Consider the following 72,089-nt stretch of genomic DNA (forward strand, 5'->3'; position numbering starts at 1 on the left):
CAAACAGACAACACAGACACTGAAACCAAGGGGAAGCTCAGATGGTGTGTGACGCAGGGACCTCGGTGGACAACAGTGATGATCCTTGGTGATCCAGTGCTGTATCTGGTGAAGGTGCTCGTGATTCAGGTGAGGGGAACAAGAAGACTCTACGAAGAACAACAGGGGAATCCACGATCCAAGACAGCCAGGAGAACAGACAGAACACAGGGAAGAACCACAACGATCTGACAACATGAGACACCAGTTACTGCACTTAAATAGACACACATAATGGGACCGCACGTGGTGCGTATATACACACACACACACACTGAACAAAATTATAAACGCAACACACTTTTATTTTTGCCCCCATTTTTCATGAGCTGAACTCAAAAATCTAAGATTTTTTTTCTATGTACACAAAAGGCCTATTTTTCTCAAATATTGTTCACAAATCTGTCTAAATCTGTGTTTAGTAAGCACTTCTCCTTTTGCCGAGATAATCTATCCACCTCACAGGTGTGACATATCAAAATGCTGATTAGACAGCATGAATACTGCACAGGTGTGCCTTAGGCTGGCCACAATAAAAGCCACTCTAAAAAATGTGCAGTTTTATCACACAGCACAATGCCACAGATGTTGCAAGTTTTGAGGGAGCGTGCAATTGGCATGCAGACAGCAGGAATGTCCACCAGAGCTGTTGCCCGTGAATTGAATGTTCATTTCTCTACCATAAGCCGTCTCCAAAGGCTTTTCAGAAAATTTGTCAGTACATCCAACCCATCTTACAACTACAGACCACGTGTAAATACACCAGCCCAAGACCTCCACATCCAGCATCTTCACCTCCAAGATCATCTGAGACCAGCCACCCAGACAGCTGCTGCAAGCAATCAGTTTACATAACCAAAGAATTTCTGCACAAACTGTCGGAAACCATCTCAGTGAAGCTCATCTGCATGCTCGTCGTCCTCATCGGGGTCTCGACCTGACTGCAGTTCATCATTGTAACCGACTTGAGTGGCGTCTTCGATGGCATCTGGCACTTTGCAGAGTTGTTCTCTACACAGATGAATCCCGGTTTTCACTGTACAGGGCAGATGTCAGACAGCGTGTATGGCGTCATGTGGATGAGCGGTTTGCTGATGACAACGTTGTGGATCGAGTGGCCCATGGTGGCAGTGAGGTTATGGTATGGGCAGGCATATGTCATGGACAACGAACACAGGTACATGTTATTGATGGCATTTTGAATGCACAGAGATACCGAGACCACAGGTGCATGTTATTGATGGCATTTTTCATCCATGACCATTACCTCATGTTGCAGCATGATAATGCAAGGCCCCATGTTGCAAGGATCTGTACACAATTCCTGGAAGCTGAAAACATCCCAGTTCTTGCATGGCCAGCATACTCACCGGACATGTCACCCATTGAGCACCCATTGAGCATGCTCTGGACTGGCGTATACGACAGCATGTTCCAGTTCCTGCCAATATCCAGCAAACTTCACCAGCTATTGAAGAGGAGTGGACCAACATTCCACAGACCACAATCAACAACCTGATCAACTCTATGTGAAGGAGATGTGTTGCACTGCGTGAGGCAAATGTTGGTCACACCAGATAATGACTGGTTTTCGGACCCCGCAATACAGTAAAACTGCACATTTTAGAGTGGGCTTTTATTGTGGCCAGCCTAAGGCACACCTGTGCAATAATCGTGCTGTCTAATCAGCATCTTGATATGCCACACCCGTGAGGTGGATGGATTATCTCGGCAAAGGAGAAGTGCTCACTAACACAGATTTAGACAGATTTGTGAACAATATTTGAGAGAAATAGGCCTTTTGTGTACATAGAAAATGAGTTCAGCTCCTGAAAAATGGGGGCAAAAAACAAAAGTCTTGCGTTTATAATTTTGTTCATTGTGTTTTTTTTTTTTTTTAGTACTGCCTTTCAGAAGTTACAGAAGATAATTACATGTTTCCAAGAAGACAAAATAAATTTAATATACACTCATCTTCAAATTCAAAAAGTTTTAACCCATTTCAACTATTATTTTCTCTTGCGGACTACAATGCATTCTATGGCACCATTAAAACATAGTGTAAAGCCCACAGTGCAGGTGCAGTTAGGCAATTCCGAATCCACTTTTGCTAGTATAATGACGGGAAAAATGGTCAGCTTGCCCGACGCATGGTCTAAAAGGGTTGTGCCTATTCTCTTAATGAGTAATGGGTGTGTTTTGGGGCATAACGTGCAATGAACCAATCAGAGTCTCACCTCCCATTCCCTTTAAGAGCAAGTTGCGCTAGCACCATGGTGGATTCGCTATTTATTTGGAATTTTAAGGTGCACAGACTGAACGTGTCTCCAAAGAGCAAATGGATCTGCTCATGTGTGAGCAAATAGGTAGGCTAATCCTGATACACACAATTATTCATTATGACATGTATGACATTTTTATATTTATGTAGCCTACACAATCAGTTGAGCTGGTCCTATTTTCAGTTCCTCAAAATAGCAACGCGCCAACAATTCACCTGAACACACCTCTTTTTTTAGACCAGCATGCCCATGGGCGCACAAATAGCCACAAATGCAATTGCTATTTAAACAATGCAGTGCAGGACAGGAACTAGCAAAAACACTTGCGCCACGCCTTGCGCCGGGTGTAGGGCCCTATGTCTTTTATGCGAAATATCTTATTCAGCTCAGTACTAGATAAAAAATAAGATGCATTTTGTAAGATCCCTCTTATTTTGATAAAATAATTCACATTTTGCAGATTCTGCATGGTGTATGTAAACTTTTGACCTCAGCAGTATCTGTTTATTTATTTATTTATTTATTTATTTTATTTTTCTTTGTGGTTCCTAGCAGCATAATTCTAACCAAGAATTTTTTTTTTTTTGAAGAGTAAATCTGAAATATAGAAATGTATATTTTTGTCATCCTAACTATTTTGCAAAAGAGTTTTGTTGTTGTTTGTCTGTTTGTGTGTGTGTGTGTTTGTTTGTTTGTTTGTTTGTTTCATTTATTCTCATCTTGATAATACAAAGATAACACTGCTTCTATGCAATCACTGTAGGGATTCCTCAAGTGATCATCATGACTAAAGTGGATGAAGCATGTCCACTGGTGAATGATGACCTAAAGAAGGTATACACTAGCAAACAGAAGGTAAATCATTCTGGGGGCCATTTGATGTCCTATATGTACTTTAATTCTTGGAACTACCATGTTTTTAATGCTGACTTGGTCTGAAATTTGTTTGACACATCTCTATTTTTTAGATGCATTTGTGCAGTGAGATGATTGGGGTGCCAATGAACTGCATCTTCCCAGTGAAGAACTGCCACAATGAGATTGAAGTAGATAATGAGTTGATGTTTTGATTCTAAAAGATTTGACCAAATTGAAAACTTTGCTAATGATAGACTGAGAGAAGCTGCGTCCAACTAACACAAAAACTTATGCATGCTCTGAATGCTGACAAAACCACCTCTGCTCGATAACAGGGCAAGACAACACATGGAATGCACCCTGAAGACATTTAACTATGCATGCATGCACAAAAGACCTTATCCATAAAAAAAGACCTGTTTCCATAATATGCATGAATTAAGGCTGTCTCTCTAGTTCACCAAATGTGCAAAATGTTCAGCAGCTTCATTGTTAGTAATAACATATATTACGATGTATATTTATTATTACACGGCTCTCTGGAATACTTGATTCTGATTAGTCAGTTGTGACATTCTAAGGTGTGTTATTCCCCAATAACAACTGTCACGGTGTGTTATTCATCATTAGTTGAATAACACACTGCTCTTCCGGGTATTTGAGGCCGCCGCTTCTTTCATATCTCTTATATCACACAACCTCTCTCTCTCGGTTTCATTCCAACAACTGCTATCATTTTGCACCCCAGTTGTTGACTGTATTTACTGTCAAATGAATTATTATAATATATAAGTATATGATATATGGTAGTACTTTAGTTTTTTTAATAGCTGTAATTATATTGTTAAAGTGTTTAGTTTTTTTGCCAGACCAGCTGTGTTGTACACCAATTTAAGATAATAAATGGGTAAGATTTTAAAATAGGCCAACACAATCACCTGACCCAAAACCTCTTTGTTTTAGAACCGCACACAATGGAAGCACAAAATTGGCGCAAATGCAATTGACCTATGTTTAAACAATGCGTGGGCAGGGACAGGAAAATGCGAACGGCGTCAGGCCTAGCTGTAAAACTAGCAAAACACTTGCGCCACGCCTTGCGACGGGTGTGTATCGAGTAGGGCCCTATGTCTTTTATGTGAAATATCTTATTCCAGCTCAGTACTAAATAAAAAATAATATGCATTTTGTATGATCCCTCTTATTTTGATAAAATAATTCACATTTTGCAGATTCTGCATGATGTATGTACTTTTTGATCTCAACAGTATCTGTTTATTAGTGTATTTATTTTATTTATTTATTTTCTTTTGTGGTTCCTCAGCAGGCATAAGTTCTAACCAAGAAATATTTTTTTGCAAGAGGTAAATCTGAAATACAGAAATATATATTTTGTCATCCTACTATTTTGCAAAAAGAGTTTTGTTGTTGTTTGTGGTTGTGTGTTTTTGTTTGTTTGTTTGGTTGTTTGTTTTATTCATTTATTTCTCATATTGATAATACAAAGATATAACACTCAGGCTTCTATGCAATCACTGTAGGGATTCCTCAAAGTGATCATCATGAGCTAAAGTGGATGAAGCATGTCCACTGGTGTATGATGACTAAAGAAGGTATACACTAGCAAGAGTGTCAAAACAGAATGGTAATATCATGACCATTTGATGTCCTGGTATGTAGCTTTAATTCTTGGAACTACCATGTTTTAATGCTGACTTGGGTCTGGTATTTGTTGAAACATCTCTATTTTTTAGATGCATTTGTGCAGCGAGATGATGGGGGTGCCAATGAACTGCATCTCCCCAGTGAAGAACTACCACAATGAGATTGAAGTAGATAATGATGTTGATGTTTTTATTCTAAAAGCATTTTTTGAAATAAATTGTATAAACTTTGCTAATGATAGACTGAGAGAAGCTGTGTCCAACTGACACAAACTTTATGCATGCTCTGAATGCTGACAAAAACACCTCTGCTCGATAACAGGCAAGACAACACATGGAATGCACCCTGAAGACATTTAAACTATGCATGCATGCACAAAAGACCCTTATCCATAAAAAAAGACGAGCCTGTTCCATATATGCATGAATTAAGGCTGTCTGTCTAGTTCACCACAATGTGCAAAATAGTTCAGCAGCTCCATTGTTAGTAATAACCTATATTACAATGTATATTTATTATTACACGGCTCTCTGGAATACTTGATTCTGATTAGTCCAGTTGTGACATTCTAAGGTGTGTTATTCAGACCAATAACAACCGTTGCGGTGTGTTATTCATCATTAGTTGAATAACACACTGCTCTTCCCCGTCTTCCGGGTATTTGAGGCCGCCGCTTCTTTCATATCTCTTATATCACACAACCTCTGTCTCGTTTCATTCAAACAACTGCTATGATTTTGCACCCCAGTTGTTGACTGTATTTACTGTCAAATGAATTATTATATTATATAAGTATATGATATACAGTAGTACTTAAGTATTAATAGTAGCTCTAATTATATTGTTAAGGTGTTCATCTTGTTGCCAGACCAGCTGTGTGTTGTTACCACCAATTTAAGATAATAAATGGGTAAGATTTTAAAATACTTTCTTCTCAAATAACATTTTAGGTCCTCATCATTATGTGGAGGAAAAATGTGTAAATAAGTGATATGACTCTGCATTATACCTTAAATGTCCATCTTATATGAACTTTCTCTAGGCACAAAGCCATTTGTTATGAGCTGTTTTTCTATGTGTTTAAAGAGCTAATAAAATATTTCAACTCAAATCAATATTTTCTATCTAATTATGTGGCAAATAGCCATGTACTCTTCAATAACAATCAGCTGGATGTGCGCTATCCCTTACTTATAACTACATTATGTTTTAGTCTTTTAACATGAAGTAAATTAAAAAGTTAAGTAATACAGTTGTCAGCAACCTTTATGTCAGGGCTGAAACAATTAAAAGTACTTGGATCAAGTAACTGACAGTAAACGATGATCCACAACAGCCGAAGAGCAATATCCAGATACAGGAATCTCTCTAGTAAGATAAACAGTTGCTTCTCTGAAATTAATGAGGTCAAGGACCTTTTTATGCATCAAACAAATAAATAAAAGGTTTGTTATTAATCAGTTATAGAAAATTATATACTGATAATATACAACAGATCCAAGATGTCTGGAAAAATGTTTGGTGAAGTGATATTTACGTTCCACATGGTTGAGTGAGCAATCCAGTAGCTGTGACTTCTACTGGTTGTGCTGGTAACAATGCAGTGGGGAAAGAGCTGTAGGATGTTGATCTCCTGGAGCACCAAAAGGGTCCTAAAATCTGGAGCACACAGATGATGCCCTGAAATAGGAGCAGAGTGTCCTTAACAATCTAGAACATGCAGACCAAGGTAAAATGAAATAAATTATTTTGTCCACCAATATCCAATCAAAATGTCCCAAACCTTTTCTCCACTCTTGCAGTTAGAGAGGGCCCTGGATTGTTGCGTTCACTACAGCACACGTTATTGGAATGAAGTGGGATGACAGATTTGCTGCATGGTCCTGAAGAGCCACTGTCCTGCAGTGTCTACCTCCATCTCTAATCAACCACACCTGAGAAAGCAACCTAATTCTTCAGAATTAGATTAAGATTGCAGACGTGTTTGTTTGACTGGGTATGAAACTAAACTTTGCATGTCAGTGGCACTCCAGGGCTGCATTCCACTTTGATTCTAGACACAAACTTCCTTAGGCACTTCCCCTTGGAAGAAGCAGTATTTATTTGAACGTTCCAAGTACAAATAACAAATATCTAGATTAGACATGTAACTCTAAATGGCATGGTCTGGTAGGTTCTTAATGCAATCTGGAAACAATGATATCATCACAACATGGCATGGACAGATTGGTCTCTGCTGTAAGCAAGTCTTACATCCTCTGAAATTCAGCATCTTAAGATAAGTGAATTGTTTCATTATTCCTTATATAATGTTTTGCATGGTCTGCATTTATCAGTGTTTAAATTAAGCAACATTATATGAAGTAAAATAATGTTCAATGTTTGTTTGAGTTGTGTATATGATGTACAGTATAGACTGAGTAATAAAGCATATAAGCAAAGGTAGCGTAAGACATAATAAATGATAGATTCATTAAGAAATGAATCTAACATTTATTTTACAAATGGGGCACATTTGCTCAATGCGTTCCTAGCAAGTGGTTTTATTGTATTTTATTTTATTTTATTTTAGGCAAAAACTGCACACAGGCTGAATGTTCATGTAACTCTCTGTAAATCCACTCTCTGACACTAGGTGGCACTTATCACAACAGAATTACGGCTGTTTCCCATAATCTCTTTAGGTGGAGGTAAAATGAAAACAAAATGCCATCAAATCTTATCTGAAGACAGTCAGAACCTTCAGAGGTACAGTGGTGTGAAAAAGTTATCCTGTTTTATTTTTTAATGTTTGTGGTTGTTTTTTTTTTTGTTTTTTTTTGCATATTTGTCACACTTGAATGATTCAGATCATCAAATAAGTTTTAATATTACACAAAGATAACCAAAGTAAATACAAAATGCAGTTTTGAAATAATGATTTCATTTACTAAGGGAAAAAAGCTGTTCAAACCTGCCTGGCACTACGTGAAAAAGTAATTGCTCCCTAAATCTAATAACTGGTTGTGCCACCCTTTGAAGCAACAACTGCAATCAAGCGTTTGCGATATAACTGCCAACGAGTCTTTCACATTGCTGTGGAGGAATTTTGGACCACTCTTCTTTCTAGGATTGTTTTAATTCAGCCACATTGGAGGGTTTTCGAGCATTAATGGACTGTTTAAGGTCATGAAACAGCATCAAAAAAAAAAAAAAAAGTTCTCAATGGCGCCGCACACGGCTGCTTCAGTGCTTGGCTCTCCAGTGTTTGTAGTGTTTTTGTTTGTTTTTCCTGTTTTTTTGTTTATCAAAAATGAACAGCGGCTGCTTCAGTGCTTGGCTGTACATTGTTTGTAGTAGTTTCACAAGGTATTTTTTTGTGTTTATTTTGTTTAGAAGATTTTAATGATATTTTTTTTGATTTGAGTTGCATAGCTGATCAAACGATTCAGGACACGCAGACGGGGGAAGCGAGCCGGTGCGCTCATCAGACTCAGGAAACGTGGATTTCGAATGCTGTTGCCTAGCGTCCATCTGGCAAATCTCCGCTCTCTATCCAACAAAACGGACAAACTTCTTCTGCTCTCCCGGAAAAATAAAAATTTCTCACACTGTGCTGCTCTGTGTTTCACGGAAACCTGGCTGAATGACACCATTCCAGACAGCATGCTCCATCTGCCCGGCTTTCAGCTGTTTAGAGCAAATCGCGACGCAGAATCAACGGGGAAATCGCGTGGCATGTTTTTACATCAATGAAAGGTGGTGTACAGATGTAACTGTGTTAAAGAAGATGTGCTGTTCAGATCTAGAAGTGCTCTTTGTTAACTGCAAGCCGTTCTATTCGCCGTGGGAGTTTCACTCGTTCATTCTTGTGAGTGTTTACATCCCAACCGCAAGCGCACATGAGCCTGGCTTTACATAAACTCGCTGATCAGATCACAGAGACAGAACAGCACTGGACTCTGTTTTAGTCATTCTTGGGGATTTTAATAAAGCCAATCTCTCCCGTGAACTGCCAAAATACAGACAGCATGTTACATGTCCCACCAGAGACAGTAACATACTAGATCACTGTTAAACCACAATAAAGGATGCATATCACTCTGTTCCACGAGCAGCTTTGGGGCTGTCTGATCACTGCCTGGTTCATCTTATACCAACCTACAGGCAAAAACTTAAATCTGCTGAACCTGTAGTAAAGACTGTTTGGTTATTGTTATACGAAAATACTGTTTAGAACTTAATGATTGGAGTGTTTTTGAAGCTGCTACCACCGATCTGGATGAAACTCACAGAGACTGTAACATCCTATTTTAGTTTCTGTGAGGATATATGCATTCCTACCAGGACATATTTAACATTCAATAATGATAAGCCATGGTTTACAGCAAAACTCAGACATCTTCGTCAGGCCAAAGAGGATGCCTACAGAAATGGGGACAGAGTCTTGTATAATCAGGCCAGGAACACACTGAACAAAGAGATTAGAGTGGCTAAAAGGACCTACGCTAAAAAGTTGGAAGATCAGTTCACTTCCAGTGACTCAACTTCTGTGTGGAAAGGGGTGAAAGCCATCACAAACTACAAGACACATGCCCCCCCCCCCCTGCACTGAGGTTAAACAACAACTTGCTAATGACCTGAATGAGTTTTATTGTAGATTTGGAACCCCCCCCACACCCATTCTGACCATCTCCCTTCACAACCGTTAGCACCTCCTGCAATCCCCCTCTCCCCCCTCCTGCACTTCAAATCAGTGAGGATGATGTGCGCCAGGTCTTCAGGAAGAACAAAAGAAGAAAAGCACCAGGCCCAGATGGTGTTTCACCAGCTTGTCTGAAAACCTATGCTGACCAGCTGGCCACCATCTTTTCACAGTTGGAGTCGTGTGGAGTGCCTTCCTGCAACAAATGCTCCCCCATTTTCCCTGTTCCAAAGAAACCCAAGATAACAGGACTTAATGACTACAGACCTGTGGCTCTAACCTCTGTCTTCATGAAGTCATTTGAAAAACTGGTACTGGCTTATCTGAAGGACATCACTGGACCCTTACTGGACCCCCTGCAGTTTGCTTACCGAGCAAACAGGTCCGTGGATGATGTAATTAACATGGGATTGCACTTCATCCTGCAACATCTGGACAAAGCAGGGACTTATGTGAGGATCCTATTTGTGGACTTTAGTTCGGCTTTCAACACCATCATCCCAACAGCCCTGGCTGTCTGGTGCAGTCTTAACAACCTGGAGCTGAACACTCTTAAAACAGTGGAGATGATAGTAGACTTCAGGAGAAACTCCCCTGCACACCCCACACTCACCATCATAGACAGCACTGTGGCTGCAGTGGAGTCATTCAGATTCCTGGGAACCACCATCTCTCGGGACCTGAAGTGGGACAATCACATTGACTCCATTGTTAAAAAGGCCCAACAAAGGTTGTACTTCCTTCGCCAGCTGAGGAAGCTAACCTGCCACAGGAGCTGCTGAAACAGTTCTACTCAGCCGTCATTAAATCTGTCCTGTGTACTTCAATAACTGTCTGGTTTGGTTCAGCTACAAAATCAGACATCAGAAGACTATAGAGGACGGTTCGGACTGCTGAAAGGATTATTGGTGCTCCCCTGCCCACCCTTCAAGAACTGTATACATCCAGAGTGAGGAAAAGGGCTCAGAAAATCACTCTGGATCCCTCACATCCAAGTTACCCCTTTTGAACTTTTGCCATCTGGCCGGCGCTTCAGAGCTGCAAATAGGACAGCCAGGCACAAGAACAGTTTCTTCCCCCAGGCAATCTACCTCATGAACAGTTAAATGTTCCCCAATAATGCAGTAAAAATTTGTGATATTGTTGTATTTTTTTTTTATTTATTTGTTATAGTGTGATAGTACATCCCTGCATCTCACTCTGTTTTATTCCATTATCATCTATAGCACAACTGTTCATACAATTTATTTATTTTGCGATTTTTATTTTTTATTTTTTGTCTGTGTGTTGTTGTTGTCTCTGTGTACTGGAAGCTTATGTCACTAAAATAAATTCCTTGTATGCACAAGCATACTTGGCAATAAAGCTCTTTCTGATTCTGATTCAATCGGATTTACGTCCGGACTTAAAAATCTTAATTTTGTTTTTCTTGAGCTGTTCAGAGGTGCACTTGCTGGTGTGTTTGGGATCATTGTCCTGCTGCATAACCCAAGTCCGCCTGAGGTCACAAACTGATGGCTGAATTTCTGATAGAGTGCAGAATTCATGGTTTCAAGAATTCAAATCGTCCAGGTCCTAAAGCTGCAAAGCATCACTAGACCATTACACTACCACCACCATGTTTGACTGTTGGTATGGTGTTCTTTTTATGAAATGTTGTGTTAGTTTTATGACAGATGTAACAGGACACACCTTCCATAAAGTTAAACATTTGTCCCATCAGTCCACAGAATATTTGCCCAAAAGTCTTGGGGACAATCAAGATATTTTTTGGCAAATGTAAGACAAGCCTTTGTGTTGTTGTGTTATTTATGGGTTTTTGATTTGTTTTTCTTTGGTGTTTTCCGTTTTATGCCATTTTGGCCCTGTCTCTTTCTTATTGCTAAATCATGAACACTGACTTTAATTGAGGCAAGTAAGGCCTGCAGTTCTTTAGATGTTGTTCTGGGTTCTTTTATGACCTCCAGGATGAGTTGTTGTTGCGCTCTTGGAGTAATTTTGGAAATCCTGGGAAGGCTCACCACTGTTCCAAGTTTTCTCCATTTGTGCATAATGGCTCTGACCATGGTTCGCTGGAGTCCCAAAGCCTTAGAAATGGCTTTATAACCCTCTCCAGACTGATACATGTCAACTTTTTTGTTTCTCACCTGTTCTTGAATTTATTTAGATCGCAGCATGATATGTTGCTCTTTAAGCATTCTTCACTTTGTCAGACATGTTCTATTTAAGTGATTTCTTGATTCAACAGGTCTGGCAGTAATCAAGGCTGGATGTGGCTATTGAAATTTAACTCCACTTTCTAAAATAATATGGTTAATCACAGTTCTTTCGTGATTTAACAAGAGGGGGGGATTTTTTTTTTTCGTGGGGGGAGGTGTATTTGGACAGCTTTTTTTCCCTTAATTAATAAAATCATCATTTAAAACTGCATTTTTTATTTACTTGCATTATCTTTGTGCAATATTAACATTTGTTTGATGATCTGAATCTTTTAAGTGTGACAAATATGCAAACAGGAAGGGGGCAAAAACATTTTCACAGCAATGTAGATTCATATAATTAATTAATTAATTAATTAATTAATTATTTACACAAAATAACATTTCTAATAATTCTCCACTGAATCATGTGATCTGTAGAGTACCATCCGTTTTCTTCCAAATGCATGAGTGTTATGAGTCAGAACGCATTCACTCTCTAGTCTAGATCTTCTGTATTAAAAAAAAAAAAAAAAAATCGAGTGAAGCATTTTTCTACACATTAACTATTAATTCATCTCATGGTATTTTTTATAGCAATAAAGGATGTTTATAACAAATATTAGCAATGTAGTGTTATTAAATATACAAAAAGTGCATGTGTCTGCTTATTATAGAATCAAAATCGACTATAGATCACAATCAGAAGTTATTACAAGCACTCGATGATGGTTTAAAGAAGGTAAGGAAATACATTAATAATTACATACATTTTCAAGTTTAGCTTGATGCTAATTGTACTTGTATTATATTTTATTTTATATTATATACTAATTATATTTTAGGATGTAGCCTATTCTTGTAAGCATTAAAGATAGTTTGTGTTTCGGTGTAGAAACAAACTTTGTTTATCTTAATTTAAATGTTAAATCCATATTACTTACTTAGACTTAGTTCCTCCCATGCTATGTAGCATATCAGGCAGCAATCATTTTCCATCGACTTCGGTCTTGGGTGAGAGCTTCGGCATCATCTCAAGCCATGTTAAGCATCTTCAGATCTTGTAGGAACATTCTTTGCCAGGTGTTCCGAGGGTGTCCTCATGGGCGTTTGGCACCAAGAGGGACCCATCGCATGGCCATCTTGGGGATCCGGTTGTTCTCCATAGAAAGGATGTCGTCTGTGAAATCCAGGTCGACAAGATGATCATGTTCGGACCAGTGGATGCCAGCCCCAATGCGTGCTCCAGCTCGCCGCATGATGAAGTCGAGGGCAACGAGGCAGAGGAGTGGGGACAGGATGCATCCTTGCCTGACCCCAGTCACAATCTTGAAGAAGTCTGTGTGGCCATTTTCGGTCTTGATGCAGCAGCACGAGCATAGGTACATGTCTTTGAAGATGGTGACAAAGGCCTCCGGTACCCTGTACAAGCATAGAATCCACCAAAGAGACTCACGGTAGATGCTGCCGAAGGCTTTCTTGAAGTCTACGAAGTTAATGGCTAGCGGATGCCGGTATTCGACGCACTGCTTGATGATGTTACAGAGGATGAAGATTCGCTCGCTGCATGACCTTCTGCCATGGAAACTGGCTTGCTCTCCCCGCAAGCGCTGATCGAGAGTACTCCATAGGCGTTGGAGGAGTACAACACAGAATGCCTTTCCAGGCACAGAGAGGAGGTTAATGCCTCACCAGTTAGTACACTCTGAAATATTGCATTTCTTGAGGATCTTGACTATGGTGCCCCTTGGCCAGTCCTCTGGGACTTCACCATTTCGCCAGCATTTGTTAACCCTCTGGGGTCGACAAATGCGGATATGTGTTTTGTGGCATCTTCTCCTGATAACACAGAAAATAACTTAAATTACACTTTCAGTTTTGATCGATAAGAGCAATACATCAATCGAATCTGTAAAGGGTCTACTTTTATTTGTATACACACATAATAACAACTAAACTTGGTGCATTTATAAAATAAAGAAAACAAACAGGGTATGCTGTCCGCCGCCTTGGTCTGCGGTGATCTTCATTTAGATACGCATCATTAAAATGAACTGTAACTCAGCAAATACTCAACACAGAGACATGAGATCATGTCTACTTTTAAACTAAGATATCGAAAACAAATATTCTGTGATAAAGAAATCCATATGAAACCAACGCGATGTCCAGTCTTTCACGTCTCCCTTCATTATATCTAATGCGACCACACCCACGCTCTGAGCGTGCTATTAATATTACAATCATCCACGTGAAGCTCACATCGGGTAACCACCCATATCAGAGCAAACAAAGCACCGAGTGTTTTAAATTTTACTTTTCGCTTCGCGCTGAGAGGAATAAGACAGAATTCCCCTCAGAAAAGACTCGCTGTGACAAATAAGACAGAATTAACCTCAAGAAGCTTTGGATTACCTTTGGATTATTGTTGCATCGGCTTGATCCAGCAGAGATCAGAAACATGAGTATGTCTTTTTTTTTTTATTAACCTACTTGTATTAGTTTTCACATAACTTGTACATGTTACTAGTTAGACTTTTTCCAAACTATAATTTCTGACTAAATGTATAATCAAGTGAAAGTGACGTGACATTCAGCCAAGTATGGTGACCCATACTCAGAATTTGTGCTCTGCATTTAACCCATCCGAAGTGCACACACACAGAGCAGTGAACACACACACACTGTGAACACACACCCGGAGCAGTGGGCAGCCATTTTATGCAGCGGCGCCCGGGGAGCAGTTGGGGGTTCGATGCCTTGCTCAAGGGCACCTAAGTCATGGTATTGAAGGTGGAGAGAGAACTGTACATGCACTCCCCCCACCCACAATTCCTGCCGGCCCGAGACTCGAACTCACAACCCTTCGATTGGGAGTCCGACTCTCTAACCATTAGGCCACGACTTCCCACACTATAATTTTATAATAGTGAAATATTATAAAGTTTAATTCATAGAATGTTAATGTCTCAAGATGCCAGGATTTTTTTTTTTTTAATGTTCTATAACATAAAACAGCAATACAATATAAAAAATATGAGTTATAATGTTACTAGCCTTATGTCAGTAAGGATGATTAGACAAAACTTTACTGTGATAGGCTATTCTCTGTTCACGAATATAGCCATATATGTTTATAACTATATATATTGTATAAGCCTACTTACAAAGCATGCTTGTGTTTATGAATGTAACTAAGCTTCTGTTCATGAATATCTGCTCTGGTGTAAATATTTTGAATGTGTTATACCCGGGATCCTCTGAGGTGTAAATGTAAATGTAAATGTAGAGTGATGTTAGCTTCTCTGCCATGGGCTGCCCTCCGTACTTCAAGATCTCCCCTGTTATTTCATCCAAGCCAGTCGCCTTGTTGTTCTTTAGGCTTTTGATCACAATCTTCACTTCCTTGATGGTGATGTCACCAGTGTTCACCTGAAGCTGCTTCTGGGCATCCTCCACATTGAAGTCGTATGTGGTGGTCGTATCTGGCTGACTGAATGTCTCCCGGAAATGTTCCATCCACCGCTTGTTCTGCTCGTCTTGGGCGATCAAAAGCTTCCCATTTTTGTCCTTGATTGGAACGCTGGAGTTACTCTTTGTTCCAGTCATTTCATGGTCATTTCGGTCAGCAGCTTCCTGCATTTCAGCACCTTTACGCTCTAGCCATTCCTTCTTATCCTTCCCGACAGCTTTTCTTCACAAGTCCATTGTTCCATCTTGTCCATTGTTTTAGCCTGGTACCTTTTAAGCTTTGCGGCTTTTCTCTCATCGATCAACTTCCACGATCGATCTTGGATCCACTCTTCCTTCCATCTTCCTCGATGCCTCCCAATAATATTTTGGGTGCACTCCATGGTGGTATCTCTGAGGTTTTCCCAGAGGTCCTCTACATTCGCCATCTCTTCAAGAGGGGCAAAGTGGTTGAGCAGTTCCAGGGTGAAAGCATCTGCGGTGGAGGGGTCTTTGAACTTCTTGATCACGAACGGTTTCCTTGGTATGGGCTGCCTTTGGTTACAGAGCTTGAGCTTGATATCCGCATTGACTAGGTAATGATCAGATCCAAAGTCTGCTCCTCTGTAGACCCTCACGTCGCGCAGTATGACCTCAACTATTGGCTGACGTATATGAAGTCAATCTCGTTTAAATTTTGGCCATCTGGTCTTCTCGTGGATTTGCCAGTGTTGGAAGTACGTGTTTCAAATGCACAACCCATTATTCTGGCAGAACGACGCCAGCTGCTCCCCTTTGTTACTGATGAGGGCAGATGTCCTCGACTATTGCCACCCAGCTGGGCGTTGAAATCCCCAATAAGGATCTTCAGGTCATGATTTGGGATGTCATCAAAGACATTTTGAAGCTTTTTGTAGAATTCGTCCTTTGCCACGTCATCCGTACTGTGCATAGGTGCATAAACTTGTCCATAGGCAAAACAGGCTGTGATGATCTGATCGTTGACGGGCTTCCAGCCAAGGAGTGCTTTCATTGCTCGTTTGCTCAGGATAAGGCCTACTCCACATTCGTGCCGTTCTTCTTGACCCACGTACAAGATGGTCTTGCTGTCACTGCTAATTCAGCCATTTGTCATCCATCTGACCTTTACACTTTCCAATTCTTGTAATATTTCTGGCAGAGAAAACCGTTTCCAATATCGGGTGTCTGCCAGTTTGTTCTGACAGCATCATATTAATCGGAGACAAAATCCCGCTAATTAGACCAGAATTTCCATTTATTCTTGCTGTTTCCATAGCAATGGTTTGTTTTATGGTGACAGGTTGCTAGCCTGACGCCCAACCCTCATCCTTTTGCATCCGGGCTTGGGACTGGCATTGGCGGAGTCGTTAAATCCATATACGAGATACATATCTGAAGAAAAATTCATTGTTGGCCGGTGGCACCTAGCGTCCAGGTGTGAATTCGATAACAAGAACTCAGCATCCACTTTCTTATACAGGATACTCTTCTTCGTTGTTTGTTTACACTGGTTTTCGAAACAGCGCCACTACTCTCACCCTTTTGTGCAACAGCAGCTGCTCAGGTCATGTGATCCTAGCTCAAATCTTATTGGACGGCCCATGTTTTCGCTTTGTCGAGCTGGTTGGAAAGAAAAAAAACATTTGCATTTTCAGTGCGCGAATGTTTGCAGTCAATGTGGAAGCAGCCATAGAAATATATCTGGCAGAGAAGACTACAGTGCCGGCGCTTCTGACTCACAGACTGTAAGTACCTTTACATACAGTATGTAAAGCAGGGTTATTCAAATCTTACCCTTAAGGGCCAATGCACTGCGGATTTTGTCTCCAACCCTGATCAAACACACCTGAGCATGCTAATCAGTGTCTTCAGGATCATTAGAAAATCACAGGTAGGTGAGTTTGATCAGGGTTGGAGCTAAACTCTTCAGTGCACTGGCCCTCAAGGGTAAGATTTGAATAACCCTGATGTAAAGGATTTGCCACTGATGATTCAAACGCGAGTTTTGAGCAGTGGTTCTCAATTACAATCCTTGCACCCCCTGCTCTGCACATTTTGTATGTTTCTCTTATCGCTTCAGACGTTTGTTTTATTCGAACGTAAGTGCCCTGCGAAGTGGACATCACAGGATATTCCGCCATGATTCCAGTTCGAAGCGAAGTAAATGTTCCATTCAAAGTGCACTGAAGTGAGCGAGACATGATTTTACATTGTATTTATTTACAAAAGTATATGATGTCACATTTGTCCGTGTGTGAAGACACTGCGCAGCGCCAATCCATGAATGAATATTCCAAAATGAAGTAAACTTCAACAGATTTCACCTGCTCAGGGAGTAGGGAGCAATGAACACTGTGTAGGGACCATGTCAATTGGAACACAGTTCATGCACGGAGCTCACTTCTAACGAGCTGTTTATCTGAATCAGGTGAGTTAACAAGGAGAGACATGCAAAATATAAAGAGCTGGGGGGGTGCGAGGACTGGAGTTGAGAACCGCTGGTGAAGAGTAGTGCTTGTTGTTTGTCATTTCTCCGATCACAAATGCAGAAATGGTTTTGTTTGCGTCACCTGCTGGTGAGTGACTGACAGCAGCTGAAGATCATGCATCAGTGCTCTACTGCTATTCCTGCAGCTCCCAGATATGAAATGTTGAATTTTCTACTGAATTTGAACCACTGAATTTGTGATAGCAAATTTGTAAAGTAAAATTAAATGGACCGCAATTTGCCTGTCGCCAGGTGTGTCTCGTTCTTCCCCAATTATCCTGCCTTTTATAAACCCTAGTCCTTTCAGTTCACTTTTGTCGGGTCTACCAGTTCCATGCGTGTGTCTTCCTCCTGTTTGCCATGCTGGAACCCCGTGTTGGATTAATAAAGACTATTTCGATTATCCTCTGCTCCATGTTCCTTCCGGCACTGTAGTGTGACAATATGTGTGTATAATGTGTATATTTATTATGTATATATAAATACAAACACACACATGTATTAAGAAAAATATATTATGTTTATATGCTAAATATATTTATATATAATATAAAATATAAAAGTACAAATATATATAGTAAATGTATATACATGTAAATATTTTCAAAATATATACTGTATGTGTGTGTATTTATATATACACAATAAATATACACAGCACACATGCATATATTATGTAAACAAAACCTTTTTATTAAACCTATTTTAGATACGATTAATCGTTTGACAGCACTAATTAAAATGTAAATGCATATTTTTTCTTTATAACCCTGAATTAAGTCTCGGTTACGCTTACTTCATTTAAAAGTAGACACTTCAAGTTTTCGATAGATATATTATTAGCATATTGGCTGTTTACTGGTACTAGTTTATTAGTTCCAAACAAAATAACCTTTTCCTGCTTAAAATTACACCTATTGCATTGGCCAAACCAAAGTCATTTTTTAGAAAATATAAACATTTTCATAAAGGATTTGTATTTGTTCAGTACACCTGAGTTCACCAGTACATATTTTGTCTCTATTTTAAATCTTAGCTCAAACCAGAGGAGCCACTCAGTCATGAGAGTAAAGATTATGTTGGTGACCCTTTACAGCTTAATCAGGCTTTCTGCCTCATTTACACTCTGGATGCAAATACAGTCCAGTTCATGAATGACAGATGTATTGGTAAATTGAGGAAAATCTGCCACAGTATTAGTGATATTAGTGAGACTGGCCTATGAATATATGAATATTTTTTTCTTATAGGAGCTTAAATAGTGTTGCTGTTGTTTTAACCTACTTCATTACTGTGGTGGGATGTAATGCTACTATAAAACATGGACTTTTTAAAGTGTGTGCATAAATTTACTGTAGTAATTAGATATATACTTGTTCAAAATAATTGTTATATTGTTATTCCCTTTGACAAAATAACTGCATACTTAACCAGTTTTTTTTTTCCTCTCTCCATCAAAGGCTTTTATACTTAAGTTATTGTTTTTCGTTTGTTTGTATTTGAACCTTTAAAGAGTGACCTGTTGTGAGCTCTGAGGTTGTTCAACCATGGTAGTTCCTTTTGATGAAACCACATTATTTCAATGTACATTATTGCATCCAATCAGCTTGCTCTCCAATATACACATGTAAAAAAAAAAAAAATGTACTGACCATGTGAGTTCTCCTTTCATATGGACACCAAGAAGCTTGAAGCTTTTTTAATCCTTGTCAGATTGTTATTCTGGGACATGCAATAGCCTAGATTTAAGCACTTTGTTTTGATTTTTTTTTTTTTTTTTTTTCTCAAAGTTAGTCAAAACCCTTTCTAAATATGCAGGAGATGCGTGGCAGGTGGTCCGTGGGCAGGCAGAGAAACCTATGTAATGTCTTCTGACTCAGAAAATTAGAAATAGAAAGCAAAAGTGTAGTTGTAGACATGGCTAAAATTGCAAGAGTGAAGTATACTGGTGTAAAGTATCTTTGGCTTTGATTTGGCTATCTATGACTGTCTCTTTATTTAAATGCATCCCCCTCCCCCCTCCAAAAGAGAGAGAGAGAGGGTGGAACATTTGTGCATTAGATTAACATTCTAAATTCAACAAAGCAAACCAGGCATGGTGACTGGAATGTATAGGGAAAAAGTGTTAAAAGAATTAGTATACGTTCTATGAGCTATCCCTTCATTATCACCTATATTAAACATGTCATTTCAAGCATTCTGTTAGTCCCCAAGCCTGTAGTTAGAACTGTTGAAAAGCATGGTGATTTCAGCTAGTGGCAGCTATCTTCTTGTCACTGTGACTTATACTTCTCTTTCTACTCAAGCTTTTTATTCAGGCATTGTTTTCACCTAACTTTAATCAATGTACTATGTTTTTGGTAGACATATGTTGATAAGTATAGACATTTTCTGAAATCTAGAAATAACAATCATTCAGACAAAACTGCTTGGAGTCTAGCCTGGGTCATGTCCCAATTTAATTCCCCCTCTTTTAGACTAACCACACACCTTCATTTTTTGACACTGGCTACATTATAAACTATTTTCATTCTTTATTCATTTTTTCCGTTTATCATTTTTTCCTGCACTCCTGGAAAGATTTTAACAACAAAAAGCACCAATTCCTCTAATATTCAACAAAGTAACCAAAATGTAATTTGAATCTGGACACAAAGAGATCAATCAATAAAATCCCAGATTCCTTCACTTTTGGGGTGGTAGTGTTAACATCAAACCAGGTAAGTTTGCGTTTAGTTTTAGCAAAATCAGGTGAGCCTGATGAGTTTTCGGGCTTAAGAAGATGGGTTGGTTTTGAGCGGGTTTTATCACCATGGTAACTTCCGCTACACAGTTTTATTCTGGGTTAGAGATTGCAAACCCAAATTGGACCAATCAGCATTGAGCAAATTGACAAATATCAGTAGATTCCTTTGCATAGTAATATATTTTCTCAAACTTTTGCTTCAGCAGAAGTGTTTATTCATTCCTTGAAAAATCAATTCAATTTGTTTTTGATAATGACATCTCTTAATCTTCAGACTCTCGCGAGAAGAGAACCAAACTGATGCTTTGCTGATGGTCTCCATGTTCGTTGTAATTGTCTGTTTGCTGCATGTGTCACATTTTAAGGTGCACATGCTCCAGAGTAAATCACAAACTCTGGTTCAAACTCCGAGTTGAAAGAAATTGTTTATATCGAGCTTTGTGAACCTGCTGATCCTGATCTAAACCAGGTTGGATTTGTTTGGTTTTGTCAACTCTAAACCTACTCTGAAACTCTGAGTTTGTTCATCTCAGTTCGTGCTATAGGACACTGCATATGACCTTTCTGAAATGAGGGAGTTTGACCCACTGCATCTTGTAACACACCCTCTACCAAATACACCCCATATAATGTGTTTCTTGCCCCTAAACCTATTATTATAAAATGCTTATTCAAAGTTGACCTTTTCTGTCTTTAACATTGTACAGTTATGTTAATGAGTTGCGTTCACGATGCATGAGACTGACAAAGGCCTCTGTCACACTTTGTTTTGAAACAAAGGCTTAACCTGAATATGGACCTCAGTGAGAAAGTGATGTGCATGTAAATGTAGTCATTGTAATGTGAAGCCAGAAGTTGCTGTCCTTTTTGAATCCAGGAAAGCCTTCTACTGTGCTGAAAAAAAAAAAACAGCATATAATTTTTTACTTCCTCTAGCTTATATTTTATTATATATTTAATGTTTTCCTGTTCTTGTATTTGTATTTTACTGTGCACCTTTTCTCCTGGTTTCTGTCCTTTTTACAGGTTGTGCTATGTATTGACGCCATTAATGAGCACCTGTCAGAAGTATTTAGCGAGGCAAAGACAGCAGAAAAAATAAATAAATAAAGAGCTGTATATGAATTTCTTAGTTAGAGGGGAAACTTTTCTGTTTGAAACTAAGTCCTCTTAGTGCCATACAGTTCATTCAGAAAGTATTATTTATTGATTTTTTTTTTCTGTCTTCGGCTATTTTGTACACTCCATACCCTATACTGACAAAGCAAAAATAAATAAATAAATAAAGTTTTGAACGCTAAAATTCATTAAAAAGAAAAAAACCTAAAATATCATATTGACAAGTATTTGTTGAAGCACTTTTGACTGCAATTACAGCCTTAATTATTTTGGGTAAGATGCGACAAGCTGTGCACACTTGGATTTGGGGATTTTCTGCCATTCATCTCTGCAAAGCCTCTCAAGCTCTGTCAGATGCTTGAGGACTGGCAGTGGACAGACATTTTCAAGTTTTCAGTAAGAATATTTCTTCATTTTTGCTGTGTTGCAGTGATGGCTGTCCTTCTGCAAGTTTCTCTCATCTCCACATAACCAGGAGCACAGCCAGGGTGAGCAGACTCTTCTTCCTCGATTTCTCAGTTTGGACAGGGACTAACAGTAGAAAGAGTACAGACCGTTCCAAACTTCTTCCATTTAAGAAATTAGGAAGTTGTTGTGCTCTTGGGAATCTTCAATACAGCAACATAGCTGTAGCCTTATCATTCCCACTTACCATTCTAGGTATCTTGTGGCAAAATCCACTATTTCCAAGATGTGCTCATGCAAGATTTGGTGGTTGACACACCACACAAGGTCCAGCCCAACATTGAATCCCATGCCCCTGAGGGATTGGTCAGTGGGCATAAGTTCATCCATCACTCCCTATGTGCTGTCCAGATGAAAGCAGCTTTGCTCCCAGGTGTGCTGAGTCTAAACAGTCTCCAACAGCTTCTGGTCAAGGGCCTCCACTTTGTCTGCCAACATCTTGGGGTTGAACAAGTCGATGGCCCTATGATGGGGCAGAGTTAGACATGTAGATGATGATTCACTGTAACCGTCTCTGCAACCAGTCACTTTCACCAAGCGGGACAGCTGGGCAGTACTAACAAGAGACTCCTGGCCTCCTGTTTCAAAGAGTAATCATTAACCATGGTGACTAGCAGCAACCCTCAGCCTCAGAACCCTCAGTGGCCACTAGGGGTTGCACAGATTAATCGACTAGTTGACTTTAATGCTCTTCCATGCTGCTTTCACCTTGACGTTGACTAGTCGCTGGTCCTATAGAGGGTGCAACAGGATAAGAAATCTTTGAAGGACTTCAATATTTACGCTTCATTTCCAAATAGTTAAAATGACAAATAAATACATACTCCGAAAGCGCTCCACAAGACGTGTGTGATTATGCATACTTATGCTCAAAACTGAACGGGAGAATGCACGTTTTAAATAGCTTATTGTACAGGTAAGTTAATCGCTGTTCTAATCTGATGTGCTGCTGCACTGTACCGCACACACATAGGCTTCAGACAATAGCGTGTATTGTCAACACTGTTCTGTGATTTCTCAATAAAATAGCTTAGAGACCGAAAAGTTCTAGTATATTTTTCTTCATAATTAAATCCTACAGCTTCACTACTAGTAGAGAGATGCTGCCAGGTAGAATTCATTCACACACGCAATCGCCTCCACTAAGGCTGAGTCTCGGGCCAGCAATACCACGACTGAGGTGCCCTTGAGCAAGGCACCGAACCCACAACTGCTCCACGGGCGCCGCAGCATAAATGGCTGCCCATTGCTCCGGGTGTGTGTTCACGGTGTGTGTGCACTTTGGATGGGTTAAATGCAGAGCACAAATTCTAAATATGGGTCACCAAACTTGGCTGTATGTATGTCACTTTCACTTTTTCACTTTTTCACTTTTTAATGCATTCATATAAATGTAGTCTTTACTGTGCTACTTCTGTATCTGATTTGGAACGAGCAGAAATCTGTGAGTAATATAACGAACCAATGACAAAAGTAAAAATAAGCTGTTATAGGAGCACTAGCCATGTGGGCAGTCCTGTGTCATATGCCATAGCTGTGCACAAGGTGTTTGTCACAGCTCCAGACTTATTTGTTCATTAATGACATCACCCACGACTAGTCGACTTCAACTCAACTTTCAACACATTTCAGATTTTGTGGACCACCAGTATGAACATGAGTGGAACTGACCTCATTTATCAAGGCAAGGCAAGGCCCTTGAGAACAGTTGGTTAAAGTTATTGAGCTGTGTTGGTTCTGAGCACTACACCATTTGGTAGCGAAAGAACATGTTTGTTACCTAATGTTAGTCTAACTTTCCAAAGTATATATATATATATATATATATATATATGTATATGTATGTATGTATGTCATGTTACGCTGTTGAGGGAATACGCTGGAGTCATGAGGAAACATTTAACAGCTTTTAATCAAAGAAATACGGGACAATCCACAATAAACACTTGAGCCAACACATGTGGACAACAAGTAGACCTAACAGAAACAGACGGCACAGACTATGACTTAAATACAGGGGATGATTGGGGAAACATAGGTGCATGGAATGACTAATCAAACTAATAAGACAGAACGAGGACAGGAACAAGACCAAATAAGGAAAAACAGGAAGGACTACGGTGGCAAAACAGGTCTAAAATTAGTGTGACAAAGTCCATTGCTCAGCTAAGGTTTTAGTGTCTTATCCACAGGGTGAAGCATGCTGTCTACACCGGCTGTGTGATACAGACATCCAAATCAACAGGAGCATTATCCTTTTGTAAGCCACCAGTTAAAGCATGAGCATGAGTGTATCTGGCATGTGGGAATGGAACTGGAAAACACTGAAAATATAAAACAAAAAAGCATAATGACAATACCATTATTTTGTCATTATTTATGTCTAGTAATGTATATGTCATATTATAAAACTTACATATAGAGTATGATAGTGAATTGTTTGGAGAGACAATTTAATATACAGTATATAACTTTAGTTATAGTATTTTACAAAAAAAAAAAAAAAAAAAAAAAAATAATAATAATAATAATATAACATGCTGCCTGGGAAAAAATACTCCAAATGGACTGCAAATACCACCTTACCCTACTTCCCCTATAATATATAAATTTATAGAGTACTACTCTGCATATAGCCATGTTATCACATCATGTTCCAGTCATGGTGGCTCAGCTGAGGCCACAGTGTTCACAGGCTCACCCAAGTGTATAGTGGACAATTGGAAAAATGTCACCTCGTCTGATGAATCTCAAATTCTGCTGAGACATGCAGATGGTATGTCCATTATTAGAACAGCATGAATCCATGGATCCATGTGATCAGTGGTTCAAGCTAATGGTGGTTGTGGAAGGGTGTGGAAAATCTCTGACCACAGACCATTTGATTCATATTACACACAAGCACATGTGAAAAGCACAAAATCTCATCAGATTTTTTTTTCTTGCCTTTACACAATGTACACAACTAATGGCTTTTTGTTACGCGAAAAAAAAGAATAATAATAATAATAATATAAAAAATCATAATATTTTATTGTATCTTGTCACAAGACTCAGATTAAAACTGTTTAATTTACATTAATACATTTTACAACCCCTCTAAGTTATGGTTACCTAAACTTTCAGTAGAGGGACAGAAACCTTTCATTTGTGATTAATCAAAGATTAACCAGAGTCTAATGGGTTTAGAATGACATGAGGGTAAATAAATGATATAATTTATTTTTTTATTTTTATTTTTTTTTGGGGGGGGGGGGGGGTGGATGTTTTTGTTTGCCTTTAGCTATAACTTTAGTATTTGATGTTTGTCTGTGAAATCATTGGTATTTGTGGTAGGACAGAAATTCTAATCTGTACTGAGATTATGAATGGAGGCTGTGCATTTATTTGAATAAAAGTGTTCCATTGTGTCATTGTGGTAGAATTAAATTCAGTTTTGCCAAGCCTTTCATGACAGGGCCCCTTTCCAGTGTCTGCAGTTGTACAGGCTTGTTTCAGTGTGATCGGATTTCTGTAGATTTAAAGAAATAATAACTACCATCAGATAAAGCTGGTAGGGCAACACCAGCCTCCTCTTTGAAGACAGGAAATGAGGCGTTGATACCAGGCCTTGTGTAGAAGAGAACTTCTCACAATCCTCACAGGATTTCACTCTAATCACTGAAGCCCCATGCCCCACTTACTTTAGAGTTTAAAAGAGGTGTCAGGGTTGTTGTCAGGGCTCTGGTCTAATCACCTGTTCTTTGGTTCAGGTTTTGAGTGTTTTGAGTGTTTTGTGTGTGTGTGTGTGTGTGTGTGTGTGTGTGTGTGTGTGTGTGTGTGTGTGTGTGTGTGTGTGTGTGTGTGTGTGTGTGTGTGTGTGTGTGTGTGTGTGTGTGTTTTTGTTTGTTTGGTCTAATCACCTGTTCTTGGTTTGGGTTTGTGTATGTGTGGATTGTTTGACAGCTCGCCACGTGTGTGTTTTTGTTTTAATTGTTGGTCCTTGTTATCTCTAATCTCTCCCCTTTATAGTTCCCTGTGTTTCTCTGTCTTTTGTCAGACTGTTGTGGTTGTTCCTTAAAGCCCTGACTATCCGTGTCGTGTCGTGTCGTGTCGTGTCGTGTCGTGTCGTGTCGTGCCGTGTCGTGAAGTGCCGTGTATTGTTGTGTTGTGTTGTGTTGTGTTGTTTTGTTTTTTGTGGTTGTTCAAGTGAGCAGTTTTCTAATAAGTTTGCTTTTAATTAGTTATTTGATGCTATAAAATGGGTTGTGGTGTTATGATTGTGAGCTTGTGATTGGGTCTGTGGGAGTTTGGGCGGGACTTTGATTCCGTGGCTCTACCTCACAATCACTACTGCGCAGACTCTGGCTCCCAACGAATCTCTACTGCACAGACTCTGTCTCCAAATGATGTAATTTTCACAAGATGACAGCGGCCATACTGATGATGTTTTGGATTCACTTTTCTATAGTGGAAGGAAGTGGAGACATGTCGTCCATCTTTTTTACAATCTATGGTATGTGGGGGTTAGCTTTCACTGTCTTCTGAGCTATTTAATATTCTGGAAAATTGTGATGCTCTGCTTCTCTTGCGTCCTCTGGCCCCATCCAACTCTCCCAGCTTAGTATTATATTGTTTCTCCTGAGTCTCTTGAATCTCCTGCGCCTCCACGGTTCTGCTCCGCTTCGTATCTCCTGCATCTCCACTGGTTCTGCCCAGCTTATTGTCTCCTGCTTCTCGTGAGTTTCCTGCATCTCCTCTGGTTCTACCCAGCTTAGTATCTATTGTGTCTCCTGAGTCTCCTGTCTATTCTAAATCTCCTGAGTCTCTTGCATCTCCACTGGTTCTGCCCAGGTTAGTATCTATTGTCTCTCCTGAGTATCCAGCCTCTTCTGAATCTCCTGAGTCTCTTGCATCTCCGCTGTCCTGCGCCTCCACTGGTTCTGCTGAGTTTAGTGTATCTTCCCAGTCTCTTGCATCTCCGCTGGTTCCGAGCAGCTCCTGTTTTCCCGAGTTCCCACTCAGCCTCCCTTTCCCACCTCTTCGTCCAGAATCTACCTGTTCCTCCATTCTGTTCCTCTGGCTCTGTCTGGCTCTTCCTACCCTCTGGCTCCACCTTTGTCCTCAGCCACCTTTGTCATCAAGGCCTTCTCCGCCATGGCTCCCACCCTCCGTCCCTCAACTCCACTATGGACCTCCTTCCTTGCTGGTTTTTGGACCACTATCTTGTTCATCTTGCTCCTGGCTCCTACCCGCCTCTCCCACCCTTCACTCCACCATGGACTGTATTGTTTGCCCTGGACAATTTTTCTTTTTCTTTTGAAACCCCACCCTCCCTCCTCAATTGTAATTATATGACAAAAGGAAGTGTCTTTCAGTGTTCTGTTTCTGTTTTCCTCTATTCCTGGTTACCTCAGTTCCCTAGTCAGTCTCCTTGGTTAATTAGTTCCCCACACCAGTTTTTTCTTTGTTTCCACTGAGGTGAAATAAAAGTATATTTGAATGCACTTTAAAAAAAAAAAAAAAAAAACACTTAAATACCATAAAGTACATTTGTAGTACATTCTTTTTTTCCGTGCTAAATAAAATTGTAAAAGTTATACACTATAAATAATCTAATTAAAAGTACAGTCATGGCCAAAAGTTTAGCAGTGACATACATTTTGTATTTTGCAAAGTTTGCTGTTCAGTATTTGTAAATTATGTTTCCACGTTTCTATGGTAAACTGAAAAACAATGATAAGCATATCATACGTTTTAAAGACTTTTATCTGGAAAATAATATAATTAGTCAATATTTATAGTGTTGACCCTTGTTCTTCATAACCTCTGCAGTTCGCTCTGGCATGCAGGATATTAGCCTCTGGGCCAAATCCTTGCCTTATTAGTTCTCAGAGTTGATCACTGTGACGAGTGGGGTGGGGCCAAGAGCCGTGGGAATGGAGCAAGGCCGGTGGAGTGATTGGGAAATGAGCAACACCTGCTCCCCTCACTGGTCTCGAGTCCCACGGAGGAGATCGGAAGGATACAAAAGAGGAGCGACGACAGTGAAGGACGAGAGAGGACCAGGCCTGGGCTTTATTTTGTGGTTTGGTTTTTGTTTGTGCGCGGCAGTCGACTGTGAGGGGCTGTCGTGCTGTTTTGTGTTTATTTTGTTATTAAAGTTTTATTTGAATGTTCGCCGGTTCCCGCCTCCTTCTTACCTGTGATTATGAAGTTTTTATCGTTACAATCACAATTTGTGGGCTTCTGCTTGTCCACTCACATTTTGAGGACTGACCACAGGTTCTCTATGGGATTGAGATCCGGGGTGTTGCCTGGCCAGTGTAATGTTACATGTCAGTGTAATGATCTTCAATTGAAATCCATGGATCATCACCAAATTGCTCACAGATCGTTGGAAGAAGTCGCTCTTGCAGGACGTTTTGATACAATTCTTTATTCCAGGCAGTGTTTTGGGGCAGAATTATGAGAGAGCCCACTCCCTTGGTTGAAAAGTAACCCCACACATGGATGGTCTCAGAATGCTTCACTGTTGGCACAGCACAGGACTTATGGTAGCGTTCACCTTTTATTTTCCCAAACAAATTGATTTTTCAAGATGTCCCAAACAGTCAGAAGGAAGCTTAATCAGAAAAAAAATAACTTTGTACCAGTCTTCTGCTGTCCAATTTTTTTACTTCCTGCAGAATTTCATTCTTGTTCTTGACTTTTTTCTTGGAGAGAAGTGGCTTCTTTGCTGCCATTCTTGACACCAGTCCATTGTCCAAAAGCCTTGGCCTCACTGTGCGTACAGATGTTCTCACACCAAACTGCTGCCATTCCTGAGCAAGCGCTGCACTGGTGGTAACATGATTCCATAGCTGACTCCTCAGGAAGTTCTTGATGATCGGGTAAATGGTTCTTTCAGGTGCAATATTCTTTGTAGCGTTTTCCTTGCATGTGAGGCAATTTTGATGCAAAGCGATGATGGCTGCATGTGTTTTGGAGGTAACCATTGCTAACAAGAACACAATGATTAGATGTGCTTCTTCCCTCCATCAGTCTGCTCTTACAATGTTTTTAGTATGATAGTGATTTTACCTGACTAGAAGTCATTCAAACTTCCACATGTGCTGTTGATATGATTAGTCAGTTAATGTTAGCTGGTCATTTTGTGTCAGGATCAAAATGCAGTGAATTGTTTATTTTATTTTATTTATTTTGTAAAAAAGCAATAATTTAGCAATTATTTAAAATGCATCTGATCACTCTATACAATAATCTAGAAACAATGTGAATGAACACCACAACAGCTTAAGCAGTAAGTTTGACAGTTTTAAATAGTAAAAATAGTAAATGGTGTTTATCTGAAAGTGTAACTATGCAAACAGGTTCTCTGTGAGGGATAGAGTTAGGGTTAGAGTGAGGGTTGGGTTAGGGGATATGAAATTTAGTTTGGTCAGTATAAAATAATAGAAGTCTATGAAAAGTCCCCACAATTCACAGAAACAAATTTCATTTAAAAGCATTTGACCAAATTGTATACTTTGCTAATTACAGGCTGAGTGAAGCTTTATACATACTGTGAATGAAGACAGTAATATTTCTCTGCTCAATCAATGACAGTGAGAACAACACCTGAAATGCATTTAGTTTATCTGATTAAAAATATATATACATATATAAACTTCATAGGGAATTAATTGGGTGTATGCAGAGGCGTACTAAAAAGTTAATTTGATTCAAGTGGTTACACACTGTTTATGGATTCAAGTCATGAACGGCTAAATAAAAAGATAAAGAAAACATGATGTAGGCCTATACAATGAAAAATTTATTTCCTAGAGAATCTAACTTTCCCAAATTTTAATTATGTATTATTACAGTGCCCCCAACTGATTGTTTGAGTGGAGTTAATAAGAGTCTAAATACATGCTGAACTAATTAAAACAAGAGATATTATGAATAATAAATAAACATAAACAGCGTTGGTGCTCTCTCAAGGATCATCTAATCTACATATTAAAAATTAAAAGATCCTTTTGGTAGATGCTTGTTGCCTGATATAATGTCTACAAAATGTACTGTATTACAGAAAGACATTTTAAAGAACTTTAACAAAGTTGAGTACGTATTCAAACCCTAATATCAAACATATTTTAATAGATTAGAGCAGCGGTTCTCAACACTGTCATACACTCTCAGAAAGAAAAAAAAAAAGGTACAAAAGCTGTCACAAGACAATACACTTTCAAAAAATTATCATGTACCATTGGGTATTTATATGCATTCTTTAGGTACAATATATTTTATCATTTTGCTTCCAATATCACATTATTACTTTGGTCAAAGTGCTCACATCATACATTTAGTCATAAATCATAAATAAATAAATAAATAAATAAATAGACACTGACCCAGCCAATATAAAAAGCAGGATAATATTCTATTCTCAAATTCTATTTCTTAAAGACAGGATTTAAGAGTGGTCTGCTTTAAATTCAGAATGACTGGTTTCAGCACTGAATTTTAAGTGTAACCTATTGATGCAATCAGTATGTCGTAAATGATTCAAGACAGGCAGCAATTTTAAAAGTGGCTGTGTTATCTGTTACATCCCCATTAGCTTAGGGTTAATTAAAGAACATAAGCAAACTAGAAAAGTGTGAACTATAAAAAAAAAAAAAAAAATAAAAACCTTTTACAAAGCGAACTCAGACAGGTCACAAAAGCAAAACAGGTTGCTATTTATATATAATGGAAAAAAAGAAAAGAAAGAAAGAAAGAAAGAAAGAAAGAAAGAAAGATAAAGAAGAAAGAAAGAAAGAAAGAAAGAAAGAAAGAAAGATAAAGAAATTTTGGGAAGAAAGCCACCTACCACCTAAAGAAATAAACCTGCCTCTACTACTACAACCAAAACATATACATGATGGCAAACACTCCTTCATTATTGTATAGACCATTTAATCAAATTAAAATGAAATCAGATTATATTGCTCACAGTTCCTAGCACTCAAAGGGAATGAAAACCATTATTGTGACTAGATGGTACTATAAAATCTGATCGGATTAGAGGTGGAAACTTTTGAGAAGCGCTTGGTTTAGAGGAGCAGTTCAGCAAGTGCCATCAAACATCATCACAATCTGTGTCCCATCTAATACTTGGGCTCTGATGCAACTGTCCGCAATGTATTGTTTCTGAAGTGCCTCATTATAGATGCCTTGTAACAGAATTTGCCACTCTTCCTTAAAAAAAAATAAATAAATAAATAAAAAAACCCTAGAAAAATGATGATTCTCAAATAAGAAGTAATGAATATTAAACAAGTAGAGTACAATAAAACCGCAGACAGCACCTCAAGAGGCTCCATACAGCAGTTGAGAAGTTGCTTCATGTTGTTTGTTGCGGTGATTAAGGAGACATTCTCACAGTGGGGATGAAGGAGAGTTCAGCCTGTTATACTCTTGTCAGGTTGTTTACTGCTGTATCACTGGACACACAATTAATGATTCTTTTCACACTATGTGCATGCAATGCTGATATACCGTGAAGACTTTTTTGTGTGTGTGTGTGTGTGTGTGTGTGTGTGTGTGTGTGTGTGTGTGTGTGTGTGTGTGTGTGTGTGTGTGTGTGTGTCAAACAATGTTCTGTTGTTAAATCCAGTGTTTTGATATAATGAAATTAAATTTGTTTGTTATGATGATTCAGCAACAATGGCCCCAAAAAGTATTTAGACACTTTAATTTATATTTATTCATTTAGAATAGGTGCTTGTTCACAAAGTGATTAAAAGTTGCACTCAGTATTCTTAAATAAAATGATTAATTCACCCAAAAATGTAAATTTGCTGAAAATGTCCTTACCTTCAGACCATCCAAGTTGTAAATGAGTTTGTTTCTTCATTAGATTTGTAGAAATGTAGCATCACATCACTGTCTCATCAATGGATCCTCTGCAGTGAATGGGTGCCGTCAGAATGAAATCCAAACAGCTGATAAAAACATCACAATAATCCACAGCACTCCAGTCCATCAGTTAACATCTTGTGAAGCAAAAAGCTGCAAGATTGTAGAAAACAAATCTATCATTAAAGCATTTTAACTTTAAACCTTTGGCCAAAATACAGGTCCGTAATTCATAATAACACTTCCTTCAGTAAAATAAAAATCAATCCCCTGTTGTCTCTCACACCAAAATCGACCCACATATTTGTTTTGGCTTGTAATGCCTGATCTGTCCATATTTCTCTCCTGATTCAGGGAAGATGTTTTTTCACTAGAGGAAGCGGTACTGATAGAGGACTATTTTAGTCAGAAGCAACGGCTTGAATCTTGATAGAATTGATTTTATTTTATTTATTTATTTTTATTACAAACACTTCTTGCTTCACAAGATGTTAACTGATGGACTGGAGTGCTGTGGATTATTTGTGGATTATTGTGATGTTTTTATCAGCTGTTTGGACTCTCATTCTGACGGCACCCATTCACTGCAGAGCATCCATTGGTGAGCAAGTGATGAAATGCTACATTTCTCCAAATCTGATGATGAAACAAACTCATCTGCATCTTGGATGGCCTGGGGGTGAGGACATTTTCAGCAAATTTTCATTTTTGAGTGAACCATTCCCTTAAAAAAAGTTGAAAATGATTCACACGCATATGAGATGAATATCCTACAAGCGAGTCGTCTCCACACAGAGGCCATAATTTCTTATTGCTAGTTAATATTAGTTAATGCATTAACTAATGTTGACTAATGGTACTTTATTGTAAAGTCTTACCGTAATATGCATACTCCATACACAACTAAACCACAGCGCTAGAGTTCAGGGTAGCGATATCACAAAATGCTGATCCACCAGAGCTAACAACATGAATAAGAGCTGGAATGGTGAAACAAATCACAATGATACGCAGCTCCCAAACACTGATCACAAATAAACAGCAAGGCATCAAGCTCTAACTGTAATCTTATGACGGTCACAGCTGCCTCACCATGAAATGACACAGCTGCAATGCAGCAGCCAGCTGTGTACCAGCACAACCACGCAAAAAAAAAAAAAATACATTTCAGTGACTTGCAGGTTACTCTCTAAAGAAAGAAGGGGCTTGAGTGAAAACAAGGCATTCAAAGGTTTTGACTATGAATGGGGAGGAGAGAGAGCAGTCTGTGATTTTCCACTAGCAGTGGGATTACCTGAGCCTGCTCGAATGTTGTGGGGTTGGCTATATTCAGAAGAGAAGTGTTGATGATGTGTGTGGGAAGGAGTGTAGGAGAAATAGTTTGCAAGATGAAAGGGAATAGGGTCAAGAGATGCAGGAGGTAGTATGGTTAGAAGAGGAGAGGTTCAGAGACCTCAGCCTCTGTGAAAGGAGATAAAGAGAAGAGTAAAGAGTTGCATGTGGGTGGTGGCTGTTTGTGGGGCATTGACTGCTGATGGAGTGTTGTCTTGTCTGTGAAAAAAAAAAGAGCGGAATGTCTTGAGGAATGCACCGAGAACACCAAACATTTTTGCCTTAGAAATATGACAAAATACAGTTTTCTAAGCTTTTGTCCTACCAAAACAATAAGTTATATAAAAAAAGAAAAGAAAATATAAAAAAAAAAAAAAAATGTTATATATACTGAATATATATATACAGTATATATATATATATATATATATATATATATATATATATATATATATTATTGATGGGGGAGAAGGTAATAACAAATCCATAATCCATACCATATTTTCTTTTAGAATTACATGTAAAATACACCATAACATATTAAATGGATATGTGTTATCGTTTAACGTTATATTAAATTAATTTAATATACATTTTAGAGTGCTTTTTCTTTGCAACACTCTTAAGTAGGACATGGTACATACATGTCGTTTCATAAATACTTTTATAGTCTCTGAAATATGTTTAACCCTAATGTGGTGTTTGGGTCTTTTTTGCCCCGAGAATATTATTTTTTTCCCCGAAAATATTAGTTAATGTTATCGCTTTGGACTGAAATTTAGTTACTTTGTTCTGAAAGGGTACAACTACCTCTCAATTTTTTTTTTTTTTTTTTTTTTTTTTTTTTTTTTTTGATAATTTTCATACTTTTGGGGGGGAAATGTTTCACCTTGTTACTCTTGTGGTGTTCCGGCCTCAAAAAATTGCTTATAATCACTCATTATGCTATATTATCACCAAAGATTGGTTTCAATCGTTTGAATTCAATCGTCAAACTTCTTTTTCTTTCATTTAGGACTGGATTTTTATTTTTATATTTGCATCCGATTAATCATAAGCCTCATTTATCTGAGAGTAGGCAACCTATTTTTTTGAGTGAAAAAATGCATTATTCATGAATAATTTTCACAATATTAAATACAAACTGATGAATATTTGCACTGTTTATCACACTAGTGTACTTTAATGTTTAACCAGGGAGTTTGCTTTTAAATGCTTTCATTTTGTACAAAATGGCACAAAGTCATACTTGTGGTGTTCCTGGCCAGCCATTCAAAGTGAATGGAAAAGAATGAAAGAAATAGAAACTATTAGTGTTCAGGAGCATGTTGATCATGTTCACGTTCACATATGTGCTTGCAAACATAAAAGCCTTGGACCTGTTCATGTGTGGATGCATGCATACTCACGCTAACACACAGGTATACAAACTATTGGGAGTATTACAAGCTTTCTATTTCATCCTACCCTGAACTGCATCCAATATCATTACATCAATCTGATAGTATAACTCTCTTTCTCTTTCTTTCTCTCTCTCTCTCTCTCACAATCTCTCTCTCTCACACACACAGTTAAAATGGATCAGTTATGATGGTTAGAGATGATGTATTTTGCATGCCATGCCATTTTGTGAAAAATTCATATTTATGAAGCTGTGAGTTGTTATTCTTGTTAAAAGTATGGTAGAACCATCACTTCTACCACAAAAGACTGCTTTGTTAGTAATCTTCCTGATGTATCCCAATTCCTTAGCATATCCAAAACCTCAGAACAACTTGATGATGTAACAGAAACTATGGACTCTCTCTTTTCTAGAATCTTAAATACAGTTGCTCCTTTACGCTTAAGGAAGGTTAAGGAAAATAGTCTGACACCGTGGTGTAATGAGCACACTCGCACCCTAAAGAGAGCAGCCCGGAAAATGGAGCGCAGCTGGAGGAAAACAAAACTAGAGGTATTTCGTATTGCTTGGTGGGAAAGTAACCAATCCTACAGTAAATCATTTAAATCTGCTAGATCTGATTACTTTTCGTCTCTTTTAGAAGAAAACAAACATAACCCCAGATATTTATTAAATACAGTGGCTAAATTAACGAAAAATAAAGCATCAACAAGTGTTGACATTTCCCAACATCACAGCAGTAATGACTTTATGAACTACTTTACTTCTAAAGTCGATACTATTAGAGATAAAATTTTAACCATGCAGTCGTCAGCTACAGTATCACATCAGACAGTGCACTATAGATCCCCTGAGGAACAGTTCCACTCATTCTCTACTATAGGAGAGGAAGAATTGTATAAACTTGTTAAATCATCTAAACCAACAACATGTATGTTAGACCCTATTCCATCTAAGCTCCTAAAAGAGGTGCTTCCAGAAGTCATAGATCCTCTTCTGACTATTATTAATTCCTCATTGTTATTAGGATATGTCCCCAAAACCTTCAAACTGGCTGTTATTAAGCCTCTCATCAAAAAAACACAACTTGGCCCCAATGAACTAGTTAATTATAGACCGATCTCAAATCTCCCTTTTCTGTCCAAGATACTAGAAAAGGTAGTATCCTCACAATTATATTCCTTCTTAGAGAAAAATGGCTTTGAAATATGGAAGTACATCAGTAGCAAGTACATCGGGTGTTATGGGAAGTGTTCCCGGTTCCAGTTTACCTAATTAATGCAGCCTAAAAATCCTTTAACGGATTTGGATATTAGAAGCATATTAGTGTGTTATGTGTAAGTCAGGTTAAAGAGATGGGTCTTTAATCTAGATTTAAACTGCAAGAGTGTGTCTGCCTCCCGAACAATGTTAGGTAGGTTATTTCAGAGTTTAGGCACTAAATAGGAAAAGGCCATTTTTCACCTGCAAGTACAGTTTTTAATAACTGTATCTTTCTTTTTGTGTGCTAAATACTATTGAGGTTTTGATGTGCATGAAGAGCATCAAAAAACTGTGCTGGCCTGGAGGAGAGAGGACATATGTCATCTAGACAGGATGTTAAAGTGTCTGTAGCATCATTTACATACAGAGAGAGATGTGGGTGAGAGATACAATAGAGGGGAAATTAACACTCGGCAAGCATCAAATCCAAGAAAAAGTGCTTTTGGTTTAGTATAAAAATTGAGTTACTCCCTAGACTATTATCATAACACGTTTCAAATCATTTTGTATAATAAAATTAAATATTTTGTGATATAGCATTTACCACATACATGCATAATTAAACTCCTCCGGCTGTGTGTTCACGGTGTGTGTGTGTTCACTTGGATGGGTTAAATGCAGAGCACAAATTCCGAGTATGGGTCACCATACTTGGCCTCACTTCACTTCACTTCACTCACTCACTCACTCACTCACTCACTCACTCACTCACTCACTCACTCATAAATACATGAATTCCTGACTAATTGAACTTCTGTCAATAGAAAAAGACACTTTCTGAACTCACAATGATTCAAAACGCTGTGGTTTTGTCAGTTCTACAAGCAGCTGCATTTTTTAAATATTGTACCTAAGTCTTGAAGACATAGTCTGTGTCATGCAGTCTGAGGGGAAAAAAAATATTAATAGCCAATTATCTTCTGCGAATGTCTAGCATACAGCCAGACGGTACAAGCCATTTACAATAAATTATTTTATTAACTGCCAAAGTATGCCAACGGGTGTCATCACACACTATAATGCCAAGAAATTTTGGCACTGTAAACAAGGACCTAACAGAAAACCTCAGTCAATTTGTCTGCACTGTGAATTGCGTGTGTGTGTGTGTCTGACTCTCATAACTCTTATTTTCTGAAGGCAAAGCAGTTTATGGCTTAGCAGAAAGTGTTTGCGAGAATTGGTTTATATGCATTTAAAAAAAAAAAATTGTTTGTATGTCTCCTCAAACAGGAAAGGCACCGATACTGAAAAGTTTAAAGTGTCCCATCCGCTGAGCTAGAAAAACAGGACCAGGCAACCAAAAATAAGGATACAGGCATGTTTATTGACATTTAAAACTCATTGTTGAAAATAAATGAAATAATATCCCATATATTACTTCATATATATATATATATATATATATATTATATATTGTTGAAAATAAATGAAATAATATCCAGATATTATTTCATATATATATATATATGGTACATCTTTTCATAAAACCATATATATAAAATCATTATAGTTACTTAGCGTATGTGACAACTTGCCCCAGTCTTCCCATAGTTAAACTGATTGTGATTACGCTAATAGTTTTTTATCATGTGAATAAAGGTTTATCAAAATACACCATCCTGTTGGAATCCATGTGTGTACCTGAGGCTCAGTGGAAGAGCATTGCGTTAGCAGCGCAAAAGGTTGTGAGTTCGATTCCCAGGGAACACACATGGTAAAAAAAAAATGAAAAAAAAAATAAATAAATGTATCGCCTGAATGCACTGTAAGTCGCTTTGGATAAAAGTGTCTGACAAAATGCATAAATGCAATCTACAGTACATATTTTGCCAAAAGCAGTAATATCTTCATTTTTCTTTTCAGTTTGTTTGTTTTATTAATATAAAATTGCATTTTAGAAGAACGACAAGAGTTCATCTGGATAGTGTGAAGCCTTTACTTTCTAAATAATGAATACCACTGATGTACCTCAAGCACAGGGACCATATGGGTCCACTATAGAAGACCTGACAGCTTTACTAGAGCGACTGTGATATGATAAAAGTTAAAAGGGGTCAACAGTGATGTGCAGTGCTGTGGTAAATGCTCGCGTCGTTTTATATCTGCTCTCTCACACTCAACCTGTTAGAAGACAGATAATGTAAGAGGGAAGGAATTATTCATGAAAGGTTTTGAGATTATGAGAAGAAACAATTTCTCTGATATGCCCATGTTCTGTTGACGCATGGAAAATGTACTCCACTAACAGTGAATTTTAAATACCTCATAAGGTGGTGGACAGCCAATCCATACTACACTATTTTTTTCTATTTTCAAGCAGTCACTATGGATTTTAGGTGTTGCACTAATCCCTAAATTTAGTTTTAGTTGCTCTCTTGGATTTTAAATGGGTACAATCTGATTGTGGTTATTTTAGCCTTTAACTCTAACAGTCTGATGCAATGAAGAAGAACAATATAACACCTGAAAGCATACTGTTGGCTCATTTGAAATAACTCTTTATGTGAGTCAAGATATTTCTATTTTCTCTCTTGAATTTTATGCTTTTTACATCTACATTTATGTATTCAGCAGATGCTTTTATCCAAAGCAACTTACAGTGCATTCAGGATATACAATTTTTTTTTTACCAGTATGTGTGTTCCCTGGGAACTGAACCCACAACATTTTGCCCTGCTAATGCAATGCTCTACCACTGAGCCACAGGAGCACTAAAATGTACATTTTTAAATGTAAATCTGGCATTTAGGAAGCTGTTCTTCTCTCTCTATAGTATAGTATAGTATAATACAGTGTAGTATAGTATCTGTACGTAGCTGAATAGCCGAGAATAAACAAATTAAGCATGCAACCTCTTAAAAGGACCCACAGACTATTAACCCAAAATTCAAACTAGTGAATTAATCCACAGGAATAAGCCCATCTGTTCACTTTCACAAACCTGTCTAACGTTTCATAGATTCCCAGCAGCACAAAGAAAAATATGCAAACCACAGTCCTGCAGTTTATGCTCTGTGCATAAGGACTTCATCCTTGAGATGTTGCATTCAGATCTCTGCATTATCAAAAAATGAGCTGGGTGGTGTTAGGACAGCTTCTCCAGGCAGGTGAGGAAACCAGAGCTAAACTCTTTATACTTCAGTGATATGTAGAAAAGCCAACGTTTGTTTCTCTGAAAAAAAAATAATAATAATAATAATAAATAAATAAATATATTGTATGGTAGCCAGTGTGTTTTAGCTTCAACCTGACAGATAAAATGAAACTGTACTGTTGCTAGTGTGCGTGAAACTGTCAGTTGCAAATCGGCAGAGTGAATACATGATGAAATATCAGGCCTCAAAATGCTTATTCAGCTACATTTAAAGCCTACCACAGTAGCCATTATAGTCTACCATTGCTTATATGAGAATATTCTTCAGTAAAACAAGTTTTTATTGACATGTTTATGTAGAAAAACAATAAAAAAAATGCAAAAACATGCGAAAATGCTATTACTATAAAGAGTCCAGAGTCATCAACCATCTCGATCTCATGATAAAATGTAACCATTTACGAGATGCTGATTTCATAATAATTTTTTCATATTGTTATTCATAAGGATTATTTTACAAAAACATAAGCATGAAGGTCCATTCCTAAACCAAGCATATTGTACAAAACCATACAAATATGAATAAACTAATTTGGCAAAATGTAAAATAGTTATATACCTGTATGCTGTGTTCATTCGTACAGTACACTTGACCAACTCGTCATTAGCACAGCATGTGCACAGCCTGCTTTTTCTAACCACCAGTGCATCCGAAATCATGTACTGTCTGAGTGGTTACTACATTTGAATTTGCAGTTATTTTGCAACTGTACTGTATGTACATTTGATATATTATGAATATATGTAGCATGGATAAATTTTAAATGTACTATGTCCACAGTTTTGTCACTGTCATAACATTTAGAATGTTAATATAATTGCACTGCTTAAATAACATGTAAAGCATAACTAAATCATTCCATTACAAGACATGTCATAAACTGACACTGACACTGACACAGCACCATGGGTATTTGTCATCTTATCCCTGTTGTAAAACATACATTTGTATTCACAAACCCACTTCCATAATCTTGCAATAACACAAGAGACAAATGAGAATGGCCTAGAATGGCAATTAAACTATTACTCCTCGTACCTGAACACTTCCTGAATACATCTAATGCTCACTTACAGATGGCAGCAGTCTGATGTTATAACCAGCTGCAGAGTGAATGATTCTATACTGGGACACGTGTGAGAAAACTGGTGGTTTATTTACTTTAGAGACAAATCTAAAATAAAAAATGAATCTTTATGTTCAATAATTGTGACATTGCAGTAATAGAAAGCAAATTTGATTTACATCAAGAAATGATTTAAACACATTGACCAATATTAAGGCAAATGTACTCAAAAAAAAAAAAAGGAATTAAAAAAAAGTAAGAATATATAGTCTTTGGTTGATAGGCCAGATCCTTTTTACAGTAAATAACATAAAGAGCCTGATAGGAGAAAATCGTATTATCTCTTATTGAAGCTTGTTAATTCTTATCTGTGTTTATGGCAAAAATAAGTGGAAGTGTCTCTAGGATGTTCAGAAATATAATCTCACTTTTGTTTGATGTCTCTGTGTGTGTGTGTGGGGGGGGGGGTATATTTATGATGTTTATTGTGTGTCAGCCTGAGACACCTGCAGACCGCAAATTTGTTTTTCATATTAACTTTGTGTATAATCTCTTCCATGCCTCTGCCTGTCTTCAGACGTCAGCTCTTGACCAGAATACAAAGGAGCTCAGGACAGATGTTCCGCAGGGAAGATCACAGCTGATTAGCAATTCCATGCTATTATTTTCAAGGTCACCTGTATCAGCTTGTGAAAATAGAAGAAAGAAATTGTGAACAAAATTTTTAAATTTCTAAAATAGTGAATCAAACTTGTAGTATGTAGAAGAATAAACAGTGAAAAAAATAAGTGTGTTTAGTTGTATTGAATGTGCACATGAAGTTTACTTCAAATCTTAAAAGAATATTAAAATTGTACTTGTATATAACTTTAATAAAATACAAGGTCACTTAAGAGTGCATAAAGAGAGACACTTTCTGAATTTTTATTATAAACTAAATTTTAAATCATTATGTTTTAATAATCTTTTGTTGTGCTTTACAGAAGCACACTTATTTTGATGTGTTGACTAACATACTAAAACACATTTTAAACTGTAATTTGTTATTCGGTAATATATTTTACTGCAACCTCCTTCCAAATGTGTTTTACAAATACGTATAAATTTCAACAGAAATGTATATTTCAGTTTACCATTAATGTTTGTCAGTGCATTCAGCAGTACAACATATTCACCACATTACAAATACAATAGAAGTAAATATGAAATTTACATAAAAAGATTTTCTGGTTCTACTTAAGTGACTCAAAAAGAACTCAAAAATTCAGCTTTTGCATTTCATATAATATTAAACTAATATATTTCGTTAAATTGCAATAAACGTAATTAAGTGACTACAAGTGACTTTTTTTTTTTTTTGTATGGTATGCTATGTACTATTTTGTTCACCATGTTGATCTGTGTAGAGGGCCTACTGTACACGATTGCTGCCTCTGGGTTTTGTTTTGTGTATTTGTTGTTATCTTTGTTTGTTCAATTGTCATTTGTATGTTACAATACGTAAAATGGAAAAAAACAAAAGATATTTGTAAACTGTACAGATAAAAATGAAGCTGACGATTAAAGGACACTTTCATCCCTCAAAAACACAACCTCTGTTATTCAGTGAGTCTGTTTTTGGGGGATTCTTTCCTTTGTTCACTTGTCTGAATTAAACAACATCTGGTGTCTGAAGGGCAGGAGAAGAGAAATAATAAAAAAAAAGTCAATGTCAGAACTGTAGATGTTGATAAAGTTGATACTTTCAAAGATTAAAATGAAGGTTAAACATGAAATTAAAGGGTAAGTTTGGATTGATCGATTGATTTATTCATACAAAATCAGTAGCAGGTCCAACTACAGTATACCACAATGTTTTGCAATAGCTTGGGTGTGCATTTATTAATTTATTTTATTAATTAATTTATTTTTGGCCTGCTGTCAATTAAATTTCGTAGAACAATGATATTTATTTATTGATTGATTGATCGGTTGATTGTTTTTACATGCTTTATTAATATGTGTTCTATAGTGAGGTTGCATAAAATGCCTTTTTAATTTTAGTTGTTATTTCAAAAATGCATTCTTCTTAAATCAGTGTCAATAAACATTGACATTTCACCCAATATAGTGTGGCATCATGCTGCTTTTGGTTGTTCCTGGGCAATAAATGTTGAAATATTTAATAGCTGTTTTGTAGTCAACGCTTAAAGGAATAATTCACACAAAAAAATATCAGTTGCTTCAAAAAATACTCACCCTAATGCCTTCCAATGTGTCGATGAGTTTATTTCATTTCACGGGATCCACTGGTGAGCAAGTGATGCTTAATTTCTCCAAATCTGTTCCCATGAAGAAACTTTGAATGGCCTGAGGATGAACCCTACTCTAAAAATTAAATAATCATAATTAAAATAAAGTGTGACAACTAGCCCTCAGTTGTTCTCTATATCAGATGGTTCTGGATCATTTCCAGTATTGCGGTTCTACCAACAAACTCTATATTTCAAATGTTTTTCAGGCAGTTTCATCCAAAGTTGCACGTCTATGGCATGCGAAAATTACAGAAGAACATGATGTGTCTCTGCTACACATTCAAAAATCAATACTTTGACCTTTTATTCTTTTATTAAACACCTTTATCCAACTTGGAAGTTCAGTTGCTGTGGTTTCATCTGTCTTTATCTAAATACATAATAAGCATACTGTTCATTATTTTGATAAACTGGCGTGTACAAACAGAACAAAGGCACTGTGTGTGAGTGTATTTTGCGGGTCTGGCGTGATGTGTGGATGACACATCAGTCTTGTTTTGTGGATATGCTTCTTTGACTCCAGCGCAGCTGTTTTGTTATGCAGAGAACTCGCTTGTTCCCAAAAGACCTCCAGTTCTTGTTACTCTGTCTAAAATGACAGAAACGTTGTCAAAGGACTGCAGAGCCTTCTTGTCTGCCTTGGGGAGACATCTTAGAGAGGGGAAACACTCTGTCAAGTCAATGGAGAGAGGGAGCTAATTTGATATGCTCTGACAATTACTGTCCTCATAATCCCAGTCTTCTCATGACCTGCGATTGCATCTGCAAAATTAACACATCTCTGAAAAGACTAGAAGGACTTGTATGTTTACAAAGGGACTCAAGGTGATTTGGGGTAATGCCAACCAGTGGTCAACTTGAACAATACAGTGCAGGCCAGTGGCGATGCTACATAATGACCAGCGTGGCACTGGCCCACTCAGATTGATGGCTGGTTCATCCATTCAAATAAGATGCAGCAATGGTTTTTGTGAAAGAAAAATCCTTTAAAAAAATCCCAATATATTTTACTTTCAATAAAACATTTGCATTGGGTTTGTTAAAGCTATATTTATGCATGATTTTGTTGCAAATACTTAGTTTTGGTCAGCAGGCAATGGTTTCGAGCGATTCCAAAATGATTCCAAATGATTCAGTTGATTTCAAGCTTCGAAAAGGTCAGTTTTTCACATGTACAATGGTTTATGTGAATAACAACGTATTTTTACTCCAAATGTGTGCATAATAGCATCATTTGAACATTTGAAATAACCTTTTTCTGTTACCTGATGAGGTTTTTATCACAGAATTAGGCAGAAATTATATTATAGTATTCTATACATTGATAAAGGCTATGTCGATTAGCATTGCATTATAAATATACATTATTTTTATGAAAAACACCATAGTTGGCTTGAAGAACACAAATAAACCATATACTGTTACAATTGTGTTTCATCTGTCAAATACTTCTTTCTGCATTTTATTCAGCTACAGCGATAGCTGGATGGCTTTGTCCATTTGAAGGGATAGTAGACAAAAGCTTCTTTTGTGGTCTGAAAAAAAAAGAAGAAGGGCATACGCATGAGAACAACAGGGTGAGTAAATGATGGCTTAATTTTCAATTTGGGGATAACTATCCCTTAAAGGGATTTCCTGGAATGTCATTTGTTTTATTACTCCTATGAGTCTTGCATGTGGACATTCTGTGTGAGGATGCCCTCCGGTGTCAAGTATAAATGAAACGTGAGAGTTTAGCACTGTGTACTTTCCATTCTGAAATATCATAGACCTATACCAATATATCACTACACAATGAAATATCACAATTATTGACAGTTCCGGTATATAGCAATACGAGTCCGCCATTTCGGAATGGACACTTGCAGTAAAAAAAATTATGAATCTATGAAAAATCAACAAGCCATAATTGTGCAACCTCTGTTTTAATTGGTCTGGTTGCACTGCCAAAATTGTCATTTCCGAAGAAATGGGTTAAACTTTCACAGGTGAGAGTGTGGTGCTTTGTGTTTTTAATATGTATTAACTCAATACAGGTTTTTATATGTTTGGTGAAGCTATAAACCAAAACACAGCCCAAATGCCATGTGTGTATACTGATTACATGGTATTGTTTGGTACCTGAAACATTTATGCTTGCTGTATTCTGCTAGTTAAGGCCTTTTCAGCAATATACGACACAAAACTATCTGTTATGAATGATGCTTAACAAAATTTCAGTTCATATTTTTGACCTTTTTTCTCCTTCAGGTAAAAACCAATAATGGTGTTTTTAGCTGTCGAAAACCGCATCCCTGTATTTTTGTCTCATGTATTGTAAAATGATGTACTTTAGTTTGAGAGCAGGCACTGAGGTCCACCTTATTTCACCAAGGTCCACTCACTTCAAAATTGCTGGCCTCGCCACTGATGCAGGCTACAATCATCACAGCAGGGATTGTGATGGAGGTTTTTCTATTCACAAATGCCTTAATAACACATTCAACCCATTTACACACAAAAATTAGAGGTTGAATCCACTAACTCTAGTATTTTGGTAAGTTAGTGCATTATTGTTTGAGAAGCTGTGTACTTTGTCACTGGAACATGCTACACTATAAGCTCCTCATAATGTGAAGATGTCAACTCTATACTATATCATATTTGTATCATATGATAATTACATAAATTATCAACATTATTAAAATTTTGCTGAAAAAAAAAACTTACTTGTACTCAACCTCTTCACGCTTTCTGTCATTTTAACAAGTAAAAGGCCTTTTAGTATTAAAAACAGTTCAGGTCATGGTTCATGTGTCTTTATTGTGAAATATTGATTGTTTTTATTAAATAAACATAAGAAGTGTGTCTTTGTGTGTGTTACAGTTTAAAAATGTGATTTTGCTGACTATTATTTCATATGTCAGGCTTGATGGTTAAAAGACGGTCAAACTACTCTTTTTAAAAAGTAGTAAACTAATCTACAATTAGTTATTAACAACTACCATGTATACTATATTCACAAAAAATGAAAATTCTGTTATCATTTACTCTCAAGTTGTTCAAATTGTTGTTTCTTTCTTCTTCTGTTGACCATCAAAGCAGATATTCTGAAGAATGTTAGCAACCATACAGTTGCTGGTACCCACTGACTTCCTCAGTATGAAAAAAAAAAAAAATACAATGTAAGTCAATGGATACCAGCAACTGTTTGGTAACGAACTTTCTTCAAAATATCTGCTTTTATTTATCAACAGAGGAAAGAAATTCCTACAGGTTTGAAACAACATGAGGGTGAGTAAAACATTGTACAGACCTTTTTCATGTCAAGAGTCAGATGTCATTCCCTGAAAAATATAAGATCAATAAATAATATACCTTCAAACAGAAAGAGCAATGCAAGATGAATTAACCGAATCGGATTTCTGTGAAAATGGATGAAAGTCATACGAACCAGCTGGCCTTGAAGTGGGCTTAATAAATAATTAAATGTATATTAATCCGCTTTCATTAAAATCATTGCAGGGCCATTCTGAATAAGATTCACTCAATCCACAGTGTATGTTATTATAAGAAATATTAACATATTTTGTGTGCATTTCTAAAGAGACCTGAAAATGTACCATCTCATGAGCTAAAAGTCATTCCGTAAATTCTCTCATGAAAAGTGTGATTTAAAAAAAAAATAATAATAGTTAAATACGGAAAGGAAAAAAGATTAACAGTTATAGAAAAGACCTTGGAGAAAGTGAAAAGACACAGCAGGAAAAGGTTTTTTAAAGCCACAGGGAATAAAAAGGTATCAACAGAAGAAACAGAAGGCTTCTGATACACTAATAAAACACAATCATTATATCACAGTGGCCTGTGTAGCACCTGTGCCAGGTCTGGTTAATGTCATGAATTCAAATAATTATGAGTTCTTTCAAATCGCATCTTCTGTAATGAACCTGATGAACTGACATTTAAAAACATGGATTGTTTTTACCCAAGGCACTAAATGGCATGTAAAAATGAATGAGGCTACTTGCTCTATCTATATTAACATTTTTATTTATGGGTATTTAGGTGGTATTAGAGTAAGTACTTTTAAGCAAATAATAGCATATTACATACTCTATCATTCAGACATTTTGGGTTAGTATTTTTATATTAATATTTAATTTTAATTATGTTTTCAGCAAACAATGCTTTAAATTAATCAAAAGTAACAGTAAAGACATGTATTACATTACAATACATCATTATGCAAACCCGTTTCTGCCACAGGATAAAAAAAATGAATGAAAAAAAATTTAATGTCACAATTCTGAGTTTTTTTTTTTTTTTTTTTTTTTTTTATTTAACTTAGAATTGTGAAATTTAAACTGCCACTTGCAAGGGAAACGTCTCGGTTACGTACAGTCATGCCCAAAAATAAGGACACCCATGGTAAATATGATCAAAGAAGGCTGTGAAAATTAATCTGCATTGTTAATCCTTTTGATCTTTTATTTTAAAAATTCACAAAAATCTAAACTTTCATTGGATAACAAGAATTTTAAAATGGGGGGAAATATCATTATGAAATGAATGTTTTTCTCTAATACACATTGGCCACAATTAAGGACACCCTTTTATTGAATTATTTTTTTAAACCTCCATTTGCCAGTTTTAACAGCTCTAAATGTTCTCCTATAATGCCTGATGAGGTTAGAGAACACCTGACAAGAGATCAGAGACCATTCCTTCATCCAGAATCACTTCAGACCCTTTAGATTCCCAGCTTCATGTTGGTGCTTCTCCTCTTCAGTTCACTCCTCTCATTTTCTATAGGGATCAGGTCAGGGAACTGGAATGGCTCTAGCAGCAGCTTGGTTTTGTGCCCAGTGACCCATTCTTGTGTTTTTTTTTGAGGTTTGTGTTTGGATTATTGTACGGTTGGATGATCCAAACATGGTGCATTATAAGATTTCTAACAGAGTCAGTCACTTTTTGATTTTTTATCTGTTGGTATTTGATAGAATCCATGATGCCATGTATCTAAACAAGATGTCCAGGACCTCCAGCAGAAATATAGGCCCACAACATCAAAAATACAGCAGTATATTTCATTGTACACATGGGGTACTTTTTATCCCTGCTTTCACCAAACCCATCTTGAGTGTTTGCTGCCAAAAAGCAAATTTTTTAGTTTCATCTGATCATAGAAGCCAGTCCCATTTGAAGTTCCACTCGTGTCTGATAACTTAATATGCTGGAGTTTTGTTTTTGAATGAGCTTGGAGATTTTTTCTTGAAACCCTCCTAAACAACATGTGTTGATGTAGGTGCTGTTTGACAATTTTTTTTAAGGTTTTTTGAACCAGAGACTCAACTATTTTCTGCAATTCTCCAGCTGTGGTCCTTGGAGAGTCTTTAGCCACTCAAACTGATCTCCTCACCATGCATTAGGACGATATAGACACACGTCCTCTTCCAGGCAGTTTTGTAACATTTTTTGTTGATTGGAAATTCTTAATTATTGCCCTGATGGTGGAAATGGGAATTTTCACTGCTCTAGCTCTTTTCTTATAGCCACTTCACTAATTTGTGAAGCTCAATTGTCTTTTGCTGCACATCAGAAATATATTCTTTAGTTTTTCTCATTGTGATGGATGATTAAGGGCATTTGGGCTTTGTTTTCCCTCCTATTTATATTTCCGTGAAACAGGAAGCCTTGGATGTATGATTTCATGTTCATAATCACCCTGAAGAGTACTCAAAATTGTGAATATGAATTGGAATATACTTCAGAGTTATTTTACTCATAAGAATTTCTAGGGGTGTCCTTAATTGTGGCCAATGTGTATTAGAGAAAAACATTTATTTCTTAATGATATTTCCCCCCATTTTAAATTCTTATTATCTAATGATTTTTGTGAATTTTTAAAATAAAAGATCAAAAGGATTAACAATGCAGATTAATTTTCACAGCCTTCTTTGGTCATATTTACCAAGGGTGTCCTTATTTTTGGGCATGACTGTGCGTAACTCTCATTCCCTGATGGCAGGAATGGATACGTTATGTTGTGACGACATAGGGGGTTTACTTGAGAGGTCCAATTCACTCTGACTTTCCAAGAAACGCCAATGAATTTTGGCTAGTAGATTTTGTATATCTGAGCCACTTCCTGTGCATAAATAAATGACCAGTGCCTCCACTCATCAGGTTTTACCCTTCAGAGCCAGAGAACATGTCCCTGGCAACCAGCGATGGTTCAAGGTTGTGGCATGGGGAAATAACATCTCTGTTCCCTCCATTAGGGAATGAGGGTTACGTACATAACTGAGACGTTCTCTATCTGTCATTCACTACGAGTTATGTCGTGATGACATAGGGGTCAAACAAATGCTTTTGCAAAGGTCGTAACCTTCCCAGTGCAAATTCCCTGACCTTGGTGCCCGCAGGGACCAAAAGGTAAGTACAATGCTGCTTGAGATAGCCAGGTGGTGAGTTCTATGACAGAATTTTTTTTCGACGGTGCTGTTGAAAGGCGCTTCACGCCTTTCCTGTTTGTTGTTTACAGCTTGGCAGTAATGAAGGGGAAGCGAGTCTTCTTCCGGCGAAGGGCGCTATGGAGACCACATCCTGCCCGTTAGGAGGTTTCATGTGGAGACACTGATATGGACTGAATGGGTCTCTGAGGCAAGTCCTACCTAGGAGTAGGGAGGAACGACTGCCAGCAGAGACTGACAGAGTGGTCTGTCAAACGGAAGACATGGGTTCACCGAGAGAGGAACTTTACCATGGAAGGATACACATATGGGATCGCCCTCAGGGAAACAAGCCATATGGACACCTAGCCCAGTAAAGGGGCTGACCGGAAACCCGTGCAAGCTAACACCAATACTGGGCCTGGTGTTAGACTGCTCCGGCCAGTCTGACTGCCGGGGGTGCTGGAGGATTCTCAACCAGGGTTCACAGTCCGGGGAACTTACTGGAGGAGTGGGAGTGGTTTGATTCTTGTGGTGAGGGGGAATGTTGCAGGGGGTGTTGGAGTGGCCGGCTCTTCCCGCCACTTACGTCTTTTACCTATTAATAGGAGGATAGGAGGTAAACGGATAGACTGTAAAATCTTGTGAAGGTGCTCGGTGTCGCTCTACAGATGTCTGCCAGAGAGGCGCCATGCGCCAGCGCATAGGAGGAGGCAACACTCCGTGTGGAGTGAGCCCTCACCCCCAGGGAGCACGGCTCGCCTTGGGATTGGTAGTCCAAGGCGATATGATCCACTATCCAGAGGGCCAACCTCCGCTTGGAGACAGCCTTCCCTTTCTGCTGACCTTCATAGCAGACAAAGAGCTGCTCAGAGCCTCTGAAGCTCCAGGTGTGGTCCACATTTATGAGCAATGCTCTTACGGGACACAGCAACGGCAATCGTTGAATCAACAGGTACACCGCTGTTTGTGCCATCACGCCAACCAGGAACAGCTTCTTTCTTCCAGTCTGAACAAAAAGACTTGAAAAGAAATCATTCACCAACTTGGCCCATTCACTCGACTAAGCTCCGAAGCAAAAAAATCTGATGAGTGGATGCACCTGTAGCCTATTTATACCTGTATGCTCGGGGAGTCGCTCAGGTATGCAAAATCCACTAGCCAAAATTCATTGCTGTTTTCTTTTAATGTCAGAGATGTATGCAAAATCCACTAGCCAAAATTCATTGCTGTTTTCTTTTAATTTAAGGGATGATTGTTTTTTTGAGAGTTAGTTTGGTTTTTGAGTTATTTTTTATTCTGTGGTGGCAATGGGATTCTATATATTACATTTGAACTTTATTTTCATCAAAGGACTCTGGGGGGGGGGATGTCTTGAGCAACAAATCAGCATATTAGAATGATTTCTGAAGGATTATGTGACACTGAAGACTGGAGTAATGATGATGAAAATTCAGCTTTGCATCACAGGTAAAATTATGTTTTTACATATATACAAATATAAAACAGGCATTTTAGATTGTTAAAAAAAACACAATATTTATTTTTTACTGCATTTTTGATGACAAAAATTAAAAATGACTTATTTCAAAAATGTCCAATTAATGTATAAGTCATCTTCTTAATAAGGAACTATAGGTTTGCTTAAAAACATTTGTTCTAATATCTCTAAGCATGCAAATATAACTCTAAGCATGCAAATATAATTCCTTATTGTTAACTATTTTGATTGCATTACTTTGCAAAGGAAATATAATAGAACCAAAAAGATATGTCAAATACATCCGAGAAGTACTTAAAATCTAGATGTGCCAGGCCTGTTAGCCAATCTTACACTTACCCAGACAGATACATCAATAACTGAACATTTATTTGGGTAGGCTTTTATTACTCTTATTACTGTGTGTTTTCCATTTTTTAACAGCTTAGATTAGAGTTCCAGAACAGCACACTGCATTATATGTGTGATTTGTGGTGATTTTCCAATTTGACAGAAAATGAAATTAACAATCCTGATGGAATTTTCCTGTGTCCTCATTCTGGTCATCCACATTTAATTTTGTGATACTAAGCATCAATGTCTAGTATTTTCAATGTAATACTGCTGTTGTTCTCATCTGGTTTTGTTCCAGGACACAAGCAATTGAAAACCAAATCTGTTGACCATAAATGATTAAATATGTGACTCTGCCTACATTTCGGCGCAACCTGAAATACGTTGCTGATCATCCACAAGAGGTATAAGCCCTACCATTTTTCTCCATTGCCAATACAGGTAAATTAAACTGTACATTATCATGAAAAAAATGTGGTTGTGTTTCACCATACAAATGTGAGTATTATTATTATTATGTGGTCACTATAGCTTTGTCTATTACAGATTGTTTGATATGTACTGAGTATTTCTGCATTTTTAACCTAAATCATAGCAGCATCCATCTACTGTATGAAGGATGTAGGCTGTCCAACATACAGAACTATTAGCCAATCATAGCAGTGGGTGTTTACTTCTGAGTCTACAATCTCCCACGCCTATTCAAACAGTGTACTGATAAGAGGGGTTAAAAACAGGACAGAAAATAGCCTATTACTTCTAAATTATGATGCTTTTTTATGTCAAAATTTTGATAACATTGTAAGTGGACCTCAGAGATCAGTACAAAATAAAAGCAAAGGCAGTTCATGACCTTTATCGCAACTGAAATTAACAATAAACCTGACCGGGATAAACCTAAACATGTTTTAGCTTTTCATTGCAAGTGCAGTGCTGTACCAGGTGAGCTAGCGAGCAAGTTTGCTATGTCAGAAAAAGCCATTGGAAAAATTTACCTCTACCTACATTTCTGCAAAACTCAAAAAATCAAAGGTTGAGAAAACTTAAAAGTTTAAGGCAACCAGCTTCAGCAGATTTTTGTGTGTGTGTGTGTGTGTGTGTGTGTGTTTTCTCAACTCAAAATAAGTTGAGAAAACTCTAAAATCTGCTGAAGTTGGTTGCCTTAAACGTTTAAAGTTTTCTCAACTTTAGATTTTTTACAGTGTATGCATATGAATCGATGCAGTTTCCAGTTGAAATAAAGAGGCAGTAAAACTCTCATCTTTTATTTCTTTTCACACAAATTATGATTATGGGCCAGAGTATTGAATAAGAAAGCCTAATTTTCATACAATTCCTTGCACAATATTATGCTATGACTTCAAAACGATGCTGCAATATTTGAAAACTGATACTTTTGAACATTATGCGGTTTTATACAGGGTTGCTCTGTAGCTCACGTGATACGGTATTAGCGCCACTCACTGGACATTTCACTTTAAAACTCCAAGTCTTTATTCACTGATAAGCTGCCCCATAACCCTAAATCGTCTGAAAAGAGACAAAATCTGTTAGTGTTTTATTACCTCTATGTTCATTTCACCTGGAAATTGCAGTGTAAAATATAGGTAGAGCCATTGTTAAATAGAGATGTTTTCCCATGTAATCAAGTTGTAGAAATGTTATTTATTTTTATTTAGCATTATTTTTTCAACTGTGTCTGTGATCCACTAGTTTAGAACCCCTACTATGTCGTAAAAACAGGTCACAATGGTATTTTCTCATGACCTATATTAAGCATCAGCACAGCATTAGAAGTTGATGATGCAACCAGTCATGCCTGCTGCTTGGGTCCACTCTTATAATTAAGTCTGATAGGAGAGGAATGAGAAGATGAGATTTATTATAGCGGCTTGTCAATGAAGGGTCAAAGAGTCACTGTTGAAAGCATACCTCTCTCTTGGTGCAGGTCTGCGCTCTGAGTTTAATGCTTTCTATATGGTAGATTTCATGCTGGGGTCATTACCAGGATGTCATGCATTCATTCCACACTTGTTTTTGAATCAATAATAATTAGTGATTTATAGAAATCATACTGTTTTTAGTTACATTTCATTGCCATTTATCTGAATGACAAGTCATTTGATTTAGAAATTTGGAATTTCTTTGACAAAAATGTCAAAAAAAAAAAAAAGGAGATGATCTGTGTCCATGAGGTTGGAAAAGCTTTTGATTGCGGCTGGATTATAGACCACATGAGTATAGGAACTCAGGCTTCTGACTGCCAGGAGTCTCCAAAGCCTCAGTCTGCATGACTAAAGACTGATAAAGGAAGCTGAACACCAGTCCTCAGTGCATTAAACTGCAAGCTGACCACTAAGAAACCCGGTCCAGTGCATACACCACAGTTTTTTTTTGTGAGAATGAAAATTCAAATATTATCATTTTCAAATATTACAGCTGAAAAAGATTCATGTATGATCTAGCTATTTGGTGTAGTCCTTTGTTCTAAAATAAAACACTTTGGGGGGGTCCATCAGAATTGATTAAATCATTGCCGTTTGCTAATTGTTGTGATCTCATGTGAGTGGCAGGCTGCTGGAAGGGAGGATATATGCCAGGAAAGGAAAGGAAAGGAAGGAAAGTGCCAGGAAAGGAAAGGAAAGGAAAGGTGCCAGGAAAGGGGAAGGGAAGGGAAGGGGGAAGGGAAGTTGCCGTGGAAGGGGTGGGTTGGGGTGGAAATGAGAATGTTTTTTGTTTTTTTTTTGTGATCAAAGATTACAAGGGTAACTGAACTAACACTGCAGTATTCTATAAAATAATCTAAAGTGTCTATTTTGATTTCATGGTGACTTTAACATACTGTAGGATAACAGGTCTGCCACAAGGGAAATCTTCAGTGCTTAAAAGACTTGGTCAAGACCCTCAAAGGACCATGTTTCAGTCCTGCATGTAAGACAGCATATCTGGACACGCAGGGTGATCTTACAAGTTTTTGTATAGGTACAGTGTTTGCAGGGTCATCATGCACCTAGGTTTGTTTTGGTTAAGAGGCACACAATAGTATGAAAATGAATTTTTATAATTAAGCAAGCACAATTGCAACTAAGGGTGTACTCACACTAAGCACGCTTGCCTTGAATCGTGCCTGAGTGCGATTATTCCCCCTCCCCACTCCCTTGCTCTCACACTTGCACTAAACTTTCCAGGCCGGAGCACACTTAAGTCATGTGTGAGATTATGGGAAATCCCACTTTCGCTAATATTCTACCTAATAAATTTGTCATTTATGCTGTGCCTTGATATTCATTTGTAAGTATCAGAGAATTATTACGGAGGCAGCTGATGTTAATGAAATAATTTTTTAAATCGCAGCTTTAAATCGCAGACTACAATTCCAATCAATAAGTTGAGAACCAGACCCATTATAAATATAAATATACTTGATTGAATTAAATGAATTGAAAAGTGTAGTGTAGTAGTCAGTGCCGATTCTAGACTTCTGGGGGCCCTACGCAAAATGCGGTGGAGTTGAGTGGTAATGAATGAATGAATAAAACGGATTTGTCCATGTTTCTCTCCTTCTTGAATCGCGCTCATGGAAAGCGCTTGAGAAACAGTGTCTCTCTCTCGGTGCGCTTTCAACTCGTTTTGTTAGACTCGAGCACGAAATTCACATTACATTATTTGACTGATTTTTAAACAGAAAGGGTGACAACACACTGCATTAAAATAAATGATAATTCATGTTTTCTTAACCGCTTGCCAAATTCAAAAATGAAACTAAGGTTAAATCATCTTTGAGAGCAATGGGGCCCCCTGGTGTTTCGGGGGCCATACGCAGCTTGCGTATTTTGCGTATAGGGAGGATCGGCTCTGGTAGTAGTAGTAATAGTATATGTGTGCGGTCGTAATGATGACAGTAGCGCACACAAAATATTATCTGATCCGTGCTCCGGCACGGTTAGCACTCACACTGCATGCGTACCGTACCCGAGCCCAACTGAACTGCACTCTGGCCCACCTCTTCCAACCGGGCCAGGGCCGGTTATACTTGATTGAGTATATATGAGGGTTGAGTGATCACACTAGTCAAACGAATCAGGCTTTGGGACTCAAACGCGCGGTTTCAAAGAGCCTAGCGTGAGTACACCCTAAACTCAACTTCCATTGATCACCCAGCAATACCGTGCATAGAAAACAGAATAATTGTTTATTTTTCATTAAAAATAATAATAATAATGTGTACATACACTATACAGTATGTAAAAATGTATATACAGATGTCTCAGTGTTTTTGAATCCTCTGTTTATTTCCTTCCTTCCAACACTTTCTGAAACTCAAGCCAGAACCTTTGTGGGCCATTGTGAAAAAGAAATGTGATAATTTTTATTGAATGTGGACGTGTAGTGTTCCTCAAATCTTTCAAATATATTTTAGTTAACTGGACTTGCAGAAAATATATTAAATTAAAGGTCACTTAAGTGTACATTAAGAGAGAAACGTTCATGTCAGTTTAACTACACTTTTAAAAAGTGTCTTTTGTAATATCGTCAAATTACATGTTTTATTGTAAAACTATGTTCTAAAACCATTTCCATATAAATACCTATCGATTCTAATGAGATCAAGGTCAAGTCCTCAGGTCATCTGTTTAACCTGTCTATAAGCTATGACCCACCTGGGCCTCAGGGGACAACCGGTGCTCTGGCTGCATAGTCTCAGCAAAAGAATGATGTGTGATAATTATGCCAGTGGTGATGAGGTACAACAGCCATCAGATCTTTCTTGTTCATCACTCACCTGACAGCACTGTTCTGGTGTGTCACACCCTCCTCTTATCCAACCTCTCCTGCTGTAAGTCAGGATTGCGTCAGTGATAGAATGACAGCACTGTTGATGATTCAAGGGAGAGGCAGAGGTTAGACTTCCTAACCAATCGGAATTATTTTCAGCAAAATTGGTGTGTAACTTCTTTTGGCTGCTGCTACAGATAAAGTGTTGTGAAAATATCAACGGAAAATTGGAGATATTTTGCCAGCATGAGCATAAACAACATCTGCTTTCCTTGCCACGTTGTTGCCTTTAGCTTGCTCACTGATGCGAGATTCTACTTAAATCTGACTTGTATTGTGAAAAGTGATATGCAGATAAAATCAGTTTGGATCCAATTTGAGTTATTTTGTTATGTGTTTGCTTATCTTTTTTTTTTTTTTTTTTTGTGTGTTTGCTTATCTTTTTATGTGTGTGTATATATATATATATATATATATATATATATATATATATATATTATATATATATAATTTAAATTATATGCAAATAAAAATAAATAAATGCAGTTAACCCATATTTTAGACAAGAATGTAATATCTAAATCCATCAGTGTCTGTGTATGGCTGAGGTGTGAGTGCAGCAGTGAAGGGGTTAAACGCACAGCACAGCCAGTGCAATAATCTGCACTATTCCAGTGCCATTGTGGGAGTTTATCGGAATAATTTCACTGCGTAACATGTTTTTAAAGCCATTTAAACGCTCGTTTCTGTTCTCATATAGTTTGCATGTAAATTATCAACATTTTTGGAGATCCGTCACCATTATTCATGATCAAATTCAGGATGGAATGCAGGTTTGCATGCAAAAATTAAAAAATAAATGAAAAAATCTAAGTATTTGTTTCATATCCTTGGACCTTGGAGAATTTAAGCGCTTTTGGGTTTTTACAATTACTTTACATTTTAGTAGCTGCCTTTTCACCTGTTTGGAGAGCGCGTAAAAACACCACCCTCTTGATTATTTTCGTACCGGGAATATTTTGTCTAAAAAACGCTTTTGAGATGAGCAACGAGTGTTTTGAGCCGCGTTGGACATGTGCATTGCTGGCGATCCCTCAGAAGCCTGTTGGAGAGGAGCGCAACTTTGCTGCGTCTAGGAGATTCACCGGCGATCCATCATCTATCCAGCGCTGTGCAGGAACCACCGGGCGCGCAGGTGGACGCGGATCCCGTCGATTCCAGAGCTTAAACGAGGCTTGTTTGGAGTAATGCCGGGCTCTTGGATCTGGGGTGCGCTGGCCAGGTTGGTGTGGGTCTCCTTACTTGCGCCAAGCGTTTTGATGATGCTGCTTGTTCCCCCAGCATCTCTGGCACATCCACAGCCATGTCAGATTCTGAAGAGGATCGGACACACGGTGAGAGTCGGAGCTCTGCACCTGCAGCCTCGAGTGTTCAGGCTGGATTCCCTTAGAGGGAGAGATCCGGACTGGGAAGCAGACAGAGAAACGTGGGAAGAGTGGGACACGATCCCCCAAAGTGGGCACGAGAAAGGCTGGAGTGGTATCAGGACTAAGAGCTCAGTGAATAACCCCCACAAGGCCTCCAAAAGTAAAAGCGCACTCAAACAAGTGGGTACGGACGCTGTGTTTCTACCTCGAGACTCTGTTATACTCGCTACAGAGAGCCTGAATCGAGTGGCGGGGCTTTTACCCTACAACCTCAGCCTTGAGATAGTCATGGCCGTGGAAGCAGGACTTGGAGAATTACCTGCTTTCTCCTTTTCCTCGTCCTCTACACCTGCCTGCGCAGATCCCGCATCGTTCCTGCAAAGTGTTTGCCACACTGTCATCGTGCAAGGAGTTTCTGCCATCGTCGCGTTCCCACAGAACAGGGACGAACTGGTGATGTTGGAATTTATCACCACGACGCTACAGATTCCAGTCATCAGCGTCGTCCAGAGCGAAATCAAACGCCAGAGTCAGGTGTGTTTATTTTGTTATGAGAAATACTAATGTTAACATTTAGCATTGGTGTGCATATAGCTGCATATAGTTTCTGGAGCTCCGTTTCTTCATTTAGAAATTAGGGACTGCACTATACACAAGTACAATTAGAGGACACATGTTGAAATGTTTGGAACTGAGGAACTGGATTGAAAGCATGCATGAATGGTCAACTATTTTAGTAGTTATTTTAGGTTTCTGGATTATAAACAGTACACTGCAGACTCAGTAAATGAATCTATGATGTGCAACCTCCTGCTTTTCAAATAAATGTGTGTTTTCCCTTGTGATATGCATGTCAGATAGAAAAATAATGTATAGTTTATTAAATATATGATACAAATATTGACGATATCTTAGATTGAGAATGAGCTGAGAATATAGAATGATTTTAAGATCATATCAACACCCAAAATTGAATTTTCACTTACATCAGACCCTACATTTAACAAAAAATAATGATGTAGCTCAATAACACAGCTGTACAATGTTTTTCTTTTTTAAAATTAACATACACAAATACATACTACTTTTCATATTGCATGCATTTCTTAAGTTCCAAGTCCGTTATTTTATGACTTGGTTATTAAAATGTTATTAAAAGCTTATATTTTTAAGTTGCAGTGTTGGGGGGTGTAAGTCATAATGTAGTATATTTTTACAAACCGGTAAGTAAATTAAATTTGTCAAAACTAATGACAGTGTTGAGCATGTTTTATCCCGCACTCTTACAGATAAAGGTTCTTTATTGGTATCATTTCCAAGAAGAACCGTAAACATTAATGGAATCTTTCCATTGCATTATAGTGGAAGAAGAAGGTTCTTCAGATTAATAAAAAAAGAAGAAAGAAAGAAAGAAAGAAAGAAAGAAAGAAAAAAATAAATATCTTTTAAGAATATGTTCGTTAAGGAACCACCAAAATGGTTCTTTAATAGCTTTTTTGTTCTTTAATTATTTTTTTAAGAGTGCATGAGTGCTCATATTTAGAGCATACATCATAAATCCAGTGCTATGTATTATAGTACAACTGATGTTTTAAAGACTGGTATCAAATGTTCACTATATGCAGTATTTGCCTATGCTTAAATCTAACTAGAACTTAAGGTGTCTGGTGAAAGGGTGGGATGGCTTTTTGAAAATGGAATTGGAAGTTTGTTATGACACCTGTTGGATCAGTCTAAAGCACAAATAAAACAGCTATATAGGTGGTGACACACAGTGTCTGTTAAAAATGCATTTTGCTGTGCACCCTGAGGACTGCGCTGTTTGATATCTGATATTTTGATGTTAGCACCATCTTCTGGTCAGGTCTTGGTTTAGACAATCATGTGAGATTTATCAGATTTCTCTATGAGCTCAGAATCAGTGTCTGTTATCTGTCCAAATAGCAATTAGTCTCTCAATGTGCTCGTTACTGAGCCTTACTGATTTCTGTCGGAACAGGAATTGTGCTCATAGATGGTGGATAAATACAAAACTCATTGTTTTCAACTCAAAGGTTTCTGGGACCATTCCTTGGTCTTTATATATTTGGTTATTCTCAATACTTAAATCTTAAGTAAAAGTCAGACATACTGTTCATAAACAGAGATTTGTATGGTGAAATATGATGAAACGCCTTCAATTTATTTGATTGCATATCATTAAATAGTGGATGGAAGGAAAAAGGAAGAAAGAAAGGAAGGAAGGGAGGAAGGAAGGAAGGATGATTGTGTATATATATATATATATATATATATATATATATATATATATATATATATATATATAGGATGATTGTGATATATATAATGAATGCTAAAACAGCAAACATTTACCTTGTGTTACTGAATAGGAATCAAGACTTTAAAATGTGAAGAAAAAGGTCTACAGTTTGATGATGATGTAGTCATTTATTAAAAAACATCTCCTCTCTCTCTCTCTCTCTCTCTCTCTCTCTCTATCTCTCTATATATATATATATATATATATATATATATATATATATATATATATCTATTAATGAGTATCTTTAGTATTCATGCAATTTTATAGTACACTGAAGTACAATTTTCATTTTGAACATGTGTGTTTAGTAGTTTAATGAATTGGATGAATTGTTCATTTAGTAAAACATATATATATACATATATATATATTATTATTATTTTTTTATTTATTTTTTTTTTCAAAAGTTATGAACATTTTGGTCTTATTTTGCTTATCTTTTATGAAAAGGGTGGCAGTAATAATTTCCACTGTAACACAGGTGACAGTTAGATGTCTATATTATTAAAGACCACTCCAACAAATATATTATTTCACAACACTGGTGGTTTCATCATTTATCATTCCTAATTCCTTCTGGGATATTTTGAAGGTTTCAAGGTTATGAGAAGACAAACTGAAAGTCCATCAAGCCACTCTCCACAGGCCCGAAGAACTGGGGTGTATCAAATCACCCATCTTTACCCATTCATCTTCAAAGCTGCTGGAAACGCACATTTAATTGTATCACCCTCCAGTGCTTTTTTTATGACACAGCAGTAATATCTGGCTGTATCCCAGCTTGCAAATCATCTAATGACACGGGCTCCTTCAATATAAAACATACTCAGGATGATGTAGCCACTCAAAACCTCTTAAGTGTCTCTTCTTAACTTGTTAGTACTTATTACTCTCCCACCGGTTAGGCCAATTAGATTTCAAGACAACTCCTACTGAAAATAAGTCAGACTTTGTTTAGACATCTTGAGATGAAATCCCTGGAAAGCTTTTTCCTTAATCAATTCTGATTAGCCTGTTTTCTGCCATCTCATAATTGCAGCCCCAGGGGAAATTTAAATGGCTCGGCTAAACATTTCACCTGGCAGTGTCTGTTAAGGTCTTGATTTCCTTAGCAGGACAATGTCATGTTATTAATAGCTATTATATTATTAAAACATTGAGATCCCAGACCTCACGTAATTAATGTTTCTTGATGTCCTTAGTGGGCAACGTTTAGATGTTAATTCCATATTTGAAATACTCTACTTCCATATTTTGGTGGAAATGCATGAGATCAATAGAGTCCTGGTCAGGGTTGCCAGGTCTGTGTAACAAAACCAGCCCAACTGGTACTCAAAACTACTAACCACTAGCCCAATCACATTCCTGCTTTCAGGGATTCCACCTCAGTCTAAATCACATATCATCACACGGCAACAAAAATTGCGCTGGAAAATCACAGACTTGGCAACACGGCTCCTGATCATGCTAATGTCCTTCATCAAGTTACAGGAAAATCAAACAATAAATCAGTGTTTTGGTCCATTGGCCAATATTTCCTAACATTTATAAAACATAATTAACCAGATCATTGTAGTTAATTTTACAAGTTTTTTTCTTTGGACAGAGCAACATGATGCAGTCAAATGCAATTAATAAATGCAAGTTCCAAGCGTATGAGGATGCTAATTGAACGGATAAACAAAAAACTGACTATTTTCAGAGGATTTGTCAACTTTCAAATCTGTTGAACTAGTTTGAGATTCCAAAACAGATGTATTTCTATTTCCATGCATCATAAATGGAACCAGAGAGTGCTTAAAAGAAATTGTTTTCAGAAGCAAAGAATTGCGCACTTGGACATCGTGTTGGAAATCTTAATATTTGTTTTCCTCGGAGGAGAATCTGCTTTAGAAACGCAATCTGCAAACAGAAGGAGACTGTCCATCAAATCATGCATTTGTGATAAATATCTGTTGGGCTTAAAACACATGCCTTCCCTCTGTTTGGCAGACAGGAAGGGATGTGTAAAATCAGCTAGATAGAAATAGTAAATACACTGTGATGGCCTAAAAAGGCCAACTGCATTTATTAAAAGAAGCATTCACGGAATGTTGTAATTACTGTAATTACTAAAGATGACAACCAGGATGTTCTACTCTGGGCAGTTCATGTCCTCAAACTCAGAACGGCTATGCCATTTTAATACAGCCATGAATCATGATTTGATTCTTTGATTCCAGGTGAACTATTTGAAATTACCAGTTGACTAGTTGGATGTTTGACAAACAAGATCCATAATACTGTATCCATCTCTTTGTAATGATAACCTCATTTGTTTCTTCCCAAAACTCTCTCCATTTCCAGATGGCCATGCAAAACCCTCAAACCTCTCAAGCAGATCTCATCTTCTCCCTGCTGTCCATGAATAACTGGTATGAAGTCAGTCTGGTGATGTGTCAACAGATGAATATTTCAGACTTTGTTTTCTTGCTCCATAATAACTCCAAATTTCACCTGGGGACAGTTCTCAAGATATCCACCAATGGCAGCTCCAAAAGTGACTTTCAAATGTCCCTGCAAGTTCAACTAGAGTCCATTAAGGACTCAACATCTACTATAGTGACCTTTGGATGTGACATCAGGGATATAAGGAGAATCTTTACTACGATTGCAAAGTTTGGACTGATTGTACCTGATTACCACTGGATTATAGGAGACTCTCAGAATGTGGAGGTGTTGCGGACAGAGGGGCTGCCCATGGGTCTTCTTGCACATGGTGGTATGGGTGAGCCCTCGCTGGATCATTACGTCCAGGATGCTTTGGAGCTGGTGGCACGAGCGGTGGGATCAGCTACCATTGTGTCTCCAGAACTGGCGCTGATTCCTGGCATCACAAATTGCCTGGCAAGACTTGAGACTAAAAATCTCACATCAGGAACCTTTCTGTCCAGGTATTTGATTTGATGCACTGCTTGATATTTCGTAATATTTGTGATATTTCGTAATAGTTGTGGCGGTTGCTTGACACCAATTAGACACAATGGGAGATGCTATGCTTTTCTAAACTGGTGTGTGACCTCCTTTAACTTTTTCCCCGCCAGTGTTTTTTAAAATGTTGCCAGCCACTTCCAGCATTTTTGAGCATTTTCACAAAATTTTCATGGCCCCAGAATATTTTGTTGTATGAATATACAATATGTCAAAAGAAAGAACAGCACCTCTGCTTATTAACAAAACTAAATGTTTTATTCAAACTTCATGCATTCTTTTTTTGTCAAAAAATAATTTGATACATCTGGATCGGATTCAGAGCATTGATCAAAACATAGATGAAGTAGATCGCTTCCATCAACTTCCCCAAAGCTTCACAGTCTTAAACCACTTCCTGGGCTGACATTTCATTTAGTAAAATTGGACAGTTTTGATTTCTATGCTGTTTAACGCTTGATGATCATGTTAATTTAAATATGCATCTGCTTATATATGCAATCGTTGTTTCTGCTTCTTCTTCACTGTATTTTGATACAGAGATTTAGTACTCTTTCTGAAAATGTGTAATAGCGCCTCCTACTGTATACCACAAAAAGTCGAAAAATTCTGAGTTAAGAACAATTCTTTATTGGCATCTGTGATTCCATGAAGAACATTTAACTTCTGCACAACCTTTCCATGGCAATAAAGATTCTTTATAGTGGAAAAAGGCTAATTATTAAATTGTTCTTCACAAAATATATATATATATATATATATATATATATATATATATATATATATATATATATATATATATATATATATATATATATATATATATATATATAGTTATTCTATGACATCATGGTAAAACCTCCTTTTTGAAACCTTTATTTTTAAGAGTATGTCTTCTTTTGGTTTAAGTCTGCACAGAAGACAATCTCATAATGCATTTAAAAATAAAAAAAAAAAAAAAAAAGATTTTATCCAATATTTCGATGTGTAATGTTTTTATGCTTGTTAGAGTGTCTTGTCATCAGTTTAGCAATATGTTAAAATTAAACAAATACCAAACATACTGGAATTGAAAATTCCTGTGCACTTAAGGAGTGCTACTTGTGTGACACAAATACTTGCTGAGTAGGTAAAGTCTTCCAAATCAGTCATTAAATTCCATTTCATTTAAAATGGACAACAAGCCAGGAACTGAGCTACTCTTGCAATATCCACCGGCCTTTAAGAAAGATTAGTTTTCACATGATGTAAAATACCCAGAAACATTACTGAACATGAATTACATTTAAAAAATAATAAATATAATAATAAAAATAAAAATAGAGAGAGAGAATTATATAGTGAAGAATTATATAGTGACTTTTGATAATCTGGGACTGGAATACTGCACGTCTGCATATTCTATAAGGATTATCCTCTTTATCCACAGTCGAGAGGGTTTTTTTCTGAATATGTCAACAGAATTGAGCAAAAAGCAAACAAAACATTGTCATAGTGAGCATGAAAAGGCTGCGGTTAGTGCTATGAAAAGCAGTAAGACACGACATTAGCCTGGTGGCAAACACGCTCATAGAGACAGCATATCAAGAGCGTTTTCTCGAACACTGCACTGTCAGGAAACAACTCCGCCAACTTCCAAGCAAACTACCTCAGGGCTTAAATTTCACATACTCAGCACTTCTATCATTACTGATTTAAAAGAGTTACCGTTAGCTACACCACTGCAGAAAAAAAAAAAGAAAAAGAAAACTAAATTGAAGATAGAATGGTAATAAGACGGTAGTAATATACCCTAAACTGAAAGGTCAGTCAAGTAGCTAAATAGCACTTCTTACCCACCGGGAAGTGGGTTCACTGTGAGATTGAAGCATTAAAGATAAAATGATAAGACATTCACATATTTAACTTCTGTGATGCTACATATTTTCAAGTGCAATAGAATATATCCAGTAAAAATAATCAGTGTTAAGGAAGCTAATATGAGCTTTTAGATTTCCAAGTTAATAATCTGAGACGGTTAATCTACATATAAATGCTAGTAGAAAAAGTAACATCATCAACTGGAGCCGTTTGAGTGGCAGTATATTATATCATACAATATAGCCTAGTTTATCTTTTGCAATTGGAAAAGTATTTATGTGGTACAAAAACAACAACAACAACAAATGTCACCATTTTATTTTTTGTTAGCTATTTACACAAAGTCTACATTGTGGGAGATACTGTTCAAATACATTTAAAAACTCCAAGTCTGTTGTTTTAGAGAAATGTGCACTGATGTATAGTTCAAAGTAAAGATCCGTTCTCACCAAGATTAATAACTATAATGATAACTATATTAGCGTTCGCACAATAACATTCTGTTTACACTCTAAAAAATATAACTCAGTGCTGGGTAAAATATGGACAAGCACAGAGACTTTAAATTATTGTTTAAAAATTACTATATGGCTGGCTGAAAATGAGCCCAGAATAGTTTGTAAATTAAAAATTAGAAACATAATTTCTAGAGGCATCAGCAATAATCGGAAGGTGAACATTTATTAATAAGCCATTTAAAAATATATATTAATTTATTATTTATCCAACTTATTAAGAAATGTCTATTTATTGAACATATGAATAAATGTTAATTTCCAACCTATTTTGGGTTCATTTTAAGCAAGAAATATACAGTAATTTTTAAGCAATAGTTGAGTTAAATACAACTAAAAATAAAACATTTAACCAAACTGCTGGGTCAAAACCACATATTTGCTGGCTTTGTCCTTATCTCACCCAGCGATAGGTTGTTTTTAACCCAGCATTTTTAGAGTGTATTATGTGTGCTGCAGTTTTGTCGTCTGCCACTTTAAATGCTTGGATGGATTCTGATCGGTTGTTCATCAGCTGGAGAAAAAAACATTCTGAATGTGAATGATATTGTTTCTCTGTGTCGTTATCGTTAAAGCTGTGATGAGGAATTCCCTAATCTCAAAGAATTTGAACAATTATTTAAACTTTATAGTTATCCTCGGTGTGAACGAACCTTTAGATCAGACACATTTTGTTGTAAAAGTAAATCAGGTTCAGTTTTCTTTGACATTGCATTTGTCAGAATAAAGATTGCAATAATATATGATTTTCTTATATTTTTAGATTCATGCCCAGCACGTCTTTTGACGGCCTAAGTGGCTACATCAATGTTCAGGAGGAATCAACCATAATCTCTGAAAGCCATCACTTCATCTGGAATCTCCAGCAGGACCCAATAGGCAAGCCCATGTGGACGCGCCTCGGCAGCTGGAAGCAGGGCAAAGTGGTTATGGATTACGGAGTTTGGCCTAATAAGAGACAGTCTCAGGCAGGAGCGGACTGGCGGCATTCCTCGCGTCTACACTTGCGTGTCGTCACCCTGGTAGAACATCCATTTGTCTTCACCCGAGACGTTGATGAAGAAGGCTTGTGCCCGGCTGGCCAGCTGTGCCTTGACCCCCTAACAAATGACACAGCCTTATTGGAAAGCCTTTTTCAGGGTTTGCAAGGTGCCAACGACAGCGTCCCCATGGAGTTTAAAAAATGTTGTTATGGATATTGCATTGATCTTTTGGAGAAGCTGGCGGAGGACATGAGGTTTGACTTTGACCTCTATATCGTGGGAGATGGGAAATATGGAGCTTACAAAAATGGTCGCTGGACGGGGCTGGTCGGGGACCTCATGAGCGGAGCGGCACATCTGGCCGTCACTTCGTTTAGCATCAACTCAGCACGCAGTCAGGTCATCGACTTCACCAGCCCCTTCTTCTCCACCAGTCTGGGAATCCTCGTCAGGACTATGGATACGGCCGCACCTATCGGGGCCTTCATGTGGCCCCTGCACTGGAGTATGTGGCTGGGGATATTTGTGTCTTTACACGTGACGGCCGTGTTCCTGACCTTGTACGAGTGGAAAAGCCCTTTCGGCATGACTCCGAGGGGAAGGAACAGGGACCGTGTCTTTTCTTTCTCCTCTGCGCTAAACGTTTGCTACGCAATCTTATTCGGCAGGACTGGCGCCATTAAACCGCCAAAGTGTTGGACCGGCAGATTCCTCATGAACCTCTGGGCCATTTTCTGTTTGTTCTGCCTTTCCACATACACGGCTAATCTCGCCGCTGTCATGGTTGGTGAGAAAACCTATGAGCAACTCTCAGGTATACATGATCCCAAGGTAAGAGCAAATTGTGTTTATCATTTTCAAATTATTTCAATGACTGGCAGGCTTAGAGGTTACAAATATACTTCCTGGTTAATGAAACCAGTCCTCTTGCTTTTCAAGCTCCACCATCCATCACAAGGTTTCCGCTTTGGAACCGTTCGGGAGAGCAGCGCTGAGGACTATGTGAAAAAAAGCTTCCCAGAGATGTATGAATACATGAGACGATATAATGTCCCTGCAACCCCTGATGGGATAGATCTTCTTAAGTAAGTGGTAATCGTTATTGCAAAGTGGCATCGATCATTGAAGCTGCAATAATTTGCTGGATGCCCTCTACCATGTCCTTCTTAGATGGCTTTGGCCTTCTTGCAGTGTCAGGCAAATCCATGTGGTTTCGCTGTATAAGACTGGGAATGAATAGACTTGATTAATGTTTAGACTGTGTTGAAAACACACATTCCTACTGATTTAATGATCTGGGTGGCTGCATAGTACAGAGCACATGACATGCAAGAAAAAATGAATGAATTTTTACTAATTCGTTCCCTCGATGTACTAAAACATGCACACAATTACTATTTAGTTCCCCCGATTTTGCTAAATCATGTGCACAATTTACTAATTTGTTCTCTCGATTTATAAATAGTGTGCACGATTTTACAAATCGAGGGAACAAATTAGACAATACATGCAAAACATATATTCCTTCATTGCGAAGTATACATTCTAAATATCAAGCAATAAAATTAGACAATACATGCAAAACATATATTCCTATTTTAAATGCAAGATGTCAGATGTTTATAACTGAAAATATATTTTCAGAAATATATTTAATCATTTATGTTCAATTATTTTCAATTTGTCCAAAATATATTTTTAAAAAAATGATTTTGCATTTACTCAAATAATTATATTGCCCATTTTGTAATATATTTTTGCATTTAAATGTTTAAATATATTTATATATTGAATATAAATATATTTAGCATTTATTGAAAAATATTATTTTTCATTGTACTGTTTACAAATGTATTGACATATGCGAATCAAAACAACAGAGATGTGCTGGAGAACAACAATCCGTGTTGGGGAAGCAAGCAGGTAATTTCTGTTATGCCGTACCTCTTGAACCCTTAAAATAAAATGAAAAGTAGGCTTGTGCTGTAATGTAGGGAAGTTTTTTTGACAAGGGGAGGGCACTTAAGCCAAAAGATTTGCGAGCTAAAGTTGTTTTGCTGTTATTTGAGTGAGTTTTATTTGCTGAGTGTTATTTGCTTATTGATGGATGGACAGCACTGAAAATGTAGGACATGGAAAACAATGACAACTTGATCATGAGTAAAGTAAAGTAACTTTAAAGTAAAGTAAATAAAATTTTGTTTGTTGTTTTTTTTTTTTTTTTTTTTTTTTTTTTTTTTTTATTTAAAGTAGTTAGGGACCCCAACCCCAAAAATAGGATACTTATTAATACTTTTTTTTTAATCATTTAATTTATTTTAATAATTGCAGAAATAACCCAAGCACATAAGCCTGTGCCAAGATTCTCCAGATGTCACTTGAGTGTTCGACAGGCCACGCTTAACTAAATTTAGAAGAGGTTTTCCTCCTTTCATATCCTCTGTTGCAAGTCTGAAACTCCTCTTTTGAGTTTCCACAACCTTCGGGACATGATTTGGTGCAGTCCTCAAATCAGACCGCATACTCCAAAATATTGCCACAGTGTATAATTCCTTCAAACAGGGCAAAATTAATAGATTTCAGGAGAAGCAGATGAAATGTGCAATATTTTCCTAAGAAGGTTAGCCAGGTCTCTCTTTTTAAATCAATCCACCACGTGTTTTTTCAAGATAACATACATTTCAAATCGCATAGGATAAACAAGAATGTAACTGCTAGTAAATTGGCCTTCTGTGTTCCCTTCTGCAAGTGTGTAGGTATCAAATCATCAAAACCAAGTTCATATTGTGACAACATTGTATTTCCATAGACAAAATGTCTGAATGCAGCAAATAGATGTGTCATTATATAATAGCAAACTGTCTGATGCCATTCCAGGGATGATCCCCAAAAGCTGGATGCTTTTATAATGGACAAAGCACTTTTAGACTATGAAGTGTCTATTGATGCAGACTGCAAGATGCTGACAGTGGGAAAGCCTTTTGCGATTGAAGGCCAGTAAATGAATGCTTCTCACTTGTTATTGTTTCTAAGTTATGGAGTGAATGAACTACTGTGCACATGCTGATAAAAATATATATTTCCCATCCGTTTACAGGCTATGGCATTGGCCTCAAACAGAACTCTCCTCTCACCTCAAATATCTCTGAGCTGGTCAGTCAGTACAAATCTGATGGATTTATGGACATGCTGCATGACAAGTGGTATAAAGTGGTACCCTGCGGTAAAAGAAGCTTCGCAGTCACAGAGGTGAGTCTGATACAAACTCAGAAATCAGAGATGCTATCATTTTGATGATGTCCACTCAAGAAAGTGGATCTATCTAAATAGTTTGATGACACATTTCCTATCGAATCAGGAGTGGCATATAGAAGGGGCTGTCTATTTTTAAGGACTGAAAATATCAACTTTTTAAAATTTATTTGTGTTAAGGGGCCGTTCACACAGAATTAGTTTTTCCATTCCAGTTCACTACTTTTCCATAGTTTTTCTATCGCATTTTACATAATTTGCCATGTCTCGCACATGAGCGTCCCATTTTTAAGATGCCGTGTCAAGTTAAAAGAATTTCACATTTTACACGCAGCGCCATTCATTAACATTAGCTCCAGAACCTGGACCAATCAGAAGACCCCGGAGGCAGGGCAAGTGCTGTATGTTTTTGTTTACAGTTACAAGCTGCACTTGTTTAAAACCATTAATGAGTGCTTTGTCTCGCATTTTACATGCAAAGACGTGTTCTGTGTGAACTGCCCCTTGGATTTAAAAAAATATATATATAATAATTAAGTAAAGATGTATTTTATTATTATTATTATTATTATTATATAAATGTTTGGGGTCTGTAAGATTTTTTTTTTTAAAGTTGTTCTGCTACATACTTTTTTGGAAACCTAGACGCATCTTTTAAGGATTGTTCGATAAATAGAAAGTTCAAAAGATTATTGTTTATTTGCAATCTTTTGTAAATATTTTAAGACTATAAATGTCTTTATTGTAATTTTTTTTCAATTTAATGTGTCCTTGTTGATTTTGTTTGTTTGTTTTTGTTTTCAAAAGAAAAAAAAAGTGTACTGACAACTTTTGAATTGTATATGTATATAGAGAGGATTATATTGGTTTGTATATTTTATACACACACACACACAAACTTGTTTCATGCCACATTAAATGCTGCTACTTTTAATCCTAAATTTGACAACTAAACACAAAATTGTACTCTAATGATAAGTTACTCCATTAATTTGCTTCCTTTTTCAGATCTCGCTTTCACCATCATTTACTAACCCCTGAATCATTCTAATCATGCATTATTTTCTTTCTTCATTCACAAATGTATTGTTTGCTTGTTCAGTTGAGTTAGGGATTTGAGAGCTCTGGTGAAGAGGAACGTTTTCAGAGGATAATAACTATGATTTGTTCCTCGTAGAAGACTTGAGTGCACAAGTCATTCAAACTACTTCTGTGATGGTTTAATGGTGTTAATCTTTCTTTGCCATTAAAAATGTCTACTTATATAGATATCTCATTTTGTGTCTTACAGAATAAGCTAAACAATATGGAGTTTTATGGAACTAAATACTGACCAAATTTCATTCATGGCTGAACTATTCCTCTTTTCTAACCTTGACTTTCTGTTGTCATCCTCAGACGTTACAGATGGGGATAAAGCACTTCTCAGGGTTATTTGTCATGCTGTGCGTTGGAGTGGCCCTGTCTCTGCTCACCACACTGGGTGAACACATCGTCCATCGCTGGCTGATACCCAGAATGCAGCAGTCATCACAACATAAATACTGGCTTCACACTAGTCAAGTAAGTTCATTTGCACAATTCCACGCTGGTTATATTACACATAATTACATGTCATCTTAGTGACTCGTTGAAGCATTAAAGGAAAGCTTTGCTCATTACTCACTTTGTAATTCTCAACACCACTTTTCTTTAATAGCACTTAATTTAATTGTTTTTTTCAGCGATTACATCGAGCACTTAACCCGACTTTCAAAGAAGACAAATTACAGACGGTTGCAAAACCGGAGAAAAGGTAAACTGCTTTCATAACAAATGAACTTTTAAATAATGTCTAGCATTCAAGCAACATCGAAGTGCTAAAGTAGTGTCATTCTCAGGAAACTTTGCTGTTTCAAAGCATTATAAAAAATGAAATCTAAATGGATTGATCTTTCTGACATCATATGAATCAAACTAAATAAAGTTTATCTTACAAGCTTTACCAGTATTTTGTTGTAAGTCCTTTAATATGCTTTACGTATAACTATATTTCCCTTTCATTCGGTCACTATGACTCATGTCGTGACCGATGTATTGGGATCTCGCTTAGTGAGACCAGTCCACTTCAAGTGTAAACTAAACAAGCCAATGCATACTGGCATGTGATGATTGCATCCAGCTGCCACTGATCACAACTCGAGTATAATTAGGCAGCAGGTGCAATGCATACTCAGCTTTGGTACGTAGAGATGGTACGTAGACCAGACACAAAGCTTGATGAATCCGTGAGAATCCGTGAGAACCAGTAGAGGGCTGGGTTCCATATGTAGAGACCTAAGTGGATCCCATATGTGTAAAGCCCACGGTGTAGCCTCAGAGCCCGTGTTTCCCCGGCAGACTTCTGCCATTTCCAAGAGGGTTACAATCACCTCTAATCTTTCATATGCTCCTAAACGGTTGTTCAAATGTGTAAGTGCTTCCGAAACCTCCTTCGGGAAGGATGGGGCTTCTGCAATGTTCCTGTTCCAAGTGGAACGGGTACATTTTCCCAGTATTTTCCCATTTCACTGAGTGGGTAGTGCTACGACAACGGAGACTGGTCTTCTTGTTGCGAGCCCTGGTCTACACCAAAAAGAGGGCACAGGAGGCTCGCACAGTACACTGGAAGAGACAGCATCCATGGCGCTTTGGTAGGGATCCCAATTTATCACGAATGACTCGTAGTGACTGACTGAAAGGGAACGTCTTGGTTACGTATGTAATCCTTGTTCCCTGAAGCAGAGAACGGAGATGTCACGTCCCAATACTGTACCACTGCTGAGCTCGGCTCCTCAGCCAGTGCCAGTATATAATAATATGCATTGGCTCATTATTTACACTCGAAGTGGATTGATCTCTCTAAGCGATATCCCAATTTGTCGGTCACAATGTGACTTCTCCATTCCCTTCTCAGTGAGACGTTTCTTTAAAGTACTGTTCACTTCTGATATATTATTTGTAATTAAAGACATCTTTAAAGCCAGTGTTATTTATATATTATTATTTATTATTAAGAATTTCGTTTTTTTGTTTGTTTGTTTTTTGTTTTTGTTTTTTTATTCCTATTTAGCTTTATTTTTATTTCAGTTTTGGTTTTAATAATTTAAGAACATTAGCTTAGGCTACATTTCTAAAATACATGTAGGTTTTTTTTTTTTTTTTAAGTTCAAGTATTTAATCTAATGGTTTGATATTGATATTTCATTTCAGCTTTATTTTAATTAAAAAAGCACTTGCTGCTATTTTTCATGCAATTATAATGAACAGGAACTTTCAAGCTTCAAAAATGACATAAATCAC

At 37.4% G+C, this 72,089-nt stretch overlaps 1 protein-coding gene and 2 pseudogenes across 1 annotated transcript in view; 2 read left to right on the forward strand and 1 right to left on the reverse strand.

Moving 5' to 3' along the window:
• LOC122138580 overlaps positions 1–5,110 on the forward strand; it is a 6,149-nt pseudogene extending 1,039 nt beyond the window's left edge.
• A 7,716-nt stretch (positions 5,111–12,826) lies between these two features.
• On the reverse strand, positions 12,827–16,524 carry LOC122138581 (annotated as a pseudogene).
• Positions 16,525–56,047: 39,523 nt separating this feature from the next.
• The window catches only part of LOC109074899 (glutamate receptor ionotropic, NMDA 3A-like), a 17,234-nt gene continuing 1,192 nt past the window's right edge, over positions 56,048–72,089 (forward strand). The window contains exons 1-8 of the mRNA XM_042732057.1: positions 56,048–57,393; positions 61,511–62,121; positions 65,297–66,347; positions 66,456–66,601; positions 68,394–68,509; positions 68,614–68,765; positions 70,167–70,331; positions 70,493–70,564. Coding sequence (XP_042587991.1) covers positions 56,686–57,393; positions 61,511–62,121; positions 65,297–66,347; positions 66,456–66,601; positions 68,394–68,509; positions 68,614–68,765; positions 70,167–70,331; positions 70,493–70,564 — 3,021 coding nt within the window. The 5' untranslated portion in view covers positions 56,048–56,685. The remainder of the gene's footprint in view (positions 57,394–61,510; positions 62,122–65,296; positions 66,348–66,455; positions 66,602–68,393; positions 68,510–68,613; positions 68,766–70,166; positions 70,332–70,492; positions 70,565–72,089) is intronic.

The sequence above is a fragment of the Cyprinus carpio genome, chromosome B10 (assembly GCF_018340385.1).
Source record: "Cyprinus carpio isolate SPL01 chromosome B10, ASM1834038v1, whole genome shotgun sequence".
Taxonomy (NCBI): Eukaryota; Metazoa; Chordata; class Actinopteri; order Cypriniformes; family Cyprinidae; genus Cyprinus; species Cyprinus carpio.